Below are 71,536 nucleotides of genomic sequence, written 5' to 3'. Positions count from 1 at the left end.
CCGTAAATTCCCTAGGACTTTACGTTCTATGCACAACCCTTAACGATTCCAACGTAGTTTTCCGAAATACCTTGTTGTTCCAATTTTATAAGAAAACCACTTTTTAAGATTACAACATCTCCGGTGTACGCTTGCAGCTCTGATACCAGCTGTGGCAGAACCGCCTAAATTATCCCGGCTCAAGTGCGCAGGTCATCACCATAAAGGCAACATTAGCTCAAATGCACTTTAAACGGAACAATTCTGGGTCTGTCGGGTAACGTCCCGATACAACCACCGGTTCTCGGATCGAACAAGCATACCCCGCACGAAGGCGAGTCCAGAGATATTACAACCACAATTTTACAACACAGGCAAAGTAATGATTACAAACCAGTTCAAAACATTATTACAAAGCCGACTTAAGCAAAAACAGTTATACAAGCCATAAGTATAAAGCTTCAGGGTTTAAACAGCGGAAGATAAAACACGACGGCTACAACACGTCGCAAAAAGGATACCAGGCTAGCCCAAGCATGGCATCACTTGTCATAGTCATTACCGGCCGAAGATGTATCCCACTCTACGGACCAGCCAGGAGGCAACGAGCAAGGATAGGTCAAGCTAGCGATCTGATCCTCAAAACTCATACCTGAAAAAGGGTTTCAACAGCAAGGCTGAGTATTCTAATACTCAGCAAGACTTAACCGTCAACGGGTATAAGTAGCCCACTTTAACTAGACTATGCAAGGTTTTGTGAGGCTCTGGTTTTCCTTTTGCTGAAAAGCAATAAAGAGTATGTCCTTACTTTCAAGTTTTAGCTTCAAGATTCTAGTTGATTAACCATTCTATGTAAGCAGCTACTATCCAATCATGGTAGAAATCTAAGCAAACATCAAGATTGATCATAATATTGTTGCTCTTCTTACTCTGTGTGGCAGATCAATCAAGCAGTCTCATTTCATCGTGAGAGGTGGACGATTCTGAATCGAAATTCAACCTTGCAAGGACAACCTAGCACACACGTCTGGAACACCGTCGGGTCATTCCCAAACAACCGTTGACCTTTCTTTCCGGCTTGTGGATAGTGTCACTCTCTCCGACTACAGGGCTCCAAGGCCAAGCCTTGTCCCTTGAAGTCGTAGTGTTGCGCAACATAAAATAAAACCTATCCCTACTGAGAGAGTGAAAGGTATATCCACTCCCCGGTCCAATCGGCTACTAGGCTTGCCGCGTACCATATTTACGGCATGTGGCTAGTACTTTCAAAAACTTAACCGGCACTACCACACACTGCGACCTTAGCAAGTTCATCAACACAGACGGGGTATCACATAAGGTCATGATATCGAACACAACCCCGTCCGTCGTCCTTATATTGATAACAGAAAGTAAACAATCAATTCCTATAAAGCTCGCGAGTGACAGGCAATCACTCGACTTTTACCGGTCCTATAGGCTTAGCAAGTAGTCGAACTCAGGTCTAGTGTTCAGTACATAGGTTCCTAAGATCATGCATCTAGGGTTTCAATTCAAAACCTATGAACTGTAGATGCACAAATAAGTAATACAGTAGTGATAATAATTTGAAGTATAGGTTATGTCCGGGGCTTGCCTTCTCGGTAGTTGCTAACTATTTCAGCTCTAGGCTCTTCCGAACTTTGGTCCGGGGCTTCAGTTAGTTCGGCAGTGTTCACTTGAGCTTCGAGATCACCTCCGTCAGACTCCGGAATCGGCTCGTACGTCCCGTCTGACAAGGTAGTCGTATCTATATGTAATGCAAGAACAACATCATAAACACACATGGGCAATCATTTATAGAGTAGTTAAATAACAAATTTAACTACACAAGGCATCATGATCAACAGCACAAGCAAGTTATACTAACTTCATTAACAAGTGGGGGTTGATTCCCATAGCACTTAACTCAAGGTTTGCTAATTAAATAAACAACTTAGATCACAAATAGCAATAAATCTAGCAAAAATTACCCTAAACAGAACATGAACAGACTAAGCTACCCTACAAAAATCATGCCAAGACATATAGCCATTTAATCATAATAAATCATTCATGCAGATAACACCTAGAGCAAGATTGAATTACACAGACTAAAATATAGCAAAGTAGAAGCTCAAAATTTAATAGGAGATCTACACAGTGAGGGATCTAGCTACTGTGAATTTTTCATGATTTTACCTACACAGAATTAATTCTGAGAAAAAAATAAACAAAACAGACATCAGTTTAGCAAGATTAAAATTTAGCTCCTGTTCTAGTCATGAACTTAAGCTCAAACATCCTAGACAAGCTAAGATACTCTAGATGAACACTCAGGAATAATTTCAGGATTTATCAAGAACAGAAACTATTTATCATAAATAATGTCTAATAAGCAAGGATTAAATCAAATAAATAGCTACACAAGAGAAATAATCATGAAATTTTTATAGCAAAGCTAGTGTTACATAAGTAAACTTCCATAAAAGTTTCACTACAATACATGGCTTTATGCAGTAGATAAGAAAAAGATGAAAACAACTAACATTTATGTACTAGAAACACAAATCAAAATCTACAGCAAAAACTTGCAACTAAAGCCTAACATATTATGGTTCTACTGCATATAGCTCTTCAAGAGGATTCCAAAACATCAAGATTTGCTATTTTACGAATTTTCTACAAATTGATATTGAATTTCAAAAATCACAGCAAACTATTACAAACAAGTCCTTAGAGCACTATTCTTCTGAGTCTAGAGCTTCGCAGACAGCCCCCTGGGCTTTTCCAAATTCTAACACCGATGTCCCTGGCCGGGTCAGAGAGGGGAGGCGGGGTTTGACCGGCCGTTTCCCGGCGAGGGGCTCACCGGCGGCGAGAGTGGAGGGGTGCGTGAGCTTCACGGGTGCAAGGCGCACCTCTGGGTGGCCTAGGGGTGCGGGGAGGGGCTCGGAGGCGGCGGCTCGACGGAGCAGGCGGGTCGGCGGCGGAGTGCTACGGCGGCTAGGGTTATCCGGTGGTCGAGGGTGGAAGATAAGGGGCTAGGGAGCTGCGCGAGGCCAAGTCGGAGCTACTGGAGGGGTTAATTTGGGGCGGGGACGGGCGGAGGATTGAGTTCAACGGCGGCCTGGGCTCACCGGCGTTTGGCGGATGGCGGCGGTGGTGTTCCTGGGTCTGGGGTTGGGGAATCGGAAAACAAACGAAGGGAACGGGTTGCGGGGCTATTTGCAGTGCTCAAGCGCGCACGAGATTGAGGGCTGGGGCCCTGCGGCGAGCTCGCCACGGCGGCGTCGCGGTGGCATCCGCGAGGAGGTTCTGGGCTCGCCTGGGTGGCGTGGCTCGGCTGTGGAGGCTCCAGCGCAAGGCAACAGGAGGGGGAGGAGCTCGTCCGCGACGCGTGGGAGCCAGCGCACGGCGAAGTAATGGCCGGGAAAGCCGGGAAGGCGTCGGCGGCGGCGCTGTCGGTGGCGTCGGCGGCGAGAAGCAGAGCAGGGAGGGGGAGATGGTGATAAGGGCGATTTTGCAATTACCAAAAATTCCAGGGACTAAACTATAAACCAGTGATAACTTTTAAACCAAAGCTCAAATGGAAAAGTGCCCAACATGAAAGTTGTTCAACTTTTCAAGATCTACAACTTTGATGTTGTGCAAAAATTTATTTGACCAAAGACTCAAGAGCTAAAATTAAAATCGTTGAAGGGATTTTGAATTCTAGGAAATTTCTCTTTTTCAAAGCAAATTCACTTCAAACATAGACTTAAAAGTAAATTTTGCTGCCATGCATTAAATGCATTGAATTTTTGCAAAAACACCCTCCACAAAAGCTATATTCAGAATTAACTAAAGAAAGGACCCTGCATAAAATCATAATTACACATATAACCTTTCATAATTACAAAAAGATCCTTTTTAAGCAAATCAAACACATGATTGTGGCAGCCCCGCCCGACATAATCCGGCTTAAGCGCGCTAACCATCATCAAAACAACAATCAGGGTTAACACGCACTTAAAACGGAGTAATCCGGCAGTGCTGTCGGGTAAAATCCCGATTAAACCACTTGAACAGGATCGACAAAGCAGTCCAGAGAATGCAACATTCCACAAATTTTACAGCATAGAGTATGAAATTGAATTATTATTACAAACCAAGTTTGAATTCATAAAAGTATAATAGAGTTTAAGTTTGACGAAAAACGAACGATAGTCTAGCGACGAAACAAGACGTCATGATGAAGCCCGTACATGACGTCAGCCACATCCTCAGGTGTGCCACCTGAAAAACAAAGCCACAAGCAAGGCTGAGTATACTAATACTCAGCAAGGCTTACCCGACTAAGGGTATACTTAGCTCTTTATCTAGACATGCAAGGCTTTTGGCTTGAGGGTTTGTTTGCCGAAAAGCAGTAAAGAGTAGATCCTTAATTTTATATTTTAGCTTTCAGGTTCTAGTTCAATTAACCATTCTAGGTGAGCATCTATCCAATAGCATACATGGTGGGAAACAATTATCTTTCAACATTCAACCAACCATATTCATCATCATCATCTTTCACTTCTTACTCTATGTAGCAGAAGGGTTAAGCAGTCCCAAACCGTGAGAAGCGGACGATTCGAATCGAATTTGTTAACCTTGCAAGGCAGACCTAAACACACGTCACGTGGTTACTCACAGAGTCACACGTGCAACATTTCCCCTTTCTTTCCGAGTTGTGGATCAGGGTCACCGTCCTCGACTACAGAGTACGACGACTCTGCACCCGCATGTGCGCGCATGAGAAACGACGTTCAAAGAAGGTGAAAGTAAAGTCCACTTGCCGGTCCAATCAGGTACTTAAGCTTACCGATTACCATATTCTCGGCATGTGTCTAGTACGTTCAAACGCTTAACCACCACTACCACACACTGCGGCCTTATCAAATTTCACTAAACAGACGGGGCATCACAAGTACCACAGCCCCGCCCGTAAGCCTTATAGTTGCAGCAGGTATTAAACAACCAACTCCTATAATTCTCGCGAGTGACAGGAAATCACTCGACTTCTACCGAACACTTAGCATAGCCAACTAGCGACCTTCACATACTAGTGTTCAAGCATAGGTACCTAGGATCATGCAACTAATGTTCCAATCAACTCCTGTAACTTAGATGCACAAATAGATAGAAACAATAATAAGTTGCATAAGTTTACAATAGTAGGACATGCTCCGGGGCTTGCCTGGGATTAACACTAGGTCAGTGTTAGTTAGAGAATAACTGCTCAGTGAGCCGCTTCCTTCGGTCTTGTGTATCGGGATCCATCCGTCCATCTTCTAGACGTATCCACCATTCACCGTCTTCGGGCTCGGCTCCAATATCACGTCATTCACGCGGTTCTTTTATCGTACCTAAAAGAAATGCGACAATTCATATGTATGAATGCAAAGCCCCGAGTTGCTCAACAATGTAGATGTTATTATTATTATTTTTTTTCCTTCACGATAAAGTTGTAGTCCACCTAAAGTGAGTTTGGACGCGATACTTCTTAATTAACAAATACTGGGCAATCATTTATAGAGTAGTAATTTAATACCATTTAGTTCATAAAGGAACTAGGGGTGAGTTTCAAAATCTTGCTAAGTCGTGCAATACAAGTGTCTCAACAAACACTAGTCGAACAAGGATAAATTTTACATGTCAAAACATGCAAGCACTGGTAATTAAACTTTAACCGAGTGTTATGTATCTTAGAATGAGCTTACTGCAAAATTTCTAGACTCAGACCATAAGTACACAAGACATGGAAAAAAAAATACAACAAAATATAACTGCAGGGAACAAGATTAATTTGTACAGCTAGTTCTAGTATGTTTTAGAGGTTCATAATTTACTTGAATGAATATGTACCCAACTAAAAGCTCCAGTAAAAGAAATATCAGATTTTTTTTTCCAGTTACAGAGACTATTTTTCATGATTTAATGTATTTCTCCTTACCAAAACTTATTTGGTCAAGTTGAGCTTAACTAAAAATTCTCAAACTTTTTCTATAGTAATAAGGAACCAACACAAAGGTACTATAAAAGTTTCAACTCATGAAACACAGTAGAACAACTTGGAGCAATAAAACTATTTAAACTAGGCATAAACCAAGATCTAATGAAACCTATAGCTAGATTTGTCAAAATGTCCTCAAATTTTTACAGTAAACTATCCATCTAGGGTGTAGCACACTGTCCAAAAATCATCTAAATATAGTGAGTAGAACTTGAGATACATACAAAGGTGTATAAAACTAATATTTAATATAGAGATAAAATTATTGGTCAAATGCAAAACTGGATGTAACAAAAGTTGTAGGTCTTGTTGCAAGGATTCCAAAACATTTTGATTTGTATTTTTATGATTTTTCTACGATTTTCTAGGTATTTTCAAAGTTCGCTGTTTTGAGTTCATGGCGTTTTTGCGCTTGGCCCCTTGGACTTCTGTTTCTTCTCAGCGCGGGTCCTTGGACGGGGAAGGAACAGAGGAGGTAGGACGCAGCTTTTCCCGGCGAGGAGAGGCTCCGGCGGTGGGGGCCCCACTGGGGAAAAGCGAGAGGGGCACAAGAGCTACCTTTGGAGGGGCTTGGGGCTCGAGATGGTGGCCTGTGGTGGCCTCGCCGCGGAGAGGGGCGGCCGGCGGTGGACTGGTCCGCGGCGGCGGCGTTCCCAACGGGCCTGGGCGGCGGCGAGCAGGTCGGGGAGCACCAGCAGAGGTCAAGGGAGCTTGCTACGGGGTCCGTTTGGCGCGGGAAAGGGTGGAGGGGTGAGCTCCACGGTGAGCTAGGGGGCGGCGGCGCTGATGGCGGCGGCGGCGGCCGTTCCCGGCAACAGGGGCTCGCGGGGCGGGGTGCTCGCGCTCAAGAAGGAAGGAGGGGAGGGTGAGGACGGCTCGGAGCCCGCGGAAATGGTCCAGGCGAGTCAAGGCGACGGGGAGGGCGTGACGCGGTCGGCCGGAGCGATACGGCGTCGCCGTGGCGCTTCGACGGCGGTCCTCAGCGTGCGCGCACGGGATGGCGCCGCGTGGCGATGTCGCGAAGCTTCAGGGAAACACCAGAGGCGCGGAGAGGGCTGGGGCGCGGCGCGTGGACGACGGCGAGGCGACGGCGTTCGACGGCGAACGGCGTCACTGCAGGAACAGAGAAGGGAAATGGAGCGAGGGCAAAATCGTAAATAAAGCGAAGTTCAAAACGCTCGTTTGTAAATTCAATTTTTCTCCTTTCTCCCGAGGTCAAACGAAAAACTTTTGAATACCAAACTTGCTTAAAATTTCGAGATCTACAACTTTCGTTTTAGGCACTTTTTCATTTGATACTTCGTTTCAAAGATAAAAATTGAAACTTGAGTGCATTTGAAAATATCCAATATACTTTGAAATTCAAATTTTTCTCCCACTTTTGTGTAGCAACTCGAAAAACTTTGAACACGAAAGTTGTTCGTATTTTAAAAACCTACAACTTTGGTTTTGGACAAAAATTCATTTGAGCTATATTTTAGAAATTATTTTCAAAGCAGATTAGTTTGAAATTTGACAGATAAATTAAATCTTTGAACACTACGGTTCAAAGGACCTGTCATTTTATGTTCAAACTTTTATTTTCTCCCTTTGACTTCAACAAGACTTTGATTTAACATGATTTTAGAGAGATGCCTATTCGCTTTCATATGTATACTTGCATTGGTTTACAAAATTATTTACGGTTTCTGACCTATGCATCTATACACATACACATGCATTCACACATAAATGTATTCGAGTCCATCTTCTTTGTTGATTATGCATAATATCGTATCTAATATTTCTTACTTAGCATTTAAAAACTCTGGGATGTCACAATGATGCATAGTAAACATACATAATTACTGTGCAGACTCCTATTTAATTACTGTGCAGACACCCGGGGTGTTACACTATGTCTCACAGCATGATTCTTGACAGACCCGAAAGCCACCTTTATAACTACCCAGTTACGGTGCAGCGTTCGATGGCTTCTAAGTAAGTCGGTTCACATCTTGAATGCATACGATGATCTCAGGTCTTAGGACACAGTGTACTTATTTTGTAATGAGAAATCATCATCTCGTGTTGTGTCAGTTCTGTCTCATGTCTCACATGAACCCACATTATTAGTTCGACATCCACATGTCCATGACTTATGAAACGTAGTCAATTAACTAATACATGTGCTAGTCTAATATTCATGTGTGTCCTCACATGAACTCCGACTAGGAACACTTTAGAATATTCATATAAGTAAAGAGTTTCACAAATACTTCACATAAGCATTAATCAATACAAGTTGTCATCCATAAATATTCAAAGAACACTTTATTAATCATGAATACAAGAAAATATGATTGTCTCTAGAGCATATTTCCAACAATAATAAGATATACGTGTGGTAAAACATAGTATTCTATAGGTGTACGCAATATGTAGCTTGATATGCAAAATGATGGATAGATATATATTTATAAATAGAAATATATTTTAATGGTACTAGTGGGTAATTTATAAACATGTCTAATTTTTTCATAATGGCAGTGGTGGGTAATTTTAATTTTATCTTTTTTTTCTCCGATTAACGTGGGAATTTCTAAACCTTGAGCAACGGAGTTTGTCTCAGTTATGGAAATGTGATGATGACGGCCAGCAAACGGAGTCTGTCTCATTTATGATATATAGGAACTCTTTTCTTGGAATAATGGCCTAACATGATAGTGCTTAGTTTCTCGGATTGCTCCAACAATGGCAGATGCCACAACTCTAGCCTCGATGTACAGACCCTTGCTCCTCGATCCGACCTCAACTGAACCACCATATTTGTCATAGTATTCCTTATCCATCTGTTTCTCGTATTATTTTATTTTATGACACGAACTATTACTACAGCCGCGCGCGGTGAAGCAAAATCCAGTAAAATACGGCCGCGTCAGAAAACTACGGCCGCGGCCAAGCAAAATCCAGAGGCGGCGGCGGATTCATCTAAACGCGGCGCAGTGAGCGCGTCGTGGCCGCAAGGCCCGTGATTCAGTTGTTTGCTTTCCATATTTATAGAAGATGCAGAAAACGCGATGAAGTTGGCCCGCACCAAAAGTTTCCTCGTGTTCGCGTGTGTTTCTGCGTGTCCACTGTGCTCGCATGTCTGCGTGTAGTGCTCGCCGGGTTGGAGTGCTGCTCATCGGAGTGCTCGCCAGGGTGCTCTCCCGAGGAGTAGTGCTCGCCCGGGAGTTCTGGACGCCGCTGTGCTCGCCAGGGTCTTCGTCAATTGGCATCAGAGCCGTTAACGCATTCTTGGAGTCGCCATGGCGTCACAGACGTCGTCGGGCAGTGGGCGCCGAGTGTCGCCGTCGCGCCTCCTCGGAGGCCGAGGTGCCGCGAGCGTGTCCTCATCAAGCGGCAGGTCGTCAAGGAGATCGGCAACGCGGGGTGGCCGATGCCCACGAAGACCAACTACGCCGAGTGGTCGGCGATGATGAAGGTGATGCTCCACCCGCGCAGCCTGTGGAAGGCCGTGAACTACGATGACGTCCCGTAGCACGAGGACATGATGGCCATGGAGGCCATGTGCAAGTCGGTGCCTGCCGACATGGTGGTGGTGATGGCAAACAAGGAGAGCGCCAAGGCGACATGGGACGACATCAAGACGGCGAACCTCGGCGTCGAGCGCGTCCGCAGGGCCAAGGCGCAGGCCCTAAGGAGGGAGTTCGACGCCCTCGTCTTCAAGGACGGCGAGAGCGTGGACGAGTTCGCCGTGCGGATCAACACCCTCGTCCAGCAGCTCAGGACGCTCGGCGACGACAACACCGAGCTGATGGTCGTGCGTAAGTTCATGCAGGCTCTTCCGCCGCGTTTCCATCAGATAACTTTGTCAATCGAGACACTGCTCGATCTAGAGACGTTGTCCGTGGAGGAACTGATGGGACACCTGAAGGTGGCGGAGGAGCGGTACAACCTCAGTGGCGGCGGCAACAACATCGCGCGGCTTAACCTCACGGAGGAGGAGCTCGTCGCGCGTGTCTCCAAGAAGCTGCAGCTGTCCGGCGGGTCGTCGAGCTCCGGCAACCCTGGCTCGAGCGAGTCAGGGGGAGGCCGGGGTAGAAGCTGTGGGTGCGGTCGTGGAGGAGGCCGCGGCGGTGGGCGCGGTGGCGGCGTCAAGAAGACCAGTGGCGACGGTGGGCGCGAACGCAGTGGCGACATCGTGGGTGACGAGTGTCGCTACTGCGGGAACAAAGGACATTGGGCCCGTGAGTGCCGCAAGAAGAAGCGCGACGAGGCAGCCCATCTAGCCCAAGTCGGCGATGGGGACGAGTCCATGCTGATGCTCGCCACTGCGGACGTCAATGCATCCACCGCTCCCCAGCAACCACCGCCCACGAGCTCCGCGACGCCGGCGAGCCGCTCCCTAATCCAGCTCGAGGAGAATCGCCTATTCGTTCAGCCGGGGGATGGAGGCGAAGGGGAGACCACCCAGTGAATCCTTGACACCGACGCCACCTACCACATGACGGGCGCGCTTTCAGCCTTCTCCGAGCTGGACGCCGGCATCTGCGGCACCATCAAGTTTGGCGACGGCTCTGTGGTCGACATCAAGGGCCGCGACATGATCCTCTACAAGTGCAGGAACGGGGAGCATCGGGCACTCGGGGGGGGGGGGGGGGGGGGGGGTAACCACATCCCACGCCTGACAGCCAACATCGTCAGCTTGGGGCAGCTCGACGAGGAGCAGTACAAGTGGGCCTGCGAAGTTGGTGTTCTCACCATCTGGGATCAGCAGCGGTGCCTGCTGGCCAAGGTGGAATGCTCGGCGAACCGGCTCCATGTCCTCAAGCTTGACATCAGGAGGCTAGTCTGCCTGGCAGCACAGGGCGACGACGCAGCGTGGCGGTCGCATGCGCGGTTCGGCCACCTGAACTTCTGTGCACTCCAGAAGCTGGCGTGGGAGGGTATGGTGCGCGGGCTGCCGCACATCGACCATGTCGACCAAGTCTGCGACAGCTGCCTCGCAGGGAAGCAGCGGCGCATGGCATTCCCGGGTGAAGCCAGGTACCGCGCGCAACGGAGGCTTCAAAACATTCCTCCCTCTATAACTCCTTCTCTCCAACCATTCCCCCCATATCTATTCCCCCTATATACTATCACTCATTAACTAACTATTTATTTATCGTTTTTGAATTTAAAAAATCATAAAATATTTGTACGGTCATAATACGCATTATCATTATGTTACGGGGCTCAAACGGGATTAATATCGCGAAGAAACGGTGTGATTAGAATATAGAGGAAGTTGGAACTCACCATATATATATATATATATATATATATATATATATATATATATATATATATATATGAGGAGTTTCAACTCCCCCGTATATAGGAGGAGCTTTGGGGGGAACCGCTGGATCGCCAACTCCCCCCAAAGCACCCCCTACATTCGGTGGGGGGAGGTATAGGGGGAGCCGTTGGAACTCGCATAAGAATTAGAAACACCCTCTGGCGGCGCAAAAAATCACACCCGTCTAAACGGGTGTCATAAATCGAGCTCCTAGCTAGGTTGTGGACATCGCCGTTGGAGGCATGGCCTGAACTAGTGCAGCTGCTTGAAACTCGGTCATCAACATCTTGATCTCCTATTCTCCTTAGCAATATGGGCATACCTTCCCATGCCTGGTGCATCGATCGATCGGACCACATGCAAACAGTCACTAGCCATCCTGATCTTGCCCAAGTGAAGGTCGGACGCTAGTGCTAATCCTTCCCGACACGCCATTGCCTCCAGGATCTCCGGGTCGTCATAGCCTTGCCAAACGACCCCCGATGCTCCCAGAAAAGCTCCAGTAGCATCTCTCGCCACTGGACTCGACATTTCCAGGCGATTTCTGGCGCAAGCAGGATCCTACAAGCTGAGCCGGAACACGAGGCTCGGCGTCGGAGCGAACCGGCAGCAGGTTTTGTCTCTGATTTTTTTTTTTTTTTTGAAAGAGGCATGCTCTGCTTCTATTGAAAGCGATAAGGTTCACAGGTACACAACTGGGGCAACCAGTTTACAAACCAGCGCAAAAAGAAAAGGAAAGAGAAATCAAAGCTCCACAATGTCTTTTTTTTAGAAGCTACAAAATGTTGTTCGTATCGTACTAGTCAGTTCTTCATCAGTCGTCACTCCCAACCGGTCCAGCGTCTTCTCTTGATGAGCTTGAAGCTTCAGTAGCCGCGCCCACCTCTGCACAAAAGGATACATAAATAGGGGTTTTAGGGATTACTCATACCTTACATCTAAATGCACTCTCTTTTCATTATAAATAACTGTTTTTATGTTTTTAGTAATGGTTGCTGCAACAGACTATCAAAATACAATCACTAAGAATGGGTAGAGTGATGAATTTCCTTCGTTTAGATAAGTGGAATGCATGTTTTGGTGATTAAAAAAATTATATAAAGAGAATTGCATTGGTAATCTGCTAGAGCAGTTTCGATCACCAAAATATTAATTATTTTGGTAATGAGAGAGGAATGAATCTGTTGGATGAGTCAACGGGGGGTGCCGTGCCGGATAGGAAAGCGGGAGGATAGACGCCCGTAAAACTACCGGGAGTAGTATCAAATTAGTACCATGCCGGCAACAGGGCCGTACAAAAGTTTTGGTGGCTTTGGTGCAGAACACAAATGGTGGCCCTATAACTATATTATAAAATGTAAATAATGATCAAGTGAATCACGGTCAATACCTCGGATCGAATATATCAGCCTAAAAAGCAACTAGTTCTGAATCAATACATCAGTATTTTCCGCATCACTCTCCAAAGTACGCGCCTCAAACAATGTTAGGATTAATTGGTTTTGAGTCAACTACTGAAGTGTGAACCTCAACATTGTCTGTATTATCTCTATGATTTCCATCACCATCCGAGTGAAGAGTTTGATGTTGTGTACTATTTTGAGATTCTCTAAAAACAAATTTATCATTAGCACCCTTTTGACTAGCGACTTGTTCTAGTCTTCTTTGCTTCTTGTGCTTTTGAGCACCAGACTCATAATTTCAATTTCTAACTCTAGAAGACATGACTGAGTAATTGACCGATCTGTCCATAATTCAAAAATATAGAATAAAGCTACATTAATTAATATGGAGTTCATGCCTGGTGATCAGTTAAGGGGATCTAAGAACAATTTTCTTTGCTTATAGATTGCCATCACGTGGAACATGGATTGGTCAGGATGGACTACTAGGCATCACCAACGTTACGTCCACATCCCAGGACTCCGGAAGCATATCAGTAGGCAGTGGCGAGCCGGCGCCGGCAACTCGACGGCCAACACTGGACTCCGAATCTCCGATGGTCGATGGCAACTCGTGGCATCCAGTTCGGCGGCGGCGAGGGAGGAAGATAAATCTGTCGCTCGTGAACGTCTCTTGAATCTTTGATTAATTGATTTGCATCTTACGTACTGGCCTTGAGCCCTTTACCTTACCTTGTTACTCTGCACATTGAGTAAAACACGCACTTGCACCAACTCCGTTTATGTTTTTGTCCTCGCTTCGCGTAAAAGGGTTAACTCGGAGGTACAAATGCACTTGGCACTTGGGTTTATATATTGTGAGACTCACCCTCAACAAGCAAGGTGCAACAACTCCCTACACACATACCATGCCACTCACACTTTGATCACTAGTGGACTCAAATTCATCTTTTGTTGGGCCGGATATCACATACACCCTCCTAAGGACCTATATTGTGAGACTCCACCCTTCACAAGCAAGTTGCAACAACTCCCTACACACATACCATGCCACTCACACTTTGATCACTAGTGGACTCAAATTCATCTTTTGTTGGGCCGGATATCACATACACCCTCCTAAAGGACCCGACGTCCTCGTCGGCAACATACCCGCACACACTGAAGCAATTGACCAAAAACTTTCCCTCTTAGCACCCCACACACATGTCATGCCACTCACACTTGGGCCACTATTGGGCTCAAATTCATCTTTTGTTGGGCCGGATATCACATACACCCTCCTAAAGGACCCGACGTCCTCGTCGGCAACATACCCGCACACACTGGGGCTATCGACCAGGAACTTTCCCTCTTAGCACACGTCATCCATGCGCCTAGTACCGGCACATATACCATGACGTGTGAACACACACGGGTTCACACGCGCCATGCGCCATATGCCCACATCACTAGCGCGCACACGTCCTGTGTAACCGCGAGGGTCGGCTCTGATACCAATTGTAACGCCCCAGTCCTAAATATGGCTAAGTTATACTCTGCACGTTGAGTAAAATATGCACTCGCATCAACCACGCTTACGTTTTTGTCCTCCTTCGCGTAAAAGGATTAACCCGAGGGTTGAAATACACTTGGCACTTGAGTTTATATGTTGGTGAGACTCACCCTCAACTAGCAAGGTGGGACAACTTCCCACACACATACTTTGCCACTCACACTTAGGCCACTAGTGGGCTCAAATTCATCATTTGTTGGACCGGAATGTCACATTGACGGCCTTGCCGGCAAGAAGTCGGCGGCAGCAGGGCCGCAGTGCTCGTACGCCTTCAATCCTCATGCAAGTTGATTGTCTGGAACTGGATGACGCTATGCAGTCTCAGACGCTGTTTGTTTCAATTGGTTTCTTTTTAGCACCTGTCACATTAAAAAAAATCTTAATATTTAAAAGTATCAAATAAAATATGTTTATAAAACTTTTTGTATAGATGGGTGCTAATTCAAGAGACAAATCTAATGAGCCTAATTAATCCATAATTTGCTGCAGTGATGATGTATTAATCATCCGCTAATTATGAATTAATATACATCATTAGATTCGTCTCGCAGTTTAGTTCTAAGATTCTGCAATTAGTTTTGTAATTAGACTTCATTTAATATTTTAAAATAAATATCAAGATTCATATAACATAGTCTAAAGTTTAGCCCTAAATCCAATCAATCTGCACTCCCTCATTGACCAGCCTGCAGCCTCCTTGTTGGTGACCAATTTGAAGATGCTCACCAGCCACCAAGTTACTGCACGACTGCCTTCGAAAACATCGATTTTCTGCAGAAATAAGCTTTGGTGATAAATGGATGGGTAAGTTTCAACTAGATTATTCACAGTCCAACTATCACAATAATCTGTGCCCCTTCTTTCTTCTCTTTTTCTAAGAGCATCTTCACCAGTTTCTCAATAATCATTTTCCAATAACTAGTATTAGAAGATGTTCCAATAGCAACTTTAGATACATTTGGGAAATTGCTTTTGCAGTCTCTCAATAATCTCATCCCAATTCAACTATTTTATTAGGAGAGCCACAACTTCCCTTTTATTTAGGGAGAGTTAGGTGAATTATTGGGTTGTCCCACTAATTATTGGGAAAAAAAGATTGTGGAGACTGCTGGAGCACTATTTTTATATCAACTCTCTTAATATGGTAGTTGAATTGGGGATTGGGTGATACTTCAATAAAAATTTAAAGAGGGAACACGTTGCTCTTGGATGTTTTTTTTTCCGGAAATGCTAGGGAACTGACGTCCGATACGTCGGACGGTTCCGTGGCCTAGCTAACAAAATATCATGATGTTAACCACTGCTTCCTTGCCACGTCCAACGGCTGGCTCTTGAGCCAGCTCATAGAATTTTTTATTCGAGCTACAGTGTCAAATAGTGCCGATTTGGAGAGGCAGTCGCTCTGCTCCGCGCCTAGCTCGCTCGCGTCCCGAGACCGGCTCCCTCACAAAACAAAATAATGTAGGCCTTGTTTGGTTAAAGTTGAAAAAATTGGCAAAAACTTTTTGGCCTTTTGACCACTAATTTAGAGTATCAAATAAAGTCTAATTATAAAACCATCTCCACAACCCTCCGTGTAAATCGCGAGACGAATCTAATGAGGCCTTTGACCGCGTGATTAGAGGATGGTACTGTAGCATCACTGTAGCAAAATCATCAATTAATTACCGTCATTAGATTCATCTCAAAAAGTTACATCGTCCCTGAAAAAGTTTTGCAAATAGACTACATTTAGTGCTCCATGCAGAAGTTCGTCTTTTTGTGAAATTTTGATGGGACGTGTGTAGCAAATACTGTGCGGAGAAAAATTACTGTAGCTATGAGCAACGTCGGCTCCAATTGTTGGAGGAGGCCTTATCCACTCGTTCTTCTCTCTTTCCCTGGCAACGCACGAGCCTCCCCTATCCTGGCGGCGGCGCGCAGCTTCCTTCACGGCGGCTCGCGGGCTGAGCGCTCACGGGGAGGCAGGGCGCAGCGGAGCGACAGCACGCGTGCGCAGGGTCGGAGGATCAGTGCGCGCGAGGCCCGGTCGCGGGTGCTCCGCCACGGCGGTGCCCGAGGCTGCCGCGGAGCCACTACTAGAAAACAGGCCAAAGGTCCTGGCCAAAGGTACCAGCTGCTTTTGCAGCCGGTACTGATGCGTGGCATTAGTACCGGTTGCAACAGCAGCTGGTACCTTTGGCCAGCGGCGATCAAAGGTAAGGTGTTTGGTACCGGGTTAAAGCATCACCTGGTACCAAAACTTCAATATAGGAACCGGTTAGTGCCACCAACCGGTACCAAAAGCACATGGAGGAATAGGTACCGGTTGGTGGAACCAACCGGTGCCTAAAGGGTGGACAATGGCACCGGATTTTGCCATGGCACGGTGCCGCCACGTGCCCACAACAAAGGCACCGGTTAGTAACATCAACCGGTGCCTATGCCTTTTGTTTGGCACCGGTTGTTAAGCACCAACCGGTGCCTTTGAGCCACGCCTATAAATACCCCAACCCCTCCCCCCTCCAAGCTGCCGTGAACTCATTGTTCATGGCAGCTGAGTGAGGGGAGGGGAGGCGATTTTTTTTCTTCAAAAAAGGTTAGTTATTTTTCTCCATAACTTAGCAATTGGTTTTTAGAAGCAGTTATCATTTAATTTATTTGATAAGTGAATAGTATCTATTAATTATAGTTATAAGCATTATCAATTATATATTTGAATTCAAATTTAATATAGTATGAATGTATTATTTGTACACTACAATGATGTATATAAATGTATTGTGGACCTAGATGAGTCGGCAATGGATGTACATGGCCGATCGGCGTTCAAAGGAGTTCATTGATGGCGTGCATGAATTCATAGAAGCGGCCGAGAAACACAAGTATGACGGTTTCGTTCGTTGTCCATGCAAATTCTGTAAGAATGAGAAGGAGTACTCATCATCAAGAACCATCCATAGTCACTTGTTCAATAGTGGTTTCATGCCGAACTATTATGTTTGGACCAAGCATGGCGAAAGAGGAATTGAGCTGGATAATAATGTAGAAGAAGAGGACAAGATTCCTGACTTTGCAGCCAATTATAATTCCTTTTTCAACGACACTGCAATGGGTGAGCCTGAAGAAGATACTGAAGGATACGTTGTAGAAGATGATCTTGGTCAGATGCTGCGCGAAGCTGAGGAAGGTTGCGAAACAAAAAAGAAATCGAGAGATCTGAAGCGTATGTTGGAGGACTACAGAACATTATTGTATCCTGATTGCAAACATGACCAAAAGAAGTTGGGTACCACATTGGAATTATTGCAATGGAAGGCATCAAATGGTTTGTCTGACAAGGGATTCGAGGAGTTGCTGAAACTTATTAAAAACTTACTCCCTGAGGGTAACACCTTGCCGGAGACAACATACGAGGCAAAAAAAGTTGTTTGTCCTTTAGGATTAGAGGCACAGAAGATACATGTTTGTCCTAATGACTGCATCCTATATCGAGGTGAGTATGAAAATTTGGATTCATGCCTTGTATGCAACGCATGCCGGTATAAGATCCCTCGAGATGATTCAGGCGACGTTGAGGGGATGCGTGTCAAGAAGAGGGTGCCTGCCAAGGTGATGTGGTATTTTCCTCTAATACCACGTCTGAAACATTTGTTCATGAACAAAACGAATGCTAAATTGATGCGATGGCACAAAGAAGAACGTAAGCAAGACAATATGTTGAGACACCCCGCTGATGGGTCGCAGTGGAGAAAAGTGGACAGAACATTCCCAACATTTGCAAATGAAGCGAGGAATATAAGGTTCGGCTTAAGTACGGATGGCATGAATCCTTTCGGTGAGCAGAGCAGTGGTCATAGTACTTGGCCTGTAACACTCTGTATATACAACCTTCCTCCCTGCTTGTGTATGAAGCGGAAATTCATTATGATGCCGGTGCTTATCCCCGGCCCGAAGCAACCCGGTAACGATATAGATGTGTATTTGAAACCACTGATTGAGGATCTTCTATTGTTGTGGAAAGATGAGGGTGTTCGTATGTGGGATGCGCACGCAGAGGATCATTTTAACCTGCGTGCATTGCTTTTCGTAACCACCAATGATTGGTCAGCACTAAGTAACCTCTCCGGACAATCCAATAAGGGTTATAGGGCATGCACCCATTGTTTAGAAGAAACCGACAGCATGTACCTCAAGCACTGTAGGAAGATCGTGTATATGGGTCATCGTCGATTTCTTCCGATCAAGCACCCATTAAGGAGGAGGCATGCTCACTACGATGGAAAGGCAGATCATCGTACCAAGCCTAGGCACCGTTGTGGGGAAATGGTGTTTGAAATTGTCAAAGATATAAAAGTAGTATTCGGAAAAGGACCCAACAGCAAATCAGTGCAGAGTGATGACGGACGTGCACCTATGTGGAAGAAGAAGAGTATTTTTTGGGAGTTATCTTATTGGGAAGTCTTAGACGTCCGCCACGCAATTGATGTGATGCACCTAACAAAAAATCTTTGTGTGAACGTTCTAGGTTTCCTTGGTGTCTACGGTAAGGCAAAGGATACATTGGAAGCGCGGCAAGATCTTCAATGTATGAAACAACGGGCCGCCCTACATCCAGAAAAAAGGGATAAAGGACGTCATTATCTAGGTCCTGCGTGCTACACTCTTAGTAAGGAAGAGAAGCAAAGTATGTTCGACTGTTTGAACAGTATCAAGGTCCCATCAGGCTACTCTTCGAATATAAAGAGGCTACTGAACTTGAAAGAGAAGAAATTCGCACACGTAAAGTCCCATGACTGTCACGTGTTGATGACGCAATTGATTCCAATTGCACTTAGAGGTATTCTACCATCTAATGTTCGAGCAACAATCATAAAGCTATGCGCATTTCTCAACACAATTTCTCAGAAGGCAATCGATCCAACGAGTTTAAGCAGGCTACAAGAGGATGTTGTCCAAAGTTTAGTCAGTCTTGAAATGATATTTCATCCATCATTCTTCAATATTATGACGCATCTTCTAGTTCACCTGGTCAAAGAGATTGGTATTCTCGGTCCTATTTTCCTTCATAATATGTTCCCTTTTGAACGATACTTTGCAGTACTAAAGAAATACGTTCGTAATCGGGTTCGTCCAGAAGGAAGTATTGCGAAGGGTTACATCACAGAGGAGGTCATTGAATTTTGTGTTGACTATGTGGAAGAACTCTGCCCAATTGGGATTCCAGTATCACGTCATGAGGGGCGGCTGATTGGAAAGGGCACACTTGGAAGAAAATCAGTAAATGCCACAGATCATGCCACGTTGAGCAAAGCACATCTCACAGTTCTGCAACAATCAGCCTTGGTGGCTCCATACATGGAGGAGCACATGCAAATTGTGTGAAGTATATACCCTTTGAAGTATGAGACATGGATTACAAAACATCATAACGATACATTCGCCACCTGGTTGCAGAAGGAAGTCATGGCCAACGATCAAATTCACGAGCAGCTAGCTTGGCTGGCCAGGGGTCCGGCAAATTCATTCCTGATGTACCAAGGATATGAAATTAATGGTTACACATTTTATACAAGAGCCCGAGATAACAAGAGCACCAATCAAAATAGTGGTGTATGTATAGATGCCACCGACTCTAGTGGCCAAACGAACTCATATTTTGGTTACATTGAAGAGATCTGGGAACTCGACTATGGGCCGTTGAAGATACCTCTATTTCGTTGTCAATGTGTTAAACTCACAGGAAAAGGTGTCGATATCGACGAGTACGGAATGACAACGGTAGACCTCAAAGAGCTTGGCTATCGAGACGAACCATTCGTCCTAGCTAAAGATGTCACTCAAGTTTTCTATGTGCAGGACATGTCTAGCAAAACGAGAAAGGACAAGTCTAGGAATAAATCAAGTTTTGTAGGTGCCGGAGATGAGGCAAAGCGCCATATTGTTCTGGCAGGAAAAAGAAAAATTGTGGGAGTCGACGATGTCACAGATGAAGAAGAATACAATAAGGTTGAAGATATTACTCCGTTCGCAGTGGAGGTTGACACAAGTATTCTTTTAGCCGAAGAGGAGGCTCCGTACGCATGTCATGATCATAATGAAGGGACGATTGTAAAGCGAACGATCGTTAATATTCCCTTAGTTGAATGATTATGTCTTGTAATATTTTCTGTGAACATTATTAGATTTCTTATGCAATTATTTGATTTATTATGCAATTAAAATAATTAGTTATGCACCTAAATGATTTATTATGTAGTAATTAAAATTATTGTACATTTAAATGATTTATTATTGTGCACCTAAAACCATAGTTAATATTTTCTTAGTTGAATGATTTACTAGGCATTTAATAAATTTATTGAGCAAATAACAAATTTATTAGACAATTATTTTAACTATTAGACAATTATTTAAATTATTAGATAATTATCTGATTTTCTAGGCAATTATCAGATTTATTATGCAAATATCAGATTTATTACGAATTATGAGGCAATTAATAGATTTACAAGAGAAAAAGAAAGGGGAAAAGAAAAGATAACATTCGGTACCGGTTGGAAAATCCAACCGGTACCTTAGGGTCCTATTTGGGTAAAAAAAAGTGGGGCATCGCGCAGGAGTCGAATCGTGGCCGCGAAGCCCAAATTTCCGCGAGTTACCATTGAGATACTGACGAATTCCGTTAAAAGAGGGTCAAAGAAGATTGAAAAGTGAACTGCAAAAGGCCTAAGGTACCGGTTTTGTTAATCCACCCGGTACTATAGGGGCTTTTCATTTCCCGCCCGTTGGGCCCTAAGGCACCGGGTGTGCGGAGAACCGGTACCTAAGTCTCGCCTAAGGCACCGGTTGGAGATACAACCGGTACCTAAGGCCTACATAGGTACCGGCTGAATTTTTGACCCGGTACCTTTGGCCAGGGGTATAAACCCGTTGCCTTCTTCCTCCCAATTCTCCACTGCTCCTCCATTCCTCCGGTCGACCACCGCCGCCCTCCATCTCCGCGCGCGCACCGTCGCATAGTTGTGACACCGCTGCCACATTGTCACGCCGCCGCCTCTTCCTCTCTGCGCTCGGTCCGGCGTCGTCCGCCCACGCCGGTGGCCCCCGCCCCTCCTCCGCTCTAGCCGCCGGTAAGTGCTCCGCCCGTGAAATTCAACGTCGCCGGCGCGATTCCGACCTCCCTGACCCCTCCACCGGCTTCGCAGCTCGACCCCGAAGCTTCCCGTGGAGCCAAGAGTCCCAGAGGACCCCTGCATCGACTCGTCCACGGGCACCGCACCGCCCTCGCCGCTCGCCTTCGACGCCACCGCCCCTGCACGGCCGCCTTGCTCGATTTCGAGCCTCGGTAAGTCCCCCAAGCCCCCGCCATCCTTTTGCGCCCGGATCCGAGCCCCAAAGCCGCCCAGCGCGTACGCCCCGGCGAGCGCCGCCGCGCAGAGCTGCCACCGCCGTCGAACCCGCCACCCCGAGCCTTCCCTAGCCCCGCACAGGCCATAGGTGGATCACGCATGCCGCGTAGTCCATCATAGACCCAAAGCCCGGTCGATTTGACCCCCGGAGGGCCGAGTTCGGCCATCTCCGGTGAGCCTCCGCCGCGGGAGCGTCGTCTCCGGCGACTCGCGCCGCCGCCCCGCGCGCCCAACCGACCTCAGCCGCCCGATCTTGATCCAACGGTCGGAAACACCCGAGCCCGAGTCAATCCAGGCGGATAACGGTCAGCGCCCACGTGTTTTGCTAAAGAGCCCCTCAGCTTCTTCAAAATAAACCCGCAGTCCATGCTAGTTGAAAAGTATTTCCAAATCCGCCCCTGCTTTTACGTTTCAGACCCTGATCTTCTTTTAAATTTAACCTGCGGTCCACCCAACCGTCGCCCCTGGTATTTTTGCATCCTAACCCCCGTGTCTACCCTTTAATTACATATAGGTCCCTGGTTTTGCAGAAAAAACCCCTAGAAACTTAGTTTTTCTTGCAGAAAAGCCCCTAGACCTTGTTTTAAGCGAAGTTTTCACGTTCTAGCTCCGTTTTAGGCGTTCTTTGTGTCCACGCGATCGTTGTAACGCGTAGAATAGTTCTAGCATAGTTTTGGTTGTTGTTTTCATGTATTGTTGTAGTGTTTCTTAGTTTTTGCTATTGTTTGCATGTATGTTTATGTTGTGTATTGTTTTTGGCCATGTGTTCGTGAGAAGACGTTGATCCATCTGATCAGTAGCCCCAGTACCAGTACTCGGAGCAGCCATCTTCTGAGCAGTTTGAGGAAGGCAAGTATAACATGTATTTAAATAGAGAGTGAATAATGCTTGTATTTATGTATTTATCATGTATTTTTGTAACTCATGTATTTATCATGTAACTCGTGTAACGACGACGAGTAACGACGATGAGTAATTTCGTATTCGCTCTCTAACTCACGCATTCACCATCCCTCGACCCTCAACTCTAGACCTCGACCCTCAACCCCGTTCCTCGACCCGGTTCCTCGACCCTCAACTCTCAACCCCGTTCCTCGAACCAGTTCCTCGACCCCATTCCATGACACACACACACACACACACTGTCTAATACACTCTAACACACACACTCACACTAACACACACACACACACTAACTCTCTCTCTCTTTCTCTGTCCCTCTAACATACACACACACTCTCTCAAACACGCATATTCGTTCAAAGAATTGAATTCTCCTGCTTTATTTAAGGATGGACACATACTCTAACACATTTTTACGGTTTCAGTTAAGGATGGACCCCTTCGGTGATGAGCAGGCAGCCGGGCAATACATGTTGGACGCAATAAACGAAGATACGAGGACCAACACCACCCAGCCAATCGCTGAAGAAGATGCTCAGACAGCTGATTCATTCCTGAATATGTCTGGAGATGCCGATGAAGAAGATGATGACTTTGCGCTGCTGCCCAATCAACAGCAGCATGTTCCAGTACGAATCTTAAAACTATATGCATGGTGTCTTCAGTAGATTAGTTTTGCGATTAACATATCTTTTCTGTAATTTAGTCGACCTCCGCATCGACTTCGTTGAGCCAGTCAAAAGGGAGACGCCGGCCAACCAAGAAAATGGAGGGAAGACAGGTCGTCAGAGAAGTGGACACAGAGGGCTGTCCAAGTGCTCCAGAGGATGCTAGAACAAAATTTGTCAACCAATGTGGGGTTATTGTTCGGGCAAGAATTCCGATCACCACAAGACTATGGAAAACGACCAAACCCGAAGAACAGCAACACGCCGTGCCTGCACATCAGAAGGAAATGCTATGGGCAGAACTCAAGGATATGTTCACTCTTTCTGAAGGAGTTGACCAAGAACTTATGAAGAAATGTGCCTTGAGAAAGATGGCCCTTGCCTTTGCAACTTTCAAGAAGAAGTTGTACACCAATTACATCAAGAAGGATAAGGAGCCGAACTGGGACGATCTTCCTCAGGTTAAACCATACTGGGAGGAGTTCAAACAATACAAACTATCAGAGGAATCCCAAAAAAAATTCGAACAAGCCAAGGTGAATGCTGCAAATAAGAAGTACAGCCACCACCTTGGGGCTGGCGGGTACAAAAAGTCAGTTAAAAAAATGGCAGAAGATGGAGCAGGACCTTATAGATAGAGGCATCAGGCCGACGACTTGGGATTGGCCGGATAGATCCAAGTGGTGGTTATTTGCTAATGACGTGACACTAAACCAGTTGGATGGAAGTTTGGTCATGCCCAAGCATATGCAAGAAGTGTCCCGCGATCTAGTCGCTGCAATAGATGAGACTCAACAAGGAACATTCCATCCTCAAAGTTAGAATGATGATCTAACAAGGGCATTAAAGAATCCGGAACACCCTGGACGAGCCTGCGGCATCGGCGTGGTCCCATGGAAAGTTGCTTGGGCCGGAGATCCCTCTTACAAGACTCGCCGAAAGAGCAAAGCCGAACAGGAAGAGAAACTTCGTGCCATAGAAGAAAAGATGAACGAGAAGGTTGCGTCCTTGGAATCTCAGATGGACGCCAGGGTCAATGACGCGGTGCAGCTAGCTCTGAGCCAAAGGGGCACTGCTCGGTCGTACCCGGATGTTGTGATAAGCCCGGCCTCTCAGCGACGCAGCAGCTGTGCATCCACGGCGGCGCCCGACGTACAAGCGGAACAGCAACCCCAGATTGAGCCAACGGCGGTAGATGACCAGAGGTATCCAGTGGATGATGTCACCATGCCGACACCGTGCGAGCTTCATGTGCGAGCAAGAAATATATCCATTCATGTCGCATACGGGTCAGCACTGCCCCTGAATCCTTCTACTACAATTCATGGAAGGCCGATACCTCCTGGCTACACCTCCGTCACAGTCGAGCAGATAGTTGGAAACAATGAGGATCTTGAGCTCGACTTCGTTAGAGGGGATGGAGAGAAGACATTGGGAGACGCACTGCACGGGGTCATTCTATGGCGCAAGGCCGACATCAAACTTACTGCAAGCACAACGGCTCCCGTGCAGACCGATCGCCCGTCTCCGCGGCCTACCTCACCACCTTCCCCACTACCACCTCCTTCACCACCGTCTCCGCCGGCGCAAAGAGCCACGAGTACTCCAACTCCTACTACACTAGAAAAGGGAAAGAAAAAGACAGCATCCCTCCCAGCGGCTGGACCCTCAAAGAAGAAGCAGAAAACGGTCGAAAGACAATTAACCTACGAGAAAACCGCTGAGGAGTTGGAAGAGGAGACTGCTCGATATATAAAAGAACAATAGAAGCCTAAAGTCTCCCCGCCGAGGGAAAAGGTACCTCTAGAACTAGGGAAAAAGCTTCTCGCAAACCTAGACAACCCACCAAAACCGAAAAGCTTACCCTCGGACTATGATCGTACTCTGACAAAGGCACACAAGGTGAGAAATCTGAAGAAAAAATGTGGCAAGACCATTCCTCAGCTTGGCACACAACAAAAAGAACTCGAGCCCCTCCGGGTGCCAGGGTTGCCACTCCTACACCCGACGGACGTACAACTCCAGGCGGACCTACAGGCCGCAATATTTCTTTCTGAAACTGGAATAACGCTAGAGGAGGCAACGGGGCATGTGGAGGCAAAAATCCCTGTCGCTCGCACTATTACTCCATTCCAGCATGGAAAACCGTTTGTCACTAAGGAAGAGGAGAAAAGTCTAGGCACGCAGATGTTCAATTTGCATAGATGGTACCTGCGAATGGCGAAAGACGAAGGAAAAATGTTTGGAGTCAAGTATCGTGACCATGATTTCTTCCGCGGGGAGGACGACTTATGGGTGTACTTCCAAAATTTATATCACATTACCATCGACAAGCCCTCGACGCCTCTATCATCACCATTTGGGTTTTGTAAGTATCACTTACCTCTACATTAATACTTTTTGTTAACAAGAACATAATTATATGTGTGCATTATAAAATTTGTATTGCATCGTTTAGACAGGAGATCCAAAGAAGCCGAAAACATGGATGGCACCATCAGATCGGCTTCATGTCTCCTTTGCTAGTCAACCAGAAATTGATCAACGAAAGTTACAAGGAAACGTGCGAAAACATGTACGATTCGTTGACTAGGCAAAGTTACAAATCATATATATTCATACCATACAACTTTGGGTAAGCCTTGATCGACTCAAACCTCTGTTATATTACTAAATAAATACTAAGTTATCTAATACAGTTATGTATATATCATATCTATATCTGCAGTTATCATTGGATTTTACTCATACTTTTCGTAGAGACCGGCAATCTTATAGTCTTTGACTCAATGAGAAATCCATATTCCGCAATCCAACATATCATAGACCCCTTGAACAGGTAAGTTCAGTTTGCACAATCAAATCTTTTTTCTGTTAATAACAATTCCTGAATATCAAACTTAACTTTGAGCGTAGGGTTTCGAAAAAATTTGTGAAAAATAACAAAGAACGTGGTCAATGGAGGCCCGAACTGAACGTTAACATGGATTATCCGGTATTGTCATTTATAAAGATTTGTCTAGTTAAGTATATAATCCCAAATTGTTCTAAATTGAGTAATTTATTTGTTTCTTCTTAAGTGTGCGAGACAACAACAAGGAACTGATTGGTGCGGGTACTACTTATGCGACTACTTGCACATCATGACTCCATGCGGGAAGGCTACTGATGAAGAAACGAGAGTACGTCCAAACCGTTCACTAGTATATTTTCATAATTGTACTAACACACAGAATGTTAATGCTTTTTTCCTAAATGATAGATGTCTCAAATGGGGGATGAATGTTACTCTACTGATCGGATCAACGCCGTGTGCGAGCAGCTCGCCGGATTCATTTTGAACGAGATCTTGGATCCTAGAGGCGAGTTCTACCACGATGGTCACATCGATAGAGGACTTTCATCGACATCCTGAGGGGACTAGTAGTTGGACGGCTAACATGACTTGTACATTTGTAAATATTTTTAAACATTATGCCTTGATGTTTGTAAATTTGTAAATATATTAGTTCATGTAATTAGCTTAATTATATGCTCGCATTTCACTTTTAGTTAGTTTCAAATATTCTCTGAAAACGAACACGAACAACCAATGAACGTAGAGTACTGTAGAGTTTGAGTGTGTTTAGCAATTATAAAAAATAAATAGTAATAAATAGAACAAACAAAACTGAATTTGGGAAAAAAAGGGAAAAGGTCATTGGTACCGGTTGGAAATACCAACCGGTACCAAAGGGGCTGCCACCTTACGTCAGCGAGGCAGCCTCTTTGGTACCGGCTGGTATTTCCAACCGGTACCAATGGAGGCCTAAGGCACCGGTTGAAAAACCCGGTGTCTTAAGTAGAGGCCAATGGTCGCGGTTGCGGGGCACCGGTTGGGAAACCGGTGTCTTTGGCCTTTCTCAGCCGGTGCCCAAGGCCCGTTTTCTAGTAGTGAGCTTCGGGGAGGCAACGCGCGAGACCCTGCCGCGGGATCTCTGGGGCGGCGGCGCCGCGAGGTCCGGCCGCGGAAGCTCCACCACGGCGGCGCCAAGGTCAGCGGCAAGCCCCGCGCGAGGCTCGACTGCAGGAGCTCCGGCGCGGGGGCGGCGCCTGAGGGCGGGGATGAGCTCCGGACCGGCGGCTCGAGATCCGGGCACAACAAGGTCTGCACGGTGTTGCAGTAAAAATTTTTGAACGTTGCAATAGTTGATTTGAGATGTTGAAGATGTTGCAGTGGGAAGCTTACATAGATATTTGATGTTGTAATTATGATTTTTGGATGTTGCAATATTCTTTCTTCCAGCTATTGATGAATGTTGCAAGAAACATGGTGCAAATGTTATGGTGGGAATTTTGTTTGATTCAATTTGCAAAGATGTATTTGATTTTTGAATGTTGCAAGTGATGATTTTCACTGTTGCAGATGTTTTTTTATATGTTACCAATGTTACTATATCATGTTATGATGCAACGACGGAGCGATCAAACGTCCGGGCGCTGGCACTTTCGTTTTTTTATCCTGACGAGCATTAACCAATGTCTGGTCTTTCCCGGGGGAGGGGGGGGGGGGGGGGGAGCCCGTACGCATCGTGAATTCGTGATACCACTGAACGCATATAGGACTCGGAGAGACGATGCTACTCTTCGGGAACTAGAATAATATACTCCTTGCAACTACGAAGGTTTTTATCTGGATTGTCTATTTTGCACTAGGGATATGTGTTGTACCTCTCGTCATCTGTTTTAGGCCATGTTTAGTTTCGGGGCAAAAATTTTTTGCGTTGGAATCTTACTAATTTGAAGTACTAAATGAAGTCTATTTATAAAACTTTTTGCATAGATGGATTTGTAAATCGCGAGACGGATCTAATGATGCTAATTAATCCATAATTAATTAATAATTAGCGGATGATTACTGTAGCATCACCGTTGAAAATCATAGATTAAATAGGCTCATTAGATTCGTCTCGCGATTTACAGCCCATCTATGTAAAATGTTTTGTAAATAGACTTTATTTAGTACTTCATACATGTGTCGAAATATTCGATGTGATGTTTTTTGCGTTTACGGGATTTGGCCTTATATTCCATTGTACTGTAGATATACATATTTTTTTGGTTCCGTGTTGTTGGCATGGGATGCATTATTGTTCTGGACAGATCTCGTTGGGGTACATTTCAAAATTATTTAAATCATCCTCTCTCTTCTTCTTCCTCTTCCGTCTGCCCTCTCTCCTCGCACACCGGCTGCCAGCGCAGATCTGCACCAGGTCCGGCGCGCGGAGGCCGGGGTACAGGACGGCACGGCGACATCGTCGACCTTCACGGCCTCAGCGCAGAGGCGGCTCGGCGTCGGATCTTCTGCTCGTCCGGACCTTGGGGGCCGGAGTTGTCGAGCATGAGGAACCACGGGTTCTAGTGGTGTGCGAGTTCTTGCTGTTTTTGCCTTTATATTATTCTTTATTTATATAAGATCCGCAAGTTTCTTCGCTTTGACTATGTTTCCAGTATTATTTTCTTTTCTGCGAGGTGGCCGCGAGGCGTCTTCCGCGGGTGGGCGTACATGTTCTATATTGATAAATGTACTACTCATATAAATTAAGTGTTGTATGTTTTGATACATGTAATATCTTTACATTGTTATATCAGTGAATCATTTTAACCTTTTTTGATGGTGTACCGCCATGTTCAAATAATATAATCTGTTATTAATGGTGTATATTGTTTATTGATGGTGTATATTGTCTAAGGTACCCTATGTACATTTGAAATGGCAGTGGTACATATTTCATTTGATCTGTATAATAACACGATTATTACTATTGCGGTAAGAGTGATTTGCAATGGCAAATAACATGGTACACTTGAGTATAGTAAGAGTGACTTGCAACGTCAAAGAGCACGTGCTGGACGTCGCCGATACGGGCGCGCCGTGTAGGACCTGCTCGACGCCGGAGATGACGCCCTCGACGACATCGAGTCCGTGGCGGGAGACGGTGCCAACCCGGCAAGGCACGCTAGCTAGCAACCACGTGGCGCGGAAGCCATCAGTTGGCCATTAAAACTCTTTGGTACCTCTGAATGAATATATGGTGAAACTCTTCGGTACCTCTGAATAAATGTGTGGTACTGTGTGATACTATAGTTTATATTAAACCAAATATAAGAGCCGGAGCGCCTATAAATGAATATGTGGTATTATGTGGTACCATAGTATATATTAAAATAAAGACATGCGCATGTGGCTTGACCATTGGCAACACTTGAGCATCGTAAACTTGTATGTATAGGGGAATTTTTGTGTATAATCCTTCAAGAAGGTGTCGTACATAATAATCTAGCATCTTTTCCCCTGAACCTCTCGTATCATTTTTTTGTGAAAGACAGTTTTGCTCAAATATTCTCGAGTAGCAAAATGTAAATTAGATTGATTTGGCAACAACCTGTGTATGTGTGGGGAGAATTTTTTATATTTGTTCTTATTGCTGTTAATATACATGTCAAGAACTTCTCCAACTTTTGAAATTATGAACTTCAAAAATATGTTCAAACCTAATGGCGCAAAATAACGAGCAACACTGGTCTATATTGATGAGTACATTGTGTTACTTTAATTTGATAAAATATCATAGTACTGTTGTTTCAACACCCAAGAGTATTAGTACAGCTGAGTATCTAGTGGTACTTGAATCTGATTATCCTAATTTGATTTTAGATATTATTTTATTTTATTGCCTATGAAAGATAAGATAATTATAGATAATAGTACTATATAGATGAGTATCCAGTGGCACCTGATACGAATAGTGTGGTGATTTGATTTTAGTTTTTTATTTTATTTTACAAGAGAGAAGATAACTGAGTATGAGTATTATTTTATTTTATTAGTGTGCGATCGTGAAGAACTTTGCTTTTTTGAAATTTGAATGAGTGGTTCACACCGAGCACAAAGTCCAAGAGATGCATGTCCATTAGTTTAACCTTTTACCATGTGCAGCTTTCCCCTTTAGCACGTGCAGCTTTTCTCTTTTACTATGGGTCCAGCATGGTCTACGAGATACTTTATGCCTTGTCTCTGAGTGGGAGAGTGCAAGGAGCATCTGACAACATGGTTAAAAAATGTAGAATACAACTGATATACCAGGGAGCGGTACATCGTCTGGGCGCTTGGATCAAAAATAGATGTACAGGATAGGATCAGTCATGGCTGCAAGATACACCGATCACTTTCCGACTCTTCGGGCTCGCTCAACCCAACAAAAAAATGTCTGGCCTTTCGGGGGGAGCATAGCCCATACGCATCGTGATACAACTGAACGCATATAGGACTCGGAGAAACGATGCTACTCTACGGGCTCGCTCAACCCAACAGAAAAAAAAAAACAAGTGCAGGTGCCGCCATGCGGGGTGGTACGGTTTACGGGAGCCATGACAGGCCGAGGCCGGACCTACGAGCTAGGGCCTAGGGAAGCGGCTCAGCCCTGGCATGCGGCACAGGCCGGGCTGGCATGGGTACAAAACAAGCCGCACTGGATCGTGCTCGGGCTGGGCCAAAATCCCAGGTTGCGCGCCATATGGCCACATAGGAGTAAGTTTTCCTTTGCTAAGCTTAAAAGGGAACACCTTTGCAAAGCTTGTCGATGCTCTTTTGTTTTTCTCTAGAGGAGATCGATCACCAATGCCTCATATGCTCATCTTGCTTTGAGCTCCCGACATGCATGGCACATTTTCTAGATTCGCTTGGCATCAAACTTTCGGGAAAATAAACAAGTTCAAATTTTTCTCATTTCAATTCAAAATCTAAATAAATAATCGTGCTTGCAGTGACGTATATACAAGACTCTCGTATCCAAAAACTAATCTAGATTCCCTAAAAAACAAAGTAATTAAAAAGGAGAATGTTTTCAGTAAACAGCGTGGTCGGTACCCCATCATCGTGCCACTAAACACAGGGGACAGCGAAAAGTTGATGAAGAGAATGAAGCTCCTCTCCCAACCGCAAAAGAATCCAAGTACAGGTGCCTCCATCCGGCAGCACGGTTCAGGTCCGCTGCTGCTGTCACGGCCTTAACTAGGACGCGGACAGTTTGAGAAGCGGAGTGGGCGTCAGGCAACTGAAAATCGTTGAACTAGCAGCTCTCGTAAGAAATCGTCGACGGAGTTTCCAGATTGTTTCTCTTTTAGTGTCTGATGAGATGAGGCTTTCAGAAACCAGAATCGTTGGGGACTGGATGGCCACCGGAGTTGCCGCGCCCGGGATGCCGACCCGCAGAAGCGATGGTCCGCACCGCGGCAACAAATGCCCTCGGGCCACCTGATCGGGATCCTCCTACAAAGACGGCCCTCCTCTCCCCCGCATTGAACCGCGAAACGCTTGTCCCGTCGAAGGAACGCGCCCCTCTCTCTTCTCGCTCGCTGCGTTCACAGCAGGCAGCAGCGCGTCGTCGCGATTCCACCGCGTGCCGGCCGGCCTGCTGCCCGGCGCGCGCCCCGCAGCGCCCAACCACCACCAACGCCGCGAGTACACGCACGCACGCGTCGCGCGGCTCCGCAACGGTGGGCGCGAGCGAGAGCACCCGGCAGCGGCCGCGGGGGCGGGGGAGGAGCATGAGCGAGTGGAGGAGCAACCACCGGTCCACCACGGCGCGGGGTTGGATCGATCGGAGCCGACCAACCAGCCGAGCGACAAGGCGGCCGAGGGCCCCTGCGCGTGTGCGCCGGCGGTTGAGGTCCAGCGCACCAGGGTGGCAAGGTCGCCGGCCTCATTTCCACCTCCCCGCTGCGCACACTTTGGTTGGTGCTGGTGCAGCCGCCGCTTGGCTCGGCGCGGCACTGCGTACCAGCAACAGCAACAGGGTTACTGGGATCGGAGCGGTTGGTTGGGGAGGCGGTGGCCCATCAAGAGCCAGAGGCTTGAGTGAGAGGACAAGAGTGCAGCAGGGGCCTCCTAGACTAGACAATTGTGCATGGGGCCGGCCCGTCGCATGAGGCCGGAGGAGAGGGCCCGTGGATGGTTTCCGGGGTTCTCTTCCGGCCAATCGACGCGAGCGCGCAGGCCTGGTGATGGTAGGTGGTTGCGCGGTTTTTTTATTTTTTTATTTTTTATTTTTTACAAAAATATATTTTCGTTTTTGAAATTTACAGAAATATACCCCGGCCGCCCCGTTGCCGGGCGGCCGGGACCTGGGCGCCCCGCTACGGGGCGGCAGGGGCTTTTCTGCAAAAAATTTCGCTAAGAATTTGCGCTGAGGCCACTGGAGGACCGGTCGCCCGGCAGCGGAGCGGCCGGCCCCCCAGGCCACCCGGCAGCGGGGCGGCAGGCCCCGGCTGCCCGGCAGCGGGGCGCCCACCTCCCAGAGGCCGCCGGCCCTCGTTTGCTTCACCAAAAATTCAGAAAAAAATTCTCGGTTTGTCGTAATACTATTCATATAACATATAATGGTCTAACAGTTCATTGGTACTGCAAAAAGTGTGCTTGCATTGCAAGGTAGCATAAACGAAGTTTGAGTACAAAATATGAAAACCAAGACGACAGGTCCATAATAACAATAGAGAAACAAGTGGCAACAACTAACCACCCCTACCGTGCCGACCTCTCTTACGTTGTGCGTGTACGTGATCTGTAGGGTAGCTATGATGGTCCGGTGGCCTCACGTCTCTGGCAGGACGGCGTAACTGAGCCAGAGGTGTATGCAAGCTGGGATCATCGTCCTGGGCAGGCGTAGCAAACAACTGTGTAAAGTCGTCGAAGGAGGCCTCGTCGTTGTCTTGAGACCACCCTACGGATCACAAAAAACCTTTTTTAAGCAATGTTAAATAGGTGAATGCAATTCCGTACAAATGATTGTACGTATCCTGTGTTGGAGGTGGTGGTGGTGGTGGATAGGAATAAACTCCTTGATATTCTCCTGGTGGCGGCAGAGCGTGATACGAAGAAGGCCCCGCTCCGGTGAACTGTTGTGATCCTGAGTGTAAATAGTAATGTATGAGCATTCGACCATAAAACATAAGCAAATAAAATTATGCATCAAATATTTACCTAAAGTCCCTCCAGCTGGTGTCATAGAGGTAAACTGGATTCCTTGAAACGGAGCCCCTTGCGAGGCACCTGACCCTCCATAGGGCTGAGAACCGGGGTACCCGTACCCTGTGTGGAGTCGTACTTAAATATTGCCTACAAACATACGGATCGGTAAATATCACACCATACCTTCGTACTGTGGGTGGTATGGGGAAGGCTGTTGCACTGCGGCACCACAAGGAACCGACGTGGACGCTTGCGACGATCCGTAGGAATCCTCGTATACCGTCCGCGTACCAAAGGCCTGAAGGATGCCTCGGGCACATGTGCAAACCGAAAATATGCCTCGTGCCTGCCGCCCTGTTGTCGGGCGACCGGTCCTCCAGGGGCTTCAGCGCAAATTCTTCATGAAAATTTTTGCAGAAAAGCCCCTGCCGCCCCGCAGCGGGGCGACCAGGTCCCGGCCGCCCGGCAGTGGGGCGGCCGGGTATATTCGTGTAAATTTTGAAAACGAAAATATATTTTTGTAAAAAATGAAAATAAAAAATAAAAAAACCACGGTGGTTGCATTGTTGCAAAGGGATGATTATTTATTCAGAAGGATGAGCAGGGGAGAAATGATGGGAATTTTCTCCCTGGGAGCCGGCAGGAGATGGATCAGCAAACCAGAGCACATTACCGCAAAGGATGATGGTGGGTATAGATGGCCAAACGGGCCGCCCGGCACGGGCCCGCTTAAGCACGGCCCGTATAGGCCCGATTAAGGATACGGGTCGTGCTGTGCCCGCCCTTGGGCTGAGCTAGCAGCCCTGGCACGGCCCGGAGGCACCTCGAGCGTGCCGTGCCGGCCCATTTGGCCCAACGGGTCGGTCGTGCCGCGGCCCATCTGACGGCAGCTGCTGTCCGCGCCGCGCCGCCGTCCGCCCTCCACCCACCCGAGAGCTCGCGCCGCTGTCGTCCGCGCCTCGCCGCAGTCCGCGTCTCGTCGCCCATCGTGTGTCGCTCGTCGTCCGTCTTGTCGCGCCCGCCATGCGCCGCCGCGAGCCGTCGCGATGCGGAGGTTTGGGGAGGGTCGAGCGGAGGAGGGAGGCCGGAGGGATGCTGGACGGGGAGGGGAGGCCGGAGGAGGTGCCAACGGGCGCCGGCGCGCCGTCGGACAAGGGCGCAAGGGAGGTTGGGAGCTGGAGGGTGGAGGCGGCTAGGGTTGGAGTTGTTATATCTGGGCTGAGTTGGGCCAAATGTGCAACAAAGACTTTGGGTTGCTGAAGTGAAAGAAGATGTGGGCCGTGCCTGTGTTGGCCCACCGTGCCGCCCATCGGGCCTGATGGGTCCCTATTTTCGGGTCGTGCCTGGACACGTCCAGCGTGCCGAGGTTGAGCCCCAGGCATGGCCCACCTATGGGCCCGTGCCGGCCTGGGTCCTAAATTCATCGTGCTGGGCCCGTGCTTGGGTCGGGATTTATTGGGCCGCGCCTCGTGCCCCCATGGGCCTCGGGCTTTTTGGCCAACTATAATGGTGGGCACTGTGCAGCATTGGACTGCACCAGCTAGCATATCTTTGTGTGCCGTGGTCCTGCTGCGGCCAGTAGGACAAAAAAAAAATGATAGCAGATACCTCCAGCCCAGCAAGCAATTGGTGCTGCTCCTGCAGGGTATGGAAAGTGAGAACTAAACCGGGTTCCCGTCAATCATCGTGCATGCAGATAGATGCAAGGCAGCAGCCGGTTTTTCTGGTGGCGGGGTTTGTTTAGGTGTAGGTTTAGCTCACTGGCCACGCTTTTTTGTTGGTGACGCGATACTTTCTGCTCGTCGGCTCCAGCCCGTCAGCACGCCGTAAAGCGACAGAGCGATACGCGGCCTGATGACCTGACCTTGATCCGTCAGCCGCAGCACGGTGTAGATCAAAAGGGAGGCGTACACGGAAGGCTATTTGCTACTCCTGTAAAGCACGCAGATTAGCGCGCTAATATAATGGCCCGCCCGCCTGCCCTGGCCGCGCTCTGTCACGCGATCATGGCTACCGAACCGGGCCAGCAGCAACGCATGATGAGGCCACGCCCCCGCCGGGGGGCGCGCGATGGCACTGGAGAACCACGAGGCCGAGGTAGCCAATTATTCGGCCGGCTTCTCTCGCTGAAACCCATCCATGACGCACGACCCCTCCAGGGATTCCCGCGATCTCTCCTTCGTGATCCGGAGGAGTACAAGGCAAACGCTGCATCCAATGTTTTTGCCCGGTACGATCTCTGTGGTTGTGGCCAAGGCCAGCGCACTAATTATAGTTTCATCTCCAACTTGACGTCGGGTGCCAGTTCATAGGATTAATTCTTTTCTAGTGGGAGCATTTGTTAGAGCCCTTCGAAGAAAGGAAGAGTCCATAGAGTACGTGGATTATAGCAGTCTAGCACACCGCGCGCACAAGTCCTCCAGTACTAGGCGGTCGTTGGCGCTTGGCGGCGCAAGAATCCGGTCGGTGGACTGGCTACTGCTGCTCGGCTACACGCGGTCACGGCGACAGGCCCTCGGCCCGGGGCGGGGCTGTCCGGTTCCCCCGCGGATTTCCCCCACGTGACGTCCCCGCTCGTCTGTCCGCACTCCGTGCGGCTGCAGCTGTGCGCCTGTGCGTGCGCGCAGCAGAGCAGAGGCCAGACCGACCGCCACTCCGCCGGAGGAGGGCTCGGACTTTCCGCGCTGTTTGGTTTGTACAGATTTTTTTCGCATATTTTTCAAAAAAAATCTCGCATGCATGAAGTACTAAATGAAGTTTATTTACAAAATTTTTTCAAAGATGGGTGTAATTTTTCGGGACGAATCTAATGACGATAATTAATTGATTATTTGCTATAATGATACTACAGTAACCATTATGTAATCACGCGGTTAAAGACCTCTTTAGATTCGTCACGAGATTTACAGAGGGTTGTGGACGTGATTTTGTAATTAAATTTTATTTAATACTCTAAATTAATAGTCAAAAGGCTAAAAAAACATTTACACTCCAAACCAAACAAACCAAACACGGCCGCCACAGCCGCCGAGGCAATGCTGTGCAGTGCGCGCCGCACGCGGCGGGCTAGGATCCGCGGCCCGGAGAAAGTTGCCGCCTGCCCTCGCCTGGCTCCGCCGCACGCGACGCGACGACGGCCTGAGCAGAGCTCCGCTCAGCTCGCACCGCACCGCACCGCGTCGCGCCCGGCGGGCCGTGCGCGGTGACATGTACGGACGGACGGGAGCGGAGTTGGTACGGGTGTTTCTCAGACGCGAGCATGCGACGGCAACGCAAGCCGATCTACGCGGGTGACATCCAGGGGGGCCGCGGGCCGGCCTGACAGCGGGTGGCTAGTCGAACGCGTGGCGGCGCCGCGCCCTGGCCGGCCGGCCGGACCCGCTCGTCGTGGCGTCGTGACCGCCCGGCCCCCCATCGGAGGCAAGACGCCAATTCAACCTGATCCGGATGACGGCTCGCCTGAAAACAAACGGCGTCGTGTGCCCCCCCCCCCCCCCCCCCCCCCCCCCAGATCGGTCGTCGTTTGCAACGAGCGCTTGCGGCGGCCGTCGTCGTCGTCGTCGCCGTCCGCACCGACGCGCGCTGCGCTCGCTTCCGCTCCAAGCCTTTCGGGCGGGGTCGAGCGGCCACGACACGGGCGCCTGATTCGGCTAGCCATCCAGGTAGGTGGTGCGCGCGGTTTGGATCGCAACGACAAAGGTCACCAGCACCAGGTTGCTTCTCGCTCGCGCTTTGCATTTGAATGTGTGGCCGTGTGGGTGCGCCGGTCGCTGATGTGCTCGCGGTTGCTCGCCTAATCCAGGCCCCTCCCTCCGATCCCTCGGGTCGACGGCGACCGGCGAGCTTCCTCCTCCTCCTGGACGGCGATCCGACCGGGACTGATCGGTGCCTCCGTGGCGTGAGGCAACGGCCTAACCGTCGACGGCGTGGCCTACGTGCTGGGCTGCTGGCGCACACGAGGGGCTGTGGGGTCTCTCATCAGTCTCTCAGTTCCATGCGGTTATCCGTTTCGTCCCGGGTTTTCTCTCTCGGCGCCAAGCAACCGCGGATTCGATCTGGTGGTCTGGCAAGAACGTTTCCCTGTTCCTCGGCGCTGCCGAAAGCGTGCGTGCGGCAGCAGCTCCAACGTGTGGACTCGCGAGGGAACGCGAGAGGAATGTGTAAAGCAGGGATCAGTATGGCCAGAAAAAGGGCATGCAGGCAGGCGTCGAGGAGATGGAGATACCTCTTCTCTGTCTCGGCTCGCTCGGTGCGGCTGAATTTCGCGAGATCTGCCGTGTCGCGAAAACCTTCTCTTTTATTCCTAGGGGGCCGTCGGATCTTCCTCTACAGAAATAAGCACGGAGCGCGGCGCGTGCCAACATGCCCGCCTGCCATTCGCAAGCGACCGCGGTGCGGAGCACGAAGCAAAGCAGCAGCAACAAGTTCACGGTTCACACTTCACACGAACTAGCAGCAGCTCCATCGAGTGCGCGAGCCAGGCAGGGGCGCGGCCGCGCGGCGCGACCCCAGAAGCCACCAAGGGCGCAGGCCGGGAGCCCGAGCTACGCCGCGAAAACACCCGCCGGGCCGGCCCGAGGGGCAGCTATCCGCCGGCTGACTGGCTATCCGCAGGCCAAGGCCCTGCTGCCGCGCGCACTGACTTGCAGTTGCAGCCTCACAGGCCAGGGCTAGCGGCGCACGACGCCGTCACGGGGGCCGCCACTGTCCGTGCCGTCCCGATCCCACACTGCCTGCCACGCTCCCACCTCTTCCACCCGAAATTCTCCCCACCCCCGGAGCGGAGACGCAGCTCCAGCAAAAAGCCACCGCCCGCAGAGGAAAAAGGCGGCGACGCCAGCCAGTGAGGGGCAAAAGCTCCATCACTTCCAGCTCCCAGCTCCCAGCTCCAGCCCAGCCCCAAGCTCCCCTCTCATCTCCTCTCCTCCCCCCCCAATGCCGCCCCGCCCGTAGCCGCGCCCCGAGCCCCCGAGCCCCCGCGCCCGCCGCAATGCCCGGCCCCCGCGCGCCCCTGGCGGCGCTGGCGGCCCTGCTCGCGGTCGCCGCCCTCGCCGCCGCGGAGCCCCCGCCCAGCGAGCGGTCCGCGCTGCTGGCGTTCCTCACCGCGACCCCGCACGAGCGCCGCCTCGGCTGGAACACCTCCACCCCGACGTGCGGCTGGGTCGGGGTCACCTGCGACAGCTCCGGGTCCGCCGTCGTCGAGCTGCGCCTCCCGGGCGTCGGCATCGTCGGCGCCATCCCGCCGGGCACGCTCGGCCGGCTCACCAACCTCCGCGTGCTCTCGCTCCGCTCCAACCGCGTCCTGGGCTCCATCCCCGACGACGTGCTGCAGCTGCCCAACCTCAAGGCGCTCTTCCTGCAGCAGAACCGGCTGTCGGGCGCCATCCCGCCGGGGATCGCCAGGCTCGGCGGGCTCGACCGCCTCGTGCTCTCGCACAACAACCTCTCCGGCTCCATCCCCTTCGCGCTCAACAACCTCACCGCGCTGCGGGTGCTAAAGCTCGACGGCAACAACCTCTCCGGGAGCATTCCCAGCATCAGCATCCCGGCGCTCACCGTCTTCAACGTCTCCGACAACAGCCTCAACGGCTCCATCCCGAAATCGCTCTCGCGGTTCCCGCGCGAATCCTTCGCGGGCAACCTCCAGCTCTGCGGCGACCCGCTCCCGCCATGCCGCAGCCCGTTCTTCCCCCCGGCGCCGGCGCCCGGGATGAGCCCGGGCGGTGGCGGCCCCATGCCGGGCTCCTCCAGGAAGCGGAAGCTCTCCGGCGCGGCTATCGCGGGCATCGTCGTGGGCGCCGTGGTGGCGGGGCTCCTGCTCCTCATCGCCATCGTGCTCTGCGTGGTGTCTCGCCGGCGGAGGGGCGGCGCCCGCGAGGGGCCCAAGGCCGCGACGACGACCGCGGCGGCGGCGGCGCCGGCGGGGAGGGGCCAGGCCCCGCCGGACGCCGGCATGACTTCCTCGTCCAAGGAGGACCTCGGGGGCGGCGTGTCCGGGTCGGCCGCGGCCGTGGCCGCCTCCGCGGCGGGCGGCGCCGCGGGGGAGCAGAGCCGGCTGGTGTTCGTGGGCAAGGGCGCCGGGTACAGCTTCGACCTGGAGGACCTGCTGCGCGCGTCGGCGGAGGTGCTGGGCAAGGGCAGCGTGGGGACGTCGTACAAGGCGGTGCTGGAGGAGGGCACGACGGTGGTGGTGAAGCGGCTCAAGGACGTGACGGTGGCGCGGCGCGAGTTCGACGCGCACATGGAGGCGCTCGGCCGGGTGGAGCACCGCAACGTGCTCCCCGTGCGCGCCTACTACTTCTCCAAGGACGAGAAGCTCCTCGTCTACGACTACCTCCCCAACGGCAGCCTCTCCGCCATGCTCCACGGTCAGTGCCCGCACCACCCCAACCTCCCACCACTCTCTCTCCGAGCACTCGCATTGCGCCGCCCGTCGCCCGGCAACGGGTCGCGATCGCCGCCGTCGCTGCCGCATTGCCTGGAACTTGCCCCTGCTTGATTTTTTTTCTTTTTGTGCGTCGCGCGGCTGGGATTTCGTTTCGGTTTCGCTTGCCGACCCGGGAGCGCGGCAGCCGGCAGGGGAGAGAGGACCCGGCGACTCGGGGCTTCCAAGTCCAAGTCGTCGTCTTCCCTTCCCGGCGGAATCATCCATCCACCCATTTTCGCGCGTTGGAATTGGAATGCAGCTTTCCCCGAAAACGATTCCGTGAAGAATCGCAAGAGAGACTCACCGTCAGAAACGTCCCCCTTCAATTTATTTCGGAGCAACGTCAGATGGAGTACGAACGATCTGGCAAGGCCGCGCCGTCACGCTCGGGTACGGCGTCCGTCGCATCGCCCGCGGCGGCGCGCGCGGAAATTCCGCCGGAACCGGGCGGCATTGATGGCCGCCGGCCCGTCGCAGGTTAGTAGTAGGTAGGCGCCGCCGGGCTCGCGAACGGAATCCCGGCGGCGGGCGGTGACTGGCGAGCGAAGAGCGTGTCAGCGGCAGTCACTGCACGTGCAGTGACTGCCCGGGAACTTCGTCGGCGGGGTGGTGGTGGTAGTTCTCGCGCGCTTTTCTTGCCCCCTCGCTTTCTTTTCTCCGCGCTTTTCTGCGCGAGAGAGCAGCGAGAGAGAGATTCCCGTCGGGGCAGTGCGGGCGGCGTGGTGGTGGCAGCTGCGTGCGCGGGAGTGATGAGCCAGCGTGAGGGGTCTGGGGGTGCCCGCCCGTCCGTCCTGGCTGTAAAGCCCCCGGCCACCGGTCACCGATGGTCCCCCTGCCCTGCCCCGCATGCCCCCCTCGCTGACGGTCACGGCGGACGGATGGGATGGGGTCATGGGGCGCGCGCCCCGTGCGCGAGGATTGTTCGCTCGCTTGTTCGTAGTCGCCCGTCGCGGAGACGCCGGTCTCGGAGCCGGACCGATCCAGAACTACGGAAGAGGAGGCCTGCCAGAGCCGCCGCGTCCTGCTACGGCCACGCACACGGCCCTCGGCCGCAATGGCGCGGCGAGGGGACGCGGGGCACGGCGAGGCTCCGCGTGCCGCAGTTAGAGTATCTCCAGCCATGGCCCCTAAATCAGGGCCGGTTTACCTAACCGGTGGGAACCGGTCCGGTTTGACCGGTTAATGGTCAAACCGGTCCGGTCCGGTTTCGGTTTGGGCCGGTACTAAACCGGCACAAATTCAAAATTTAAATTTAAATTCGAAAAATGAAAAATTCCCAAAAAATTCCTAAAAATACTTCAAGGTGCGACGAATTTAATGGTGTCAAATTTTCTCAAAAATTCGTTCATTTAGTATAGTTTGCGGGGATTTGAAGTTAAACAAAAAAACGTGCATACAAAAGTATACAAATACAATGTAAAAGTAGTACAAAAGAGGGTTGGAGGGTTCATTTAGACTAAAATATGTTATACAAAAAAAGAAAAAATTTTGAATTTGACCGGTTACCGGTCTATCCGGCCGGTATACCGGTTAGAACCGTTTCAACGGGGGAATTTGAATTCAAATTTGCGTTTGTCCGGTTCCGACCGGTAACCGGACTAACCGGTTCGGTTAGCCGGAACCGGACCCCGGCGGTTAGGGGCGACCGGTCGGAAAAATTTAACCCTAGCCCCTACATGCTCTTTAGCTGCTAGCCCTCATTCTCAGAGCACCTAAAAATCATCTCCAACTCCAGCAGTAGCCTTTATTTGATAGCCCCTACTACATTTTTCTTCTATTTTCTCAAGAAAAAAATCTAAAACAAAAATCACCACACTACCTCCTCCATCCGCCTCCTCCCTCTACTACCGCTCGACGCTCCTCCCTCTCTCACCGCCGCCACCTCCTCCCTCCGCCGCCGCCTCCTCCCTTCGCTGTCGCCGTCGGCTTCTTTCTCCTCTGCTGGCGCCGCCTCTTCCTCCCTCCTCCACTGCGGAGGAGCTGAGCCGCCGAGCGGCGGATCCGGCCGGGCGGAGGAGCCGAGCCGCCGAGCGGCGGATCTGGCCGGGCGGAGGAGTTGAGCATGGCCGCAGGCGACAACGGGGATGGCCGGAGGCGGCGACGGGGGGAGGTGGTGGCTGGATGCGGCGGTGGCGGCGGGGTGGTTGGATGTGGTGGCGGCGGGGTGGTTGGATGTGGCGGCGGCAGTGGCTGGATGCGACGACATCGGTGGTAGCCGGAGGCGGTGGTGGTGGCCGCCGGCATTGGTAAGGGTGGTGGTGGCTGCCGACACCGGAAGGAGCGGAGTCTGCCGGTGAGCAGAGGGAGTTGACGGCGCGCGGGAGAGAGGAGAGAGCGTGGTTGGAGGTGGGCCCCACTGGATGGGGGCTGGGGGGAGCCCCAGGGCTGGGGGCTGTGGGGGGAAATTTGGGTGCCCACCTAAAATGGGGGCTGCTGTAGGGGCCCTACTGGAGTTAGATTTTTGCCCTTCAGCCCTCAAAATAGGATAGGAGCTTTATTTAGAGGTTCTGCTGGAGATGCTCTTAATCCGCATGGGGATCGGGCTGGCGTATTTGGTACCCCCTCCTCTCCGGCCTGGCGCGCCATATCTCTGCGCCCCATCGTGCTGCTCATCTGATGATACCTGCATTCCAGCCTGCAGCTGCTAGTACTCTAGAACAGTAGAAAGCTGGAAATGTGCTCTCTCTTGGGGACCGGTCGATGGATCGGGAGAGATGGTGGTCCGGTGCGACTGCGCAGAAGAAATTCCCTGTACGCGTAGCACTTGGGCGCTGGGATATGCTGCTAGTAGGGGCGGCGACAGTAGAGTAATGTAGCGTGAGCTGTCCTAGTGGTGGTGGCGCGCCTCGCCGCGTTCGTAGCTCGCTACGTGCTGCCGAATTGCCGATCCAGTTCACCCCCACACCCCCGGCCTTGCCGGCCTTCTTGGACGTGGCGACGGCCGGCAACGCGTGGTCCGGCCCGGCTCGTCGTTCGCCTGCGCGCCCCACGCACGGTCCGGTCCTTTCCTTCCCCGATCGCCCGCCCCGCCGAGAGAAGTTCTCGGCTGCCCTGCTGCCCAGGCAACGCGACCGACCGGGCCCGAAGCCACTGGAACGGGGAGGGGCATTGACGCCGCGCACCTGAACTTGTGCCCCTTCTTTAATTGCCCGTGGCCAGGGCTGAGGTTTGGTGCCGGGTACCCGTCGCGGAAGAAATGGACCGGGCGATGGAGCAGTTTCTTTCTTCTTCTTTGCAAGCAGCTAGCCAACTGATTTTCTCCATGTCAGGGTGTGTTTAGTTTACTTTGGATTTTTAGGAGAAAATCTTTCACATTTAAAGTATTAAATGTAGATAATCATAAAACTAATTATAAATCTCGTATGTAAACTACGAGACGAATCCAGCGAGAATAATTAATCCATCATTAGCATATATTTACTGTAGTTTTACTGTAGTAATTTAGTGTCTAATCACGACTTAATTAGGCTCATTAGATTCGTCTCGCAATTTACAATCAATTTGTGTAATGCGATTTATTTTTTGACTATATTTAATACACCATGTAGGCGATTTACAAAAATTTTAGATTTTGAGATTTTGGATCTAAACACGACCTCAGTCCCAGCTGCAAGGTTGAGAGGATGCCTATAGTCTGGAGCTGGGACCCTAGTCTGGCTAGTGGCTAATCGGCATTTGCTGTTCGTTTGGCTTATCAGCCAGCCAGTACTGTTCTTTCATTCTAAATCAGCACCAGCTACTAGCTACTAACCAATCAGCAATACTGTTCTCATAATAAATTAGCAACAACTACCGGTCAGTAAAGCAAACAGCGATTGTTTTTTTAAAGGATTAATCGGCATGGTTTCGTGTAGTAAATTTCGGGGTACAGTGTGCGTGTTCTTGCTTAGCCCGCATCGCAGTACAGTGGTACCACTAGTCCACGACCACGGCCTAGTCAATGCACAATTATGCAGCCATCGTCGTATCGTATGTACTAGCAGTAGCAGTGTATAGCAGCAGCATTAGCAAGAACGTTCACCAAACCGGTGGGAACCAGTCCGGTTTGACCGACCGGTCCGGCTCGGTTCTGGTTTGGACTGGTACCAAACCGGCCCAAATTCAAAATTCAAATTTGAATTCAAAAAAATAAAAAATTCCCAAAAAAATTCTTAAAAAATACTTCAAGGTGCGACGAATCTAATGGTGTTAAATTTTCTCAAAAATTCGTTCATTTAGTATAGTTTGCGGGGATTTGAAGTTACAAAAATGTGTGCATATAAAAGTATACAAATACAATGTAAAAGTAGTACAAAAGAGGGTTGGAGGGTTCATTTAGACTAAAATATGTTATACAAATATTTATTTAGTATACTTTGCGGGCATTTGAATTTAAATAAATTTTTTTTGAATTTGGCCGGTTACAGTCAAACCGGTCGGTAAACCGGTCAAACTGACCGGTAAGCCGGTCGGAACCGATTGAACATGCGATTTTGAATTTGATTTTGAATTTAACCGGTTTCCGGTCAAACCGGTCCGGTAAACCGCTACCGGACCGCGTCGGTTTGACCGGACCGGTCGGTAACGTTAACCCTGGCAGGAACCCAGTGTACTGCCACTGCCGCGCGGGCCTATACTCGGTCAGTGCTCTTCACTACTTGCCAAAAGAAATCTGTGTTTAGTTGGTGAAATTTTTTAGGTTTGGATACTTCAGCACTTTTGTTGTTATTTGGCAATTAATGCCCAATCATGGACTAATTAGGTTTAAAAGATTCATCACGTCATTTATTGTTGAACTGTACAATTAATTATTTTTTTCAACTACATTTAATGTTCTATGCATGTGTCCGAAGATTCGATGTGACGAGTACTGTAGGAAAAATTTTGGCAACTAAACAGAGCCTCACAATTCTTCCTTTGTAGTACTCGGCTCAGCTTCCCAGCTTGTGTGCAATCACATGCTAAAAAAAAAACTTGTGTGCAATCACATCACTGTGCGGGCTACAATTTGTTCACTACCTCATCAGCTCATAGTATCTTTCAGAATTCAGATCCCTTAAAAAAATAGTATCTTTCAGCAAAAGTATCAGTCCTTTGATTTATAGAGGGTGTGTTTAGTTGGTGAAAATTTTTAGGTTTTGGTATTGTAGCACATTTCATTGTTATTTGACAAATAATATCCAATCATGAACTAATTAGGCTTAAAAGATTCAGCTCGTGCTAATCAGTTAGACTGTGTAATTAGTTGTTTTTTTCAACGGTATTTAATGATTTATGTATGTGTCCGAAGATTCGATGTGACGGATACTGTGTAAAATTTTTTGGGATTAAACAGGGCCATTGTTGAATCTCTTCGACTTCTTAGTCAAAAATACAGTTCGCCGCGGCATTGTTTTTTTTTTTGTGCGTGTGTGGCCGTGCAATTATGCAACCTACTAGTTGGGTGCTCCTCGCTGGTCTGTCACGTCCTACCAGTCCATCTACCAGACGTGCTTAGCCAGATGAATTGCTGATGAATGCCTGTTGATGCGCCATTCTAATTAGAGCATTTTTGTCTCTTCCTAATTCCGTTTCTCAGCAGACCAAATCAACCTACTGAAGCCATGACTCGTCTCTTTTGTGCCCTTGTTTGCTGCCCGTCCAACTGGCATTGACCAATTTGCCCGGCTGCAAGCCTGAAAATTGCCCGCGTTCTCTGCACCCCGGTTAGCGCTGCGTTTGTTTAACAACACTGGGGGGACCTTCACTGATTCCCTGACAGTGACAAACCCCTGTGGGTTTCAGACCGGTTCAGCGTGGTTGTTTACTCACCGGCCGGATAAACAAATCCAGCAGCACTTACATTCGTACTACCACTTTGTGACATGATTCTTTGTGCCAGTCATATGACTTGGTGCGCGTGAACTTTCTGTTGGTTTCTACACTAAAAAATAGTGTGCCTTGCTCCAAAGTCCAATCAATAATTGGATGGTTTCATGTTTAGGCTGTGATTAGATCTAAAAATTTTACACTCATAAATGTCACATTGACCGTTTGGAGACATGTATGAAGTATTATATAAAATCTATTTACAAAACTTTTTGCATGGATGAGTTGTAAATCACGAGATGAATCTAATAAGCCTACTTAATTCATAATTTGCAGTAACCATCCGTTAATTTTGGATTAATTATAAATTAATTAGATTCATAAGATTCGTCTCGCGATTTACAATCTACCCGTGAAAAAAGTTTTGTAAATAGATTTTATTTAATACTCCAAATTAATAAGATTTCATTTCAAAATTTTTTGGCAAAGTGATCTAAACATGCATGTCTTTCGAAACATGTTTTTTTCCTATAAAAAATATACATTGCATTGTTGTTTTGCTACCACAATATCTTTTCTTTCAGCATTCTCACTGGAATGTGTGCCTTGACACGTGCAGGGAGCCGGGGCTCGGGCCGGACGCCGCTGGACTGGGAGGCGCGCATGCGTTCCGCGCTGTCCGCCGCTCGCGGGCTGGCGCATCTGCACACCGCGCACAACCTCGTGCACGGCAACGTCAAGGCCTCCAACGTGTTGCTCCGGCCGGACCCGGACGCGGCGGCGCTCCCGGACTTCAGCCTCCACCAGCTGTTCGCGCCGTCTTCGGCGCGCGCCGGCGGGTATCGCGCGCCGGAGGTGGTGGACTCGCGGCGGCTGACGTTCAAGTCCGACGTATACTCCCTCGGCGTCCTGCTCTTGGAGCTCCTGACGGGCAAGTCCCCCGCGGACGCGTCCCTGGAGGGTGACGGCACGTTGGACCTGCCCCGGTGGGTGCAGTCCGTGGTGCGGGAGGAGTGGACCGCCGAGGTGTTCGACGTCGAGCTCGTGCGGCTGGGCGCCAGCGCCGAGGAGGAGATGGTGGCGCTGCTGCAGGTGGCCATGGCGTGCGTGGCCACGGTCCCGGAAGCGCGGCCCGACGCCCCCGACGTGGTCCGGATGATCGAGGAGATCGGCGGCGGCCACGGCGGCCGGACGACGACGGAGGAGAGCGAGGGCGTGCGGGGCACGTCGGAGGAGGAGCGGTCGCGGTCGGGGGGCACGCCGCCGGCCGCACCGACGCCGTGAGCGCCGTTAGAGGAGCAAGGGTAAAGTATTAAAGTGGTTCTTCGCCGGATTAAATTGCATAGGTTCTTTCTTTGGTGCTGTATGTCAGTGGACATTGGTGTTCTGTTCTTTCTGCCTTTTTCTCCCTTTTTCCAGGGCATTGTTTTGTTGGATCAAATTGTATTTTTCCTACTCCCCCTCCATCTCTCTCTCTCTCTCCCCCTCAGGCTTCATTCATGCAAGTAAAAAAAATGTAATTCTCTTCGGCTTCTTTGTCCCCTTGGTGATGCTTGTTGGACACTCGACCCTTCTGTTTGTCGTGCTGAAGCTGAACCAATGAGTAAGAAGCAATTTTTAAAGGGAAAAAAAAGAAACAGGCTGAGCTGAGAGAGGCTTGAGAGCAACGGAACGCCAAAGCCTAATCATTGGCAGGCCTTGCTCGTCGCTCCACCTGTATCTTTGTTGCCGCTCGCTTGTCTGTCACTCAAGCCTGCGAAATGCCTTGCCCTTCACTCATGGACGGAGCAGTGGCGCTACATTGCCTTCACATGATTTCTTGGGGGCAAGCTTATTGCTTACAGGGAGGCGGATCGGTGATGATCGGTGTGTTGCGGATAAGATTTTCTTGTTCCGGTTCTGTGGCAGCACAACACACGGGCCGGTGTCGGATCAAACAGATGCGCGCGTTCCCGTGGGCTCATTTGAGATCCAAGTGTGCTATGCTATGCTGTGACCTGCTGAGCCTGGCAGCACGTGGAGAAATCTCAGCATCTCAGAATCAGCGTGATTCTACTACCGGTACTGGGCAGGGCGCGACTCGTGAGTCACCGGTCAAACTGCTGGAGGATCAGATCCGCGGGGAGATCAAAGGCTGCCGGCGGGAGCTCGTCCATGTCCTGACGCGGCCGCTTGCTCAAATCCGACAAGGCGCGCTAGGCTGGCTGATCGAGCGACCAGGCGTTCTCATTCCAGCCTTCCAGTTCTTTGCCTCGTCCTGCGCTGTCTCTGGCCTCTGGGTGCGACAAAAGACACTCGTGACTCGTTGGCACCGGTCATGCTGGATGCCGCCGCCATACGAGAGGGGCTCGCCGCGCTCCTGTAGGGAGTAGGGATGGGCACGACACGACGCGTCAGGACCGATGCGGGCGTTGGTGAAGCCATATGGTGCCATGTTCGATCAGGTCATCAGGAACCATACCCTGGGTCTCCCGGGCTCCCCCACCATGCATGTAGGCCTGGGCGCCTGGCCACGCCGCTGGTCACCGGGCAAATCATGGGATCAAAGATCCGATCTACTACTCTGGCAGCTACGTTCCTCCCCAGAAGTGGAGTTTTTTTTATTGGACCCTTTTGTAAAATTATTTTCAATAGTGGACCGCTCAGAAAACTATTTCCAAATCTGACCCACGCTAGATACGCCAATTAAGTTGGTGCTAAATGTTACTTCATTCACGCCAAGGCAACTGGCTTGTTTCTCCGTTCGTTGAATGTCTACCTGGCATGTTGATCGGCGGCAGATCTGACGTGGCATACTGCTCCTGCGCCAATTGCTCTGGCGCGGGTCGCCTCCCCAATAACGGATCTGTGTCCCGTTTGGTTGTGGGCCCGGATTGCATATTGTCCATGCCGGGGCCATTGGTGCGGAGCTCGCAAAACCCTAACTCTTGGGTTCTTTGTCGTGGGGTCCTGCGGTCCCCATTTACCCCGAACCCATCCCTCTTGTGCTCGTGCCCCCCGGAGAGGCGGCGGTGGCTACCCAAGCGCAGAGTGGAAGGCAGGGCCATGGGGCATCTTCTCAGCGGTCGTGGCTTCTTCTTTGGGGGTGTGTCTGCGGACGGCTGAAGCACGCGCCAATTCATTTGGCGTGGTGCTATCAATTGTCGCGCCAATTGGTTTGGTGCGGATCACAAGCACTTCGCAGAGTTGCTCTGTTACAACACACCACATGAAGTACGCGCCAATTAATTTGGTGTGGAACTATCAACTGTCGCGCCAATTGATTTGGCGCGGATCAAAAGCACTTCGCGGATCAAAAGCTTTACAAAACAGTTTCAAGAATTAGGGCAAAAACAGTTAAGCCTGACTTACGAAGTTCAGAAAAAGAGCTTACAGTTGAGACATGACCTTATTCTAAAATGACAATAATTCATTGCATATGAATAATGGAACTTTTACACATTCCAATCCTCTCCTTTCTTATGACCTCTCATATACCTACAATGCAGAAAAGCCCCTGGACTTGACTCTATTGTTGCACAAGGTCCCTGGTCGCGATGTGGAACAGAGGAGCACAGGGAAATGACGATTCCAACGATGGGAGTGTTTCCCGGCGGCGAGGAAAGGGTGGGGGAGTACGAGGGACGCGAGAGCTACTTGTGGGTGGGCTCGGTTGGAGCTGGATCTGGTCGTCGCCAAGGACACCGCGCGCCCCCTGCCTTCCACCACGGCGCTTGGGTCGCCGCCGCCGCCGCTTTTTTGGGGGGCAATGAGCGCGGGGATGATTTTGGGGAGGGGGGATGCAGACCGCGCAGACCAAGCAAAACAGAGTCAGAATTTAGGGTTTCGCGACTCCGCGCCAACGGCCCCGGTGCGGACATTATGCAATCCGGGCCCACAGCCAAACGGAGAAAGATCCGTTACGAGGGAGGAGACCTGCGCCAGGGCAATTGGCGCGGTAGCAGTGTGCCACGTCGGAACTCCAGCTAGTCAACATGCCAGGTAGATATTCAACGACCGGAGAACCATGCCAGTTGACTTGGCTTGAATGAAGTAACGTTCAGCGCCAACTTAATTGGCGTATCTAGCGTGGGTTAGATTTGAAAATAGTTTTCTGAGTGGTCCACTATTAAAAATAATTTTACAAAAAAGGGTCAAATGAGAAAAAAAAACTCCCACAAGTGCCCCCAGCAGGACAGAAAAATCGCATCAAAGCAAGCGGGAGCAGCAGGCAGTGAGGCAGAGTGGCGAACAGGCGGTCCTCTGATCACGCGTAGATGGTAGCGGCCTAGCGGGCGGCGGAGGACGGTTTGAATGTTTGATGGAACAGGAAACCTGGGGCTTTTCCCCCTAGACACATGGTGGGGCTGCGCTTGCACTCGGGAGAGCCCGAGAGCGAGCGAGGAAGGAGCCCACTCCTCACGTGGCGCGCTGCTAAAACCTGGCCCGCGGGGCCCCGCCTCTCGCCGTGGGCCGCGCGTCGTCTGGGTGGCAGCTGCGAGACCCAGCCAGCTCGCCGGGAACAGCGATCGTGCCGGAATGTGCGTTCCTGTTCCAGGCCTCGGCTTCGATAAAACTCGGAGCGTGGAGCTGGAACGCGTGCAAAGTCACCGCTGCCGCTGCCACTGCCAGTTTAATCAACGCCGTTGAGCTGCAGATCACGGTGCATGCAGGTCGCATTGTGCGTGATGTTGATCTGCCGGCTTAATCAGATGCAGGAACCCACTGAACTCTTTTCTTAGCGATTCCTTTGTATAACTGTTGGGGGTGCCTCCGCTTCAGATCCCGAAAAGCAAAGGAATTGCAATTGATGATGTGTAAGGTTGATACTTTTTCCCACGGCAATTGGGTACTAGCCAATGTAAGGTTGATGCTCAACTGCTCATCACACGAGAATTGGAACAGGTGCAGATCTGGAAAATCGACAGGCATGCAGTAAATGTAACCATGTATTTTATCATCAGAAAGAATAGAGGGTCTAGGGTTTAGGTTTTTTTGCAATTCTTCAAGTCCTTCATTATCAAAAAGATATGTACAGCGAGATAATCTACTGTCAGGATTGTAACAGGGCTACAAGTCAATCAGCCCACAGCATATAGGCTAACCTTGTCTTCTAAAATTCCTCCCACAAGGGACCAGCACTGATCTCAAATTCAGCAAACTGGATAGCCATCACAAATGCAGCACACTTCACAGCAGTCAACATGAGCCAAATAGTACTCCTTTCCTGCAAATAATTCAAACATCTGTAGCTGCAAACTTCAGAGGGAGCTATCAGCTATGTGTCAGCACAAGCGGGCTGGTCCGGCACTTCAAGGTGCTCGTTTTCTGTTTGGAACCTTCTGACCTTGTGAAAATGCCACTCAAATCACATCCCAGATTCCATTCCATATCAGATATTGTCAACATAAGCCTGTAACAGATGTTACTACATACAAACCTGTCTGTGTTGGCAACTGTAGATATTTACTCTCATAAGCACTGGTGATAGATATGAACCATTTCTGAAAGTTGGGATGCTTCTTATTCAGACCCTGTAAACTGAATGGGCAAGGAATTACAGCCAACGAAGTAAGTTTGATGCTTATCACGGGAGAATTGAAAGAGAGTTGAAGATCTGGGAAATCTAAACTCGTGCAGTCAAAAGAAACCATAAGTTGGAGAACCCTTTATCATATGATGACAAATAAACTGAGCAGTTTTAAAATCTTCTACACTTGTATCCAAAAGAATGGAAAATATGTAAAATAAGCAAATTACACTTTACAGTATGGAATATACTGTTATTATATTGTCTGAACTGTAACCAGGACTACAACAATAATTTGCCCATAGTGCCTTCTGACAATTCCACAAAAGGCACGGCACAGAGTGAACAGTTTGATAACAAATTGAGCAAAGTGGGCAGACATAAGCGCAACATCCCCCAAAATGTTATCCGTAGTCACAGTGCACCTTTTTGCAAATAATTCAAGGGCCAAACATCTGTACCTGTAAGCCTCCAGAGCGAGCTCTGTGCCAACACAAACAGTAACGCTGTTTTCTTGCTGGCCCGGGTTCTACATGATGCTCGTTTTCTGATTGGAACATTCTGGCATATAGAAAATTCCTGTCGATTCAGATGCAGGCTCGATACCATATCAGAAATGTCAACATTAGCATGTTAGTGATTTTACTGCACATAAACCTGTATATGTTAGTGACAGTGGATATTTACTTCCCAACCACATTGATGACAAAAATGAATCATTTCACTATGTGCAATGCTATATAATCATGTACAGCTGGCGTGCCATATTGTTGGGTCCATTTTCTGTTATTTACTGCATTCAGCAAGCGATCTTAGTAAACTGTCCGACGTGCCTCCATCATCGAAACTACTATACATGTTCAGAAGCGATTGTCTCACGGATTTGGACAACAGCAGGCCCTTTTTAACAATGCATGCACGAATTGCCTTTCCACAATGTACAGAAGCTGCAGTTTTAACAGCAAGGATCACTGCTGAATAGATTGTTGGACTGGGTGCTGACTCTACCTCCTGCATCTTGAAATATAGATTTGCTACCTGCTTATGCATGCTATTTTGGGCTAAGCCACTTATTAACAGGCTCCAAGTGCGTAGGTTGGGGCGTGTTTTAGTCAGAAGCATCTGGTTGAATATGTCTAGAGCATCTTCGAACAGGCCATTTTCTATAAAAGACGAAATTACTGAATCCCAACATGCTGCAGTTGGGGACATGCCTTCGAGCTGCATCTGATCCAAAAGCTTCAGAGCCTCAGAACTCATGCCATGATCTGCATAAGTGGAAATCATCACTTTCCACAAGACCGGGTCTCTCTGACTCATGGCATTGAACACTTGACGTGCATGTTCAATCCTCCCAGTACTCGCATACAGGTCTATCAAGCCACAAGCAACAGTCCTATCTGAATGAAGATCATTTCTGACTGCATAACCATGAGCAGCTGTACCCACCATCATACTGCAAGATTTTACACAAGCCATGATAATGGACGCCAATGTCACGCAATCAAATTTGAGGTTGGTCTCCAGCATTCTTCGACAAGTGTCAAAAACTTTGTCAATCTGCCCATTCTGACAATACCCAGCAATCATCAAATTCCAAGTGACAATATCTCTCTCTTCCATCTGCTCAAACACCGCCTCAGCAGCCTCCACCAACCCAACTTTAAAGTAGAAGTTGATCATAGAGCTACCCAGAATCACATCAATCTCTAACCCACTTGATATGGCCACGGCATGGCCCTGCTTCCCCCCATCAACAGCCTCAAGCTCCGCCGATGCAGACAGCAAGCTCACAACACTGACCCTCGTCGGCAGCACGCCCTCAACCCTCATCTCGTAGAACAGCTCCACGGCCTCATCGATCCTGCCATTGTGCATGTACGCCATGAGCATCGAGTTCCAGCTCACCACGGTCCTCTCCAGCATTGCGTCGAACACCCCTCTGGCGTCCTCCAGCTTTCCGCATTTCCCGTAGAAGTCCACTAGACTGCTCATCACGTACACGCATTCCGCGATCCCCGCCTTCCACGCGTACCCGTGCACCGCCCTCCCGGCGCTGAACAGCCCGAGCCCCGCGCACGCCTTGAGCACGGTGGGCACGACGAAATTGTCCGCGGGGACGCCCGCCTGGAGCATGGCCGCGAACCCGTCGAGCGCCCTGGCGTGCAGCCCCGCGCGGCTCCAGAGCCCGATGACGGCCGCCCATGCGTAGGCGTTCCTGTCCCTGTCCGGGAGCGCGCCGAACGCGCGCTCGGCGTCGGCGAGCGCGCCGCAGCGGGCCTAGAAGACGGCGAGTTTGGTGCCGACGTACGCGTTCCGGCAGTAGTAGGGCCCGCGCTTGACGAGCGCCGCGTGCACCGGGCGGCCCGCGCGGAGGGACCCAGACGCGACGCAGCACTGGAGCAGAGACGCGTACACCTCAGGTCCCACCGAGACGGCGGCGGCCGGGGAGGACTGCCGCTCGGCGTGGGCGACAAGCGCGAACGCGTCGCGGAGGGCGCTGTCGTGGGCGTGCTGGGACAGGGAGCCGAGCGCGGCGTGGAGGGAGGGAGCGTCGGCCCTCGGCCCCGGCGCCGGCGCGTCGTGCGGTTTGGAAGCGTGGGGGCTGGTGATTGCGGGAATGGGGAGTGGGAGCGGCGCCATGGAGGCGGGGCGGTGCTGCATCTGCATGCGGGGCGAAGCTCCTGAGACGGGAGAAAGAGATAAGAGGGTAAGGCCCGTGAGGTGGCGGTTTCACCGTTAGTGGGCTTGTATGGGCCTCGTATGGATCGTTTGGGCCCCAAAGGCAACCAGTCAGAAAGATGAAACTTCCTGGGCTAACATGACATGGGCTCTTCAGTCGGGGGGGGGGGGGGGGGGGTAGGGCTCAATAAATGGGTCAAGGGTCTAATTGGTTGGCTACCAAAATTTACAATGCTAAAATATGGGCATGTAAAATTTTTTAGCAGTTATTTGGTTGGAATTCAAAAATTAGCTCATTTTATAAAATTTTCAACAATTTGGTAAAAAAAATTGGCATACCCACATTTTAGCATATCTATAGTTTTGGTAGCAATAAATCAAGTTTCAAACCCGGCTCCAATTGGCCGGCCAAACCGGTGGTTTTCTCCAGCTTCATGTAAAAAACTGAATTCCAAAACGGCTTCCACTATGGTGGGCTTCTTCTCTTCAATTTATTTATGACAAGTAATATCATGTTTGTTGTTGCCAAAAGTTTCTAAAATAGCTTCCGCTCCATTGGATAAGCTGAGGTCGGTGAGATCTGTTTGGGAGTTGCACCCTGGCCAAACAGGTTTTCACTACAGCTGATGGGATCTTAGTCTGACGTGGCATTCAGCCACTGGCTCCTGCTGCTCAAAAGACGATTTCCCGATGTGATAGCCATGACCTTTGCAGGTCTGCGTCTAGTCCTCTCTCGACAGGAAATGACACGATCATCCTGCTGCTTGTGGATTTTCCTCTATGATGAGTAGGGGCTTTTCCGGAAGTAGCTTTTGCTCTCCGTGGGCGCTGCTGCTTGTGGATTTTCCCTCTTTTGTCAATTTTCGGTTTCTTCCATTCCACCACCTTTGATCCAGGTCGAGTACAGTAGCAATCGTTTGTGTCCCCTGTGAGCAGGCAACAGTGTTTTTGGACGCTAGTACAGTACAAGAGGGGAAGAAAAAAACACCTAGTACCTACTTCTTATGACACCGACCAGGTATCTAACCATGAGTCCATCCATGAGTGCGTGCCTTTCTCGTGCTGCTTTTGCCCAAATCGTGCCGAACTCGCTTGGCGTACGTCCCGCAAGAATCAAATACCGGGAAGAATATATTCCAAACAGTTTCTTGAGATAGGAAAACTTGCATGGTGTGCTGGAACTTTGCAGCTGCAAAATTGTTTGGCCAAGTTCATTTCCTAGAAAATTTGATAACATAGTCCTGCATCCACCATGATCAGAACGCCGAGTTATGCCCATGTCGAAAACAGCGGTTGGGCATAACTCGGCGTGATCATTTCTTGAAGCTTCAATTAACTTAGCATTATGCGGCTTCACATCAAATGATCAACGCCCAAAGGTGCCAACTCTAAGTTCTTGCCACCGTATGATCCCTATTCACTCATGTTACCTAGCTAACCTCAAAGGGCGATACTTCTCATCATTGTCGCATAAAAAATCTATGTAGTATGTACTCCCGCTAGGGATGAAGGCACAATTGAATTATTAGGGCGTCCTTCCTCTAAAAAAAAAAGTTATTAGGGCGTCCTCTTGTAATAGACGTCGATGACGTCTTTAAAGCAATAAAACTCAACTCTTTCCTAGAAACTGTTGTAGAGTAAAGGTGAAGAGAGAATGAAATGAGCGAATGAATTGTTGTATTGATTGATGGTTGGACCATTCCTTTTACATGTACAAGAGGGAAAGGGTGTCTCTTCTCCAAAGGACATGCCCCTTTGAGAGTGACCCCTTCATGAGATTAACAACTGCTTGGTGACATCCTAATGATGTCATTAATTTAAATAAGTAATTAACTAATTACAGAATTGATCACTAATTTATTTGCTTCGTAACACTCCCCCTTGATCAATTTGTTCTTCTTGTGGTCCTGTAATCAATCAAAAAACTCCCTAAAAATCCCATGGGAAAAATCAGGAGATGTATGTATATGTCATGGGAAAAACTCCTTAAACCCTTTGGGAAAATAGGAGAAAATATTGATATGACATATATGTGTTGGTATTCCATTAAAACTCCTTTAAAACTCGGTGGAAAAAATATAAGGAGAAAATGATATGGAATATCATTGATTGCAAACTTATATGAGGAAAAACCTCAAAAGAAAAACTCATAAGTAAGTTTGAATGTATTATGATATGTGGATCATATCTGAACTAACTCTCCCCCAAAACCCGATGGGAAAATATGAGGAGAAATTATATCTTGGATGTCTTCTTAAAAACTCTAGTGAGAAAATAGAAGATATGTGTCGTGGTGCTGCAAACCACAGCCGGGTGGCGGAAGGCACCCGCCTAAGCCCAGAGGGAGTGTACTCAGGGGTTAGCTAGTCCTAGTTCGATCTCGCTCAAGAACACGATGAACACAGTGGGATTAGAGTGGTTCGGGCCGCCGGAGCGTAATACCCTACGTCCACTGTGTGTTGTATTGCCTTGCCTCGAGAGAGTTCGCGAGAGCTTGTGTGTGTCTGGAGAGCCTGTTTTTCCTGTTGTGTACAGCGAGCGCCTCCCTTTTATATCTCAAGGGGGCGCGTACATGGCCGTTGGGACCCCGACAGGTGGGCCCAACGATGAAGTACAAGATAACGTACTGTTCATAATTATGGCGTCGCAGGCGAAGGAGACCCCTCTCCTGGATTCCATGCCTGCTCCCGGAATCCTCCGTCCGGCATGTCCTGGCGCTGTCTTGTCGGAGCGGCGCCAGGCATAGCTAGCGGCGTTGCCTGCCACGTAGCTGAACGGGCCGCGTAGCTTGCGGCGTAGGAGGCATGATGGAAAAGTGTCGTGCCGTCGTATCCAATTAATGCAGCAGACGGGCTCTGCGCGGGTGCGGCACAGGCGGCTACACTGTGTACCTTGGTAATACGCGGTGCACAGTGAGGCCTGACAAAGGCTGTCTCGCGTGCCGCGGCGACAGAGCACGCCTCAACCATCTGCATTAAATGCGGTGGGCGCGCGAGTCTTCCAGCGGAAGACTTGCGCACGAGTCCGCGCCCGTGCCTCTGGGTCATGTGGCGGCTCCGGACCCCCACGCGGTAAGGGAGGTCCGGATGGACGCAGGAGGTCCCGGACCCCTATGGGGGTCCGAGGCCTCGGCTGTCAGCTCGGAGTTTTCCTTTCTTAGGGACATGTGGCATCTCCGGACCCATCCCCAGGCGGATGACGGGTCCGGGGCCATTGGCTTGGTGAGGAAAGAGCCTGACCCGTGGGGCCTGGCTACTCCGTCCTTTGCGCGCAGTTACGGATAACTACGCGGGTCCTGCCTTGCTGCAGTAAGAGTGGGTATCCCTGTTACAGGGTACCGACAGTGGCCCCCGGGTCCACCTTGGGGGAGGTACGAACCCGCAGGTGGGGCCACTACTGAGATTTGGCTCTGCATAGCTTGAAGCTTCTTACTGCAGGGGCCTTGACCGGCTTTGACCATCCGTCGGGTTGTTTGCTGCCTCATCACATCGCAACGGCTTACTGACTCATGGCCCCCACGCACGGTGGTTCACCGCGTCACGCGCGCGACGCTCGGCATTGTTGCGGCCGGAGTAAACGGTACATTTACCACCGGCGCAGTTCCCGAAAAGTTCGGCCACACCAGCGCTTAATACACGCACGTCAGCTCAGTTCCCGCCTCGCTTCGCGTGTGGGCGACGGTTCAAATCCCGCCTTTTCACACCTTTGTTGGTTACCCGCCCTCCCTGACAGATGGGCCTGGGCCCCCTTGTCAGGGACTGGGCGGTTAACACCAGGTGCGGCGTCGCTTGGGATCCAGCGACGGTTCCGGGGCGCGCCGGTTGAGTCAGGCTTTATAACGGGGCAAACCGTATACCGCGGTTACTTTCCCGCATTCGTCTTCTTCCTTCCAACCTTTGCGCCCCTTTGCCTTCGAGCTTTCCTTGCCTCCACAGAGAGATGGCATCCCTTGCTCATCCCCGCCGTTTCCAGTCCGAGGACGAGTTGAACACGGTGTGCCGCCTGCTTGGGTGGAGTGCTCAGGAGACCGGCTGGGGGGTCCGAGCAGGCTTGGTTCCCCTTGGCAACCTCCGCGCCGGGGAGTTTATGCTATTCACCTCGCACATCTCCACCGGCGTGGGGCTGCCAATCTCTTCGTTCCTGCTACTGCTGCTGGAAGACTTTGGCCTCCAACTTCAGCACCTGACGCCCCACTCCCTCCTCCTGACGTCCATCTTCGCGCATTTGTGCGAGATGTTCGTGGGAGTGCGGCCCTGCGTCATCCTCTTCCGCTACTTCTTCGTCCTGGTGAGGTCCGGAAGGAGCAAGGACGAAGTGGGGGGGGGGTACTACTTCCAGATGAGGAGTGACCTGCCGACGCCTTACATTCCCGGCCTTACTGGTGGGAAGTGGGAGGAGAGGCGCAGGGATTGGGTGATCACCACCACCGAAACCAACGAGCGCCTCGCCCTGCCGACCGAGGGACCTGCCACCGACCGTGGATCCTGGAGGGCCAAGCTGTTCCTGCAGCCGGAATTCGACTCTGTGCTGGGCAAGATCAGGTCGCTGGCGGAGAGCGGCCTCACCTCGTGGCACGTGCTCGAAGATTTCCTGAAGCGCCGGATTGCCCCCCTGAAGCAGCGCCCGCGCCCCGCTTGGAGCTTCACCGGCCTCAACGACTGCAGCAGGACCCACCGCGGAGAGGGGAGCGACCTGGCTCAGGAAGCCTTGGAGGTCCTGGTGCGGGCAGTGACGGGGGACGCCTTCATCCCGGAGAACCTGATCCTCCCCCAGGGTATTGTCCCCCTTTGCGAGGACTCCGCGAGGGTGGCGGTGCTGGCTACCCTGCCAACTCTTGACGACGGGGGGCTGGCCCCACGCCAGACCAGAGACGACCCGAACCGTGGGCTCCGGATCCCTGGCGCGTCCGGGAATCAAGCTACGCTGAGCACCACGGGGTCCAGGCCTACGATGAAGGGGAAGCAGGATGTGGCCAGTAGCACCGCCACAGCCGGTTCCAGCCAGGTGCGGGGTAGCTCCGGCACATCGTCAGGAGACACAGGCCGGCGCAGGTTACTCAGGGGCAACGAGACCCTGGTCACAGAGCCCGCCGCGAAGCGTCAGAGGACCGCTGATGGCGCGGGCTAGGGTAGCTCCCGGGCCGCCGGCCCTCGCGGGTCCTCCGGGGCGATTGCGCCGCCACCATCGCCGCCGAGAGATACCTCTCGCCGGCAGCAACAGCAGCAGCAGCAGCCACAGGAGCAGCAGCAATAGCAGGAGCGGAGGTCGAGCCTCCGAGGATGCTGGGTACCCTGCACTTCTGGGTTATTGTTATCCCGCTCTCTTCCCTTGTGCCAGGTGCTCTGTTTTTTGCTGAAGGCTTCTCCACTTTGTTGTTAGGCCTCCTCGCCCCAGCAGTTCTTCTACCATCGCCGGCTCGTCGGCCAGTGCCCAGGCTACCGGGACCTCTGCGACGACAGCGGGAGCGACGGCGGGAGCGGGAACCCCAGGTGCAGCGACCTCTGCTAGCCCGGTGGTGCCCGACGCGGTGGCGACGGGCGCAGCGGACGTAGCGGCAGCGGAGGCGCCAGTGCTAGGCGCAGCTGCGTCTGACGCAGCAGCGGCGGAGACGCCGGGGCTGGGCGCAACCGCGGCCGACACAGCGGCAGAGGAGACGCCGGGACTGGGCGCAGCCGCGGCCGACGCAGCGGCGGCGGAGGCGCCGGTGCTGGGCGCAGCCGCGGCCGACGCAGCGGCGGCGGAGGCGCCGGTGCTGGGCGCAGCCGCGGCCGACGCAGCGGCGGCGGAGGCGCCGGTGCTGGGCGCAGCCGCGGCCGACGCCGCGGCGGCGGAGGCGCCGATGCTGGATGTAGCTGCGCCCGACACAGTGGCGGCGGAGGCGCCGGAGCTGGGCACAGCCGCGCCCGACGCAGCGGCGGCACCGGAGCTGGGCGCAGCCGCACCTGATACGGCGGCGGCGGGGGCACCGGTGCTGGGCACAGCTGCTGCGGGCACAACGTCTACTGAAGCCCCGATGTCTGTATCGGAAGCTCCCACCTCCAGCTCCGGTCCTGTTGCAGAGGAGGAGTTGGAGGTGGTCTTCGGCAGGCAGCTCCTGTAGCTCCAACCCCCGGAGGAGGAAGCGACTCCCCATCCCCAGGTGCTGATCCAGGTCCGGCGGTCGATAGAGGAGGCAACCTCTTCCGCCGAGGCGGCCTTCCGGCGGGAGTGGTCTGCCCTGGAGAGCGAACGCCAGCGCCTCTCCGACTGGCACACCCGCCTGGAAGCGCACACGAAGGCGGAAGCCTCCCGTGCTGCGGAAGCCCGGTCAAAGCTCAAAGCCGACCAAGAGGCCTACCGAGCCAACCTTCTGAAGGTGTTCAACCGGGAGCTTGCAGTATCGAGCCGGGAGAAGGCCCTGGCCCAGCGGGAGGTGACCTTCGCCCAGGAGGTTGTTAGCTTTGCGGCTCAGCGGTCCGACCTCGAGAGTCGGCTTGCTACCCAACAGTCCGAGCTTGAGACCCGCAGCCAGGATCTCGACATCCGCAGGCAGGAGCTGGACGAGCTCTCTGGGACCCTAGCTGGATGGCAGAAACAGCTGGAGGAGAGGGCCAGCAAGCTGGCCGCTGCCGAGGCGGAGCTGGAGGAGGACCGGAAGTCCCTCTCCAAGCGGGAGTCCCACGCCACCAGCATAGAGAAGGAACTTGGGCATCAGCGGGCCTCCCTCAAGAAGCTGAAGGAGTGGTCAGAGAAGAGGAAGGCCGAGCTCGAGGAGAGGTCCCGCGAGGTGGAGGTGGCCAAGGCGGCTCTGGACTCTCGGATGCAGGAGGCGGTCCGGAAGCACCAGGAGGACCAGCGCGTGGGGGCCCAGCGGATCGCTGACTGGGCGGCCGAAGCGAGCCTAGCACTGGTGCCACTTGGAATGAGCCCAATCCAGGTGGCGGAGCCGCCAGCTTTGATAGCTGACGCCCTCCCAGTGCTGAGTTCTGCTTCGGATAGGCTCCGGCGTCTAGAGCCGGTCCTTTCTGGTCAGCTCGAAGCCGAGGGTCGCGAGCTGATCCGGATGGTGGCAGAGCACATCCTGACCTGCCTCCGGAGCCACGACCCGGCCATCTCGCTGACGCCCGTGGTCAATGGTCCTGTCGCGGAGATGGAGGCCGCCGCTCGGGACAGCGTGCGGGAGGTCGTCGACTTCGTTGCCGCCTACTTCAAGCGGGAGCCTGCAGACCCTTGAGCTGGGCTTTGTATCTTTGTATCTTTTGCGTTATGTAACAAACCTTATACTAGTTGAAAATTTTGGAATAGAAGAAAACTTCAACTTAGCTGTTTGTCAGTTGCTGATTTGCGGTATGCAGCACCCCGGCGCCCTGGCCCCCTGGCGGATAGGTTCAGTTGTTTGGACCTGTCTGCCACCTGAGCCGTAGAAGATACTCCGGACCTCCTTGGGCATAGGTGCCGCATAGTTTGCAAAGCAAGCAAGCGTCTTGTTCCCTGTGTAGCATACAGAACTACAGAGAGAAGAATCAAATTCGCTTATACGGTAGTAATGATACTGCAACTTAGCTGTTTGACGCATGCAAAATCCATTCATGATGTCTGGGACAAAGCGGATGCTCTGGCCCCCCTGGGAGATAGACTCAGTTGTTTTGAGCCTGTCTACCATTGAGACTGGACCTTGATCTGCATGAAACCTTTGAAGCGGATGCCAGGACCCCCTGGTAGGTAGGCTCAATGGTTTGAGGCTGGCTACCTCCAGTCAGGGCTTAACCTGTGTGCCACTTCAAAGTTACAGCTTAGTAGCAGGCCCGCGGGACTCATTCTGGACCAGTCCCAGGCTGGTACCAGGTCTGGGGCTCTAGATGCACAGGTCCAGGTAGCTCAGTGCTTGTTACAGAGTGGTGGAGTGCGTAGGATTAGGGTACAGAACCAGGCTAAGGCGCTACACAGGGCTCCGGACCACTCCAGGAACCAGCACGATCTTTACGGACCTGGCTTCATCGTCCCAGACCCTTCGCAGCAGTGGGTGAGGTCACTTTGTTGTACTCGATCCTTTGAGATATAGGGCTGGACATGCCGTGTAGGACTTAGGAAGCCAACTCTTGAGCTGGAACGAGGTCCAGTCCCCTAATTACCCAGCCCCAGGTACTAGGGCACTCGTTACAGGGTGGTGGAGTGTGTAGGCTTTGGGTACGGAACCGGCTAAGCAGCTACACAGGGCTCCGGACCACCCCAGGAAACAAGTACCCCCTCTCCAGAGCTGGTTCTTAGGGGTCCGGACCTCTCTCCCAGCAGCAAGAGGGTCCGGATCTGTACGGCAGTCCAGCGACTAAATATAGATCTTAGTTGTAGCAACAAGAGTAGAGGTCCACGCGGGGGTTAGAAAGGTAAAATCTTGGGAATCAGAATGCGAAATTAAATTTCGACACAAAGACAGAACTGGGAGAAAATCTTTCCTTTGCAATCTTGATGTACATGGCTTTGCGCGATGGATGCCAGAGGCCGGGTTTATGAGGTCGGACCTCTACCGCTCTGAGCCGTGCGTTAGCCGATGGTGCGATGGATGCCAGATGGTGCGATGGATGTACATGGAAGTTCATCAACCCATTTGGCACCATGCTTTTTCAAGAAGTTGTAGGTGCGGGTCTTGAGTCCCCTAAGGATCTCTGCATTCGCTCTCTCAACCTGTCCATTGCTGCGTGGATGTGCCACGGACGCAAAGCATAGCTGGATGCCGATGTCCTCGCAGTACTCTTGGAAGAGTCTGCTTTTGAATTGGGTCCCGTTGTCCGCGATGATGCAGTTTGGGACGCCAAATCTGCACACAATGGACTTGAGGAATGCGACTGCTGATTTCTTTGTGATATTCACCACAGGGGTAACCTCCGGCCACTTTGTGAACTTGTCGATGGCGACGTAGAGGAACCGGTACCCGCCGACGGCCCGAGGGAATGGCCCCAGGATATCCACACCCCACACGGCAAATGGCCATGAGGGCAGAATCATTTGCAGAGCTTGAGCCGGTGTGTGTATTTGCTTTGCATGGAACTGGCATGCTTTGCAGGATTTTACCAGCTCAGCCGCATCCTGGAGTGCTGTTGGCCTGTAGAAACCATGCCGAAAGGCCTTGCCCACAAGCGTGCGAGATGAGGAATGACTTCCACACTCGCCTCCATGGATCTCCGCGAGCAGCTCGCGGCCCTCTCCCTGGGAGATGCATCGCATGAGGACACCATTGGCGCCACGGCGGTAGAGATCCCCTTCTACCACCGCGTAGCATTTTGCCAATCGGACTATGCGCTCAGCGGACACATCGTCATCAGGGAGGATGTTATCTTTCAGGTAGCCCCGGATCTCGGAGATCCATGCATCGGGAGTTCCCTGAGTAGGTGGGGGTGGCTCTATGAGGTCTCCAGGATCCTCAATAGAGCACACAGCCCAGGTCGGGCACCATAGGTGGAATGCCGCCAGGACTGCTAGCTTTGAGGTGCTAGTATGATCCCCTTCACCCAACTCGGCAGGCTGGGCGGTAGGTCTCAGCAGCCGTCTTTCGAAGACGCCCTCGAGCACGGATGCCCAGGTAGATGCTCTCGCGGAGAGATTATCCGCTGCTGAGTTGAGTTCGCGGGGAACGTGTTGCTGTTCCAAGGCGTCGAAGTCCTTCTCGAGCTTCCTCACGTGTATGAGGTATGCCACGAGCTGGGGATTGTTGTAGCTGCAATCCCCTCGGACCTGCTTGATGATTAGCTGAGAGTCCCCCTTCACCAGAAGCTGCCGGACCCCCAGAGATAGGGCTTGCGTCAGACCAAAGATCAAAGCTTCGTACTCCGCCATGTTGTTGGTGGCCTTGAACTCAAGGTGCACCATGTACTTCAGCTAATCTCCGTCTGGGTCGATGAGGACCACGCCAGCTCCGGCCCACTTCTCGCGGGCAGACCCGTCGAAGAAGAGTGTCCAGTGGGGCTCTGTGAAGACTGGTGTCCTGAGTTCCGGCTCCGGGGGCCCGGCGTTGAAGTCCGGACCCCCAGAATTACTTGGGGAAGGAGTCCATTCCGCTATGAAGTCTGCCAGGATCTGGCTCTTGACTATGTGGCGAGGCTGGAAGTCCAGTTGGAACTCAGCCAGCTCTGCTGCCCACTTGGCGATATTGCCCGTGGCGTTGGAGTTGTGCAGGATCGCTCTTAGCAGATAAGAGGTCACTACAACAACTCGGTGTGCCTGGAAGTAGTGGCGCAGTTTCCTGGACGCAATAAGTATCACATAGATAAGCTTATGCATCTCAAGATACCTGGCCTTCGCCTCGTGGAGGACTTCGCTGACGTAGTAGACTGGCTTTTGGATGGTCCGGACCCTGGTGAGCGGGTCCGGTTCGCCCTTATCCTCCACGTCAGGTCCTTGGGCCCCCAGCGGTCCTAGGCTCCCATTGATACGAGGCTCCTCCGGACCCCCTTGTCCGGGTTCCGGAGCTTCAGGCAGAGGTGAGGCTGACGGGCCCCCGTGTCTGGGGTCCGGCTCACCATCCTTGGCCGGGGAGACCCTGGTGTCCCCCCGGCGAGTTTGCTCCGTCCTTTCGGCGACCAGCACCATGCTGACCGCCTCTGCAGACGCAGCAAGATACAGAAACAACGGCTCACCAGGCTCTGGAGCCACCAATACTGGCAGTGAGGTGAGGTGCTGCTTCAGTTCCTGGAAGGCTTGCTCAGCCTCTTCGGTCCAAGAGAATGAACCGGACTTCCTCAATAGTTTGAAGAAGGGGAGGGCCCTCTCAGCTAGCCTCGATATGAAGCGGCTAAGAGCGGCGAGAGATCTAGTAAGCTTCTGGACATCCTTGATGCGGCCGGGAGGCCTCATCGCTTCGATCGCCTTGATCTTGGCTGGGTTTGCCTCGATGCCTCGATGAGAGACCAGGAAACCCAGTAGTTTCCCCGCTGAGACGCCGAAGATGCACTTCTCGGGGTTCAGCTTCATGCGCGTGGCGCAGAGCCGGTCGAAGACGAGGGACAGGTCCTCCACTAGTGTAGACCTTACCTTGGTCTTAACCACAATGTCATCAACATACACCTCAACAATATCTCTAATTAAATTACAGAAGGTTTTGTTCATAGCTCGTACAAACGTGGGTAAGGCATTCCTTAGACCATACGGCATGACAATGTAGCAATAAAGCCCATCTACTGTTACAAAGGCAGTATGCTTCCTATCCACTCTAGACATCTGAATCTGGTGAAAACCAGAGTATGCATCTAGGAAAGACAAAAGGTCACACCCGGAGGTGGAGTCCACGATCTGATCGATACGTGGAAGAGGATAGGGGTCTCTAGGACATGCCTTGTTGAGGCTGGTGTAGTCGATGCACATCCGAAGCTTCCCATTGGCCTTTGGGACGACGACCGGGTTGGCCAGCCACTCAGGGTGGTGGACCTCCTTGACGAATCCAGCGTGTAGGAGCTTGTGGACTTCTTCGCGGATGAAGTTCTGCCGCTCCACAGACTGCTTTCGAGGCTTCTAGCGCACCGGCGTGGCGTCGGGGTAGATCATCAGATTGTGCTCGATCACTTCCCTGGGGATCCCGGGCATCTGCGACGGTTCCCAGGAGAATACGTCGACATTTGCCCGGAGGAAAGCGATGAGCGCGTCTTCCTATTTCTCCTCCAGGTTCCCCACGATGCGGGTGGTCCCGGAGGAGTCCGCCCCGATCTGGACCGTCTTCACGGGGACATCGTCCAGATCAGACGGCTGAACCCTGGGTGTCTTTGCAGGCGCCGTGGGTTGGGAGGGGGATGGGTCCTCCTCGAAACGCGCTGCCTCCGCCGCCAGAGCATGCAGTCTCTCGACAGCAGCGACAGCAGCGGTGCGGTCGCCTTGCACGGTGAGGACACCGGCAGGGAAAGGCATCCTCAAGACCAAATACCCATAATGAGCAATGGCCATGAAGCGGTAGAGTGCCGGCCGGCCAATGATGGTGTTGAACGGGAGGTTCACCTCCGCGATATCGAATAGAACACTCTCTGTGCGGAAGTTCTCCTCAGTCCCGAACGTGACCGGCAGCGTGATGCTCCCTAGAGGGAACACCGGATGTGGGCCCACTCCGGAGAATGGGCGAGAGGGAGTCAGCTTGGACTCCGGGATCTGCAGCTGCTTGAACGCTGCATAGCTGATGATGTTGAGGCCAGCCACCCCGTCGATCAGCACGTGATAGAGCCTCACGTTGGATATGACAGGGGCGGTGACTAGAGGTAGTACACTAGCCCCAGCCATATTCTCCAGGTAGTCGGATGGCCCGAAAGAGATGGTGGTGTTCATCCACCTCTGGTGCGGCGCCGCCTTCGGGACCCCTTGCTTCACCGAAAGGACCTCTCGGCGAAGGGTCTTCACGTCCCGCCGGGAGACAAGCTCCCAGCTTCCGTCGTACATTACGTACAGCTTCTTGTGGCTGTCGCCATTGTCGGAATCGGAGTCGTCGTCGTGGTAGACGCCCTTCAGCTCCCGAGCGGGGGACTGGTACCCCAACTCCTTTTCCCCAGCAGCGGCTCCGCTATCGGAGGCCTTCTCCTTGCTAGGCCACTGGCAAGGAGGGGGCGATCCATCCTTGGAGGACTGCTCACGCCGCCCACTGACCCGCTTCGCGAGCTTCTGGATCTCGCGGCAGTCAGCGGCACTGTGGCGAGTGGTGGGATGCACTGGGCATGAACCTCCGCTTCCACCTTGCGGGCGAGGGCGTTTGCCATGTGCATTCTGGCCCCCGGCCGCTGCTGCAGCCGCCGGCGCCGCCGCTGGTGCTGTTGCGACTGGTCCACCAGAATGCGGCTCCCCGCGACTCCGGTTCTTGTTCTTCTTTTTCTTGCCACCGCCCTGAGCGGTAGCACCGGAGCCACTAGCCTTGGTGTCTCCGTCTTGGGGGGCTGAGTGCCATGCACGGCCCTCAGCGGCCCTGGCACACTTGTCTGCCAGGGAGAAAAGCGTAGTAACACTCTCCACCTTGTGCGTCGCCAGCTTCTCGAGCATCTTCTCGTCACGTACCCCCTGGCGGAAAGCAGTGATAATAGATGCATCGGAGATACGAGGAATGATACCCCGTACCTTGGTGAAGCGCGAGATGAAGGCCCAGAGCGTTTCTCCGGGTTTTTGCCTCACGGCGTGAAGGTGTGCCTCCACACCATGCTGCTGGTATGCACTGGCGAAGTTCGCTGTGAACCTCGCACAGAGCTCCTCCCAGGACTGGATCGTCCCAGGTGTGAGGTTCATGAGCCAAGTCCGGGCTGGCCCAGACAAGGCTACATGAAAGTAGCTCGCCATGACGGCGTCATTACCACCAGCTGCTGTGATGGCGGTAACGTACACCTGCAGGAATTCCGACGGGTTAGTGGTACCATCATATTTCTCCAACAGGTACGGGCGGAACTTGGACGGCCATGCCACCGCGCAGAGGTGCTCTGCCAGCACAGCGCAGCCCGCCCCAACCACCGGGGCGCATGCCTGTATCTGGGCGTTCACTGGAGGCTTGGGTGCTGCCACGTCCAAGTCGGCGTTGAGGTTGCGTCCCTCAATGTTGAGACGGCGCTCTCGCACCCTCTCGACGGAGATGCGGGCATCCTCTCCCGCGCGCCGGCGGTTGAGCTCCGCCCGCAAGTCTTCTGTCCGTGCACCCCTCACGGTGGGGGAGCGCACAGATGCCGACGCACCGCCCTGGCGCTGGTGGTAGGGTACCACCGCATTGCCGGGTGGAGGTCGTTGACCAGTCCTTGCAGAACTGGGGGAGGCCTAAGCCAGATGGAGGAGACGGTCAACGTCGTCCCGCCACTGCCTCAAGGCGTCTGGCGAGGCTACAGCAGCCGGAGGGTTGTGAAACAACTCCCTAGCCGCCGCCAGCGCTCCGCCGCTCGCAGCCTGCGAGGGGGCCCGTGACGGCCGCCCTGTCCCTTGCCGTCGAGCAGCGCGCGCTGCCGCCGACGGTGCCTGCCCCACAGGCACAGTTGCCCCTGGAGCAGGAACTCGAGAGGCGTGTGGCGTGGAGGACGCCACACCCTCCGTCATCTCCACGTCGTCCATAAGAACCATGGAGACGAGGAAGAGATGAACTGCGACCAACTAGAGGCCCCTACCTGGCGCACCAAATGTCGTGGTGCTGCAAACCACAGCCGGGTGGCGGAAGGCACCCGCCTAAGCCCAGAGGGAGTGTACTAAGGGGTTAGCTAGTTCTAGTTCGATCTCGCTCAAGAAAACGATGAACACAGCTGGATTAGAGTGGTTCGGGCCGCCAGAGCGTAATACCCTATGTCCACTGTGTGTTGTATTGCCTTGCCTCGAGAGAGTTCGCGAGAGCTTGTGTGTGTTTGGAGAGCCTGTTTTTCCTGTTGTGTACAGCGAGCGCCTCCCTTTTATATCTCAAGGGGGCGCGTACATGGCCGTTGGGACCCCGATAAGTGGGCCCAACGATGAAGTACAAGATAACATACTGTTCATAATTATGGCGTCGTAGGCGAAGGAGATCCCTCTCCTGGATTCCATGCCTGCTCCCAGAATCCTCCATCCAATTAATGTGGCAGACGGGCACTGCGCGGGTGCGGCACAGGCGGCTACACTGTGTACCTTGCTAATACGCGGTGCACAGTGAGGCCTGACAAAGACTGTCCCGCATGCAGCGGCGACAGAGCACGCCTCAACCATCTGCATTAAATGCGGTGGGCGCGCGAGTCTTCCAGTGGAAGACTTGCGCACGAGTCCGCGCCCGTGCCTCCGGGTCACGTGGCGGCTCCGGACCCCCACGCGGTAAGGGAGGTCCGGATGGACGCAGGAGGTCCCGGACCCCTATGTGGGGTCCGAGGCCTCGGCTGTCAGCTCGGAGTTTTCCTTTCTTAGGGACATGTGGCGTCTCCGGACCCATCCCCAGGCGGATGACGGGTCCGGGGCCATTGGCTTGGTGAGGAAAGAGCCTGACCCGTGGGGCCTGGCTACTCCGTCCTTTGCGCGCAGTTACGGATAACTACGCGGGTCCTGCCTTGCCGCAGTAAGAGTGGGTATCCCTATTACAGGGTACCGACAATATGATATATCTAATATGTCTCGAATATCCCTTTAAAAACCCCTGTGGGGAAAATTAGAGATATGACATAAAATATTGCCTTATTAAAAACCTATACAACAACAACAACAACAACATAGCCTTTTTTCCCAAGCAAGTTGGGGTAGGCTAGAGATGAAACCCGAAAGAAATAAGTTCAAGGTTCAGGCACATTGATAGCTAGTCTCCAAGCGCTCCTATCCAGAGCTATCTCTTTAGAGATATTCCAATCCTTAAGGTCTCTCTTAACCGACTCATCCCACATCAGTTTAGGTCTACCTCTACCCCTCTTTACATTATCGACCCGCTCAAAAACCCCATTACGCACCGGCGCCTCAGGAGGCCTTCGTTGGACATGTCCAAACCATCTCAGCCGATGCTGGGTAAGTTTCTCCTCAATTGGTGCCACTCCGACCCTATCCCGAATAACTTCGTTCCAGACTCTATCCCTCCTTGTGTGCCCGCAAAACCACCGCAACATCCGCATCTCTGCTACACTCAGTTGCTGGACATGTCGCCTTATTAAAAACCTATATATGAGAAAAATCTTGATAGGAAAACTCATTTAGGAAAAGAGTACAATTATATAATCTGATGATTATGGTTGGTTGATTGGTAATGATTCAGAGAGAATCTCCCCCTGAGCTTTGCAAATCTCATAATTTGGTTTGCAAGGCTTCTATTTCCCCATAAAATAGTTATGAGCAATCTACTTTGTGATATTGTCCTTTATATAGCCTGTATTCTTTTGTACAAACGCAAGGCGAATTATCTTCATAGATAATTATTGATTTCATGATTAAACCAATGCCACATAACTGTTGTATGTGGTTGATCATTCTATGAAGACATATGATTCACGTGAAGCTTCATATAATTCAACTATTTCAAAATGATATGTGGATATAACTACAAGAATCAGCTTTGATGACTTCCAAGATGTAGTTGTTCCACAGTGTAAAATTATAAAACTTGTTTAAGGTCTAGAATTATGGGGATCAGACGTCTAGCCAGCATCAGTGTAACCAACTATGGTCTTGTCTTATCTGAAGCTAAGACCATTTGTGCCTTGGAAATATCTGAAGATATTCTTAATTCACGTCAATGGCATTTCGTTGTAGCTGTGCTATGTCTGAGCTAGTAAATTTACAAGCTTAATTATCATTTATAGATAATATTCAATGATTCGATGAATCTTAAATTAATCATTTATAGAAGTCATGTATTAATGTGATGATTCAGAATGATAGATCGAAGTTTCTTGTTGGAATCTATTTTGATGACTCATATAAACTTTAGTATCTGGGTATCAGTTTATATCTGGCAAAATAGGGATTAGTTTGCCAATATCTCGATATCTCACTTTTGATGTGTTCTGATTTGATAATAACAAATCAAGATCTTTTATGCCATTTACATATATGTGGATATATGATTTGACTCCAACCTGTATGGTTTTGTTGGACTTGCGCTAATTTGAGCTAGCAAGGTATCTACAAATGCAATATCAGGCCTGTTGCAATTTGTATGATACAATAGCACTTTTGGCACTCAGTTTCTATCCCAGGGTCTAAATGGGTATTGATCCATTTTTAGGGATTAAATGAATACAAGTGTCGATGGATTCAATTGTCCAATATCAATTGAATATTGGTAAACTGATATATGTGCTTAAGTTGAAAACTTAAACATCCTTTGGTTTTACCAATTTTCATCTCGAATTCCGTCATAAATGAATGCTTGTTGTTTGAGTGTTGAGATGATGAAAATTCCGTTTGGAATTTATTTATGGATACATATATGTATTCATCATAATTAGAGTAATCCTTTTATGGAATATACTCATATAGTCAATTGTACCACAATCAAACTTGACTATCTCAAGTCATAGAGTGACTTGTGCATAATTATATGTTGCGATTTTTCGTTTGGATTTAGCTCACAAAGTCCTCAAGGAACATATAAATCCAAATTTATCAAATTCAATTGATCTGCCTATATTTGAATGTGGGAACGTAATTCTCACATATACCTTGATGGTATATTCCTCGGTCTCTACGTGAAACCATGTGCTACAAGCTCTCATTGTCTCACCACCTTGTTTTCTTGAAGAAAAGCATTATGATATGTAGATAAGACTTTCTTATTTGAAAATGAGAGCATTTCTCCTTAATTGCCACCTTTTGCTTTGACTCAATTTGGGTGTTTGTTAACACTTTGCCTAGGACTTTTTGGTCTGGATCCAGTTAAAGGTGTATAGTAATTTTCAATAGAAGTATATGTCGACAAATTTGTAGTCTTAATATGATTTGATTGATCATAACCAATATGTATCTTGTGAGAGATTAACCCTTTTGAATCTATGTCATTTCCCACGACCATAGAATCAGGACGTTCCATGACCCAGTGCCTAATTTACGTGCACATATACTGGGCTTTTGAATGCAAAAACATTCATAGGCTTTGGATTCGAATAAATCCATAATGTGTCCAACTACATTCATGATGTTGATTTGCATTTACTATCTAGGAGGATGTCTCCCCTTATTTCCGCGGATGCTTATATTAAGCTGTATTCCTAGCTTGTGACCATACTTCTCCCCTTCTTATTTTGATATGGGAGTTGAGTGATAATTTTAAGTGCTTCACTCTTTCTAGTACAATAATTGTAGGAATTTTTGTTTGATGACACTTTTGATTAGTAAATATATTTGGCAGACTATTTGCAATGTGTTGCAAATAAAGATATTCTGAACTATTATTTTAGATATTATTTGTATATACGTGGATATGAGGATCGAATGTGATACTCTTCTATAATTTATAATT

General features: G+C 50.9%; 3 protein-coding genes across 3 annotated transcripts; 1 reads left to right on the top strand and 2 right to left on the bottom strand.

Annotated features, from left to right (window-relative positions):
* The first annotated feature begins 38,054 nt into the window (after positions 1 to 38,054).
* LOC120674185 (probable inactive receptor kinase At2g26730) lies at positions 38,055 to 47,042 on the top strand. Its single transcript, XM_039955327.1, has 2 exons — positions 38,055 to 39,633; positions 46,099 to 47,042. The coding sequence occupies exons 1-2, from the start codon at positions 38,256 to 38,258 to the stop codon at positions 46,761 to 46,763; spliced, it is 2,043 nt and encodes a 680-aa protein (XP_039811261.1). The 5' UTR covers positions 38,055 to 38,255; the 3' UTR covers positions 46,764 to 47,042.
* A 4,073-nt stretch (positions 47,043 to 51,115) lies between these two features.
* LOC120675893 (pentatricopeptide repeat-containing protein At5g55740, chloroplastic-like) lies at positions 51,116 to 53,653 on the bottom strand. The gene has a single exon (XM_039957101.1). It carries the CDS (start codon positions 53,122 to 53,124, stop codon positions 51,775 to 51,777), a length of 1,350 nt encoding a protein of 449 aa, XP_039813035.1. The 5' UTR covers positions 53,125 to 53,653; the 3' UTR covers positions 51,116 to 51,774.
* LOC120675894 (pentatricopeptide repeat-containing protein At5g55740, chloroplastic-like) lies at positions 51,202 to 53,663 on the bottom strand. Its single transcript, XM_039957102.1, has one exon. The coding sequence runs from the start codon at positions 53,656 to 53,658 to the stop codon at positions 53,269 to 53,271; it is 390 nt and encodes a 129-aa protein (XP_039813036.1). The 5' UTR covers positions 53,659 to 53,663; the 3' UTR covers positions 51,202 to 53,268.
* Positions 53,664 to 71,536: the final 17,873 nt, after the last annotated feature.

This window comes from Panicum virgatum, chromosome 5N (genome assembly GCF_016808335.1).
Source record: "Panicum virgatum strain AP13 chromosome 5N, P.virgatum_v5, whole genome shotgun sequence".
Taxonomy (NCBI): domain Eukaryota; kingdom Viridiplantae; phylum Streptophyta; class Magnoliopsida; order Poales; family Poaceae; genus Panicum; species Panicum virgatum.
The sequence above is the reverse complement of the archived record's forward strand: the minus strand, read 5'-3'. Positions and strand labels throughout refer to the sequence as shown.

Bases quoted from the DNA above. Each gene is read 5' to 3' on its own strand.
- LOC120674185 (XM_039955327.1), top strand. From the start codon at position 38,256: ATGCCCGGCCCCCGCGCGCCCCTGGCGGCGCTGGCGGCCCTGCTCGCG. The intron at 39,634-46,098 runs GTCAGTGCCCGC...TGACACGTGCAG, and splicing joins CCTCTCCGCCATGCTCCACG to GGAGCCGGGGCTCGGGCCGG.
- LOC120675893 (XM_039957101.1), bottom strand. From the start codon at position 53,124: ATGCTCCAGGCGGGCGTCCCCGCGGACAATTTCGTCGTGCCCACCGTG.
- LOC120675894 (XM_039957102.1), bottom strand. From the start codon at position 53,658: ATGCAGATGCAGCACCGCCCCGCCTCCATGGCGCCGCTCCCACTCCCC.